General features: G+C 42.0%; 1 protein-coding gene across 1 annotated transcript; it reads right to left on the reverse strand.

Annotated features, from left to right (window-relative positions):
- Positions 1-18,733: 18,733 nt before the first annotated feature.
- Positions 18,734-19,132, reverse strand: LOC149180131 (uncharacterized). Its single transcript, XM_089413779.1, has one exon. The coding sequence runs from the start codon at positions 19,130-19,132 to the stop codon at positions 18,734-18,736; it is 399 nt and encodes a 132-aa protein (XP_089269905.1).
- Positions 19,133-72,089: the final 52,957 nt, after the last annotated feature.

Genomic DNA, 72,089 nt, shown 5'->3' on the forward strand with positions numbered 1-72,089 from the left:
TCCTATCAGAATTATCCCCCCCCACATAATCAGCAACAAAATCAGCAACCACAACTTCAAAATCAGAATCCTCAACTTTCATTGCCATTTCCATAACAACCTCCACAACAAAGCCAAAATCCTCAACTCTTGCTACCATTTCAGCAGAAACCAAATCAGCTACCTGCCCAACCATTACCAAACCCCAACAATAAAAACCCTCAGAATGCTTACATGGTAGAAGGACAACAATTTCCAACTTACATGATTACTCCTCTAGATCTTAATGATGTTCAACTAAGATCTGGTAGGATATTAGAAAAGGAAAGACCTTCTGTAGTTATTCAAGAACAAGACATTTCTCAGGAAGATTCTTTAAAAGTCAATAAAAGTTTTGAGGAAACATCTCTCCAAAACCAAAACATTGAAAAAGAAAAACAAAAAGAACCAGTGAACACAACTCCTATCATTGAGCAACCAGCATCTACTTCTACACCTCCTTTTCCTGAGAGACTACAAATTGATAGAGGGGTAGAAAAACATATATTATTGCCCAATTATGATTCTCTAGATGAATTGAAGAATGTCTGTATCAAAATTCCTTTGCTACAAGCCATTAGAGAAATTCCAATTCTAGCCAAGACAATAAAGGAGTTGAGCATAAAAAGACCAGGGAGAAAAGTAAAAGAAACAAAAAGAATTCACCTGGTAGGAAAAATAGTAGACATAATGATGGGAAAATTGCCATACAGAAATATGTGGATCTAGGGAGTCAAATTGTCAAGACACGTATAAATGGAATTGAAATTCCAAATACATTGATTGACTTAGGGGCAGCAATTAACATCATGAGTGGACAAATTATGGAGTAGCTTAAACTTCCCAATCTTCTTTACACACCTACCTTATTGCAACTTGAAGATAGATCAGTAATCAAACCAGATGGTGTGCTAGAAGAAATTTTAGTATCCTTAGATTCTTGAGAATATCCTATTGATTCCATGATCTTAACTCCCAAGAATAATCTAGGAGGACAACCACTCATATTAGGAAGACCTTGGCTGGCCATAGCTGATGCTTTTATTAGTTGTGGATCTGGTGACATGTATATTTATGATGTTAATTCAACAAAGAAATTTACTCTGTATCCTCCAGCAAAAGCAATCATGGAAATAGATGACAAGGAATGGATTGATGATGAAGATGATATTCAGCCTCTCTTTACTATGTCAGAAATTAGTGAAGATAGTCAAATTTTGAATACATTGGAAAATTTTGAAACATCTTCAGAATATGATCATGCACAATTTCAAGAGAAATCTAATGTTGAATACTTGTCATCTAGGCAGATGTCTCTTTATTCTATGGAAGAGTTTGGTAGCTCTACAATTGAATTTTTTCTAGGTAGGACATTGAACATAAACAAAACCTTGGAGAAACTACAACAAGAAGAGCTAACCAAAACATTACAAAAACATTCTGCTGCATTTGCATGGGAATACACCGACATGAAAGGAATTGATCCTAAGACTTGTATCCATCATATCTATATTGAGGAAAACGGTAGACCAATCAGACAACCTCAGAGAAGGATGAATCCAAATCTTAGCGAGATTGTAAAAGAAGAGCTCCAAAAATTACTGAATGTAAACTTCATTTACCCAATTTCAGATAGCCAATGGGTTTCTCCTTTGGTAATTGTGCATAAAAAGAATGGTAAATGGAGGGTGTGCATTGATTACCGAGAATTGAATAAAGAAACCCTTAAATATCATTTTCCTTTGCCCTTTATAGATCAAGTGTTAGATACATTAGCAGGTAAGAAGTATTTCTCATTCTTGGATGGTTTTAGTGGTTATTGTTAGCTTATTGGGCCCTGACCCAAGTTCGGAAGAGTTATTAGCCAAACAAATCCCGCAACTACAGGCCCTTTCGGAAACAACCCACAGAGCGCAGACTTAGGTCTCACCCGAGGTAGCAAAGGAGGGTGCTAGAACTAGGTTTCCGCACCCTTGGGATGTCTTGATGTGGTCTTGTAGCTTCGCGCTACTTTACCTCTGCGTAGATCCGGAGTAAGGCACTTCCTTCAGAGTTATTATTTATGAGTTTCTTATAGATCATATCTACTTTTTACAGTCTTTAAGTAAACATTTACACTTAAAACCCCAAGTGCGCAATTATAAAGAAAGATGTAAGCTCATATAACAGATTATGCATAAATTCAGACCATAAGCAAATAATAGATCCACATGAAAACACATAATGATTCCAGAATTCTTATCTTTACTGATCTTCTCTTCAATACAACCAGATCCACCCTGTGCACTCAGTTGCAGGGTTCCACACACACAGTTGCGGACTTTAGTAGGCCTCTGCATACACAGCTGCAGAGCCTCTATCTACCCACCAACACCCTTGACTCGAACTTACAGATGCAGAAAATACTGTCTTCACCAACCCATAGCACTAAGATCCATCAAAAACAAGAACTGCCTTCTACCCTTAGAGCCTCACTCTATTTATACATTCCCATGGTCCGTGGACCATGGGTAGGCCGACTTACTTCCTATTATTCTATACTATTTCTTGGGCGAACAACCCTTTGACTCGACCTATTACATTTCGCGCTTCGCATATTTCAGAGATTTACAATATTATTATCTTAACTTATAGGCTCTAAGCCCCAAAACCGTTACGCAGGACCTCCATTACCAACAGGCCCCAACACAATCATCATGACTCGTCCCGAGTCACTCGTCAGTGCGGTGAGACGCGCTGCCTAGGCTCTGCGGTTCACGTCCCTGTGAGTGACGCATTCGTTCTGTTGCTCCCTCTTTGTCTCCTACAATGCTTCTTCCAACTTCTGCTCCCTTGTCTTCTACCAATTCGCACAACCAATAATGCTCATTCTTCTCTGCACAGAACACCCCCTCATAGGATTTTAGCTCTAGCTGGGGTGTTGCATACGGGAACTCCTCATACCAATGCAGCCATTTTCCAATTTCGTATCTTCTATACGCACTTTCTGCTGCAGCTTGTGTTGCAATTTTGCAAGACCATTGCTACTGTCCGCGAGATCCCAATCTTCAAGGTGCATCAGAGATGACTTGTTAACTGCAATTCCACCATTTGTCTCCGTATTTACAGCCTTTCCATTATCTTTTATGGTTCGTCGTCCAGCCCATGGGTGAGGCAGTGGCATCCAGACTAGTTCTGCTTCGTGTCTACAAATTTCTGGCACATCCCCTACCGTCGATGCTGAACTTTATGTGGTGCCCATAGCTGTCAACACCGTCCTCTTCAGAAATCCCTGCATCTCCAATGACCATATCACAACCCTCGGGCTTACTCCTTGAGCATAGATAATGAATAGATCCATAGCGGCGGGAAGGCACAATAGCTTACTGTTCACAGAAGCGTAGCTCGTTTGGTGGATGCCCCCCTGTGATTTATAAGTGTCTCGAAATTCAAATTCGTTGGCTCCCGCATTTTATGGTGCCCTCATGCTAAGCCTACAGCAGATCATTCCAGATATGGCTCGTACCCTGTCTCTTAATTTCTGACTCCCCACTCCCTTTTGCCATAACTCAGACATCTTATCATGAATAGTGACAGCAACGGTCACCTCTCTGCTTGTCAGCATAGCAACGCTGATGAGCCCCAATTTTTGGCAACAATTTGGGCTCATTTGGCCTACTTACCTTGCTCAACCCTTCATCTTTTATCACTTATGCATTCATTTCTTGGTATATTCGTGTTACTTGTAGGAAGAAGGGCAGGCATTATATCTATGTGGCTAATACATGATGATTTCAGGTTTTTTGGCATTTAAGGGAGCAAAGACCACACAGAAGGAGACAAAGAGACAGCAAAGGTGACATTGCAGGTTTATAGGGAGGTTGTCTACAGCCTTAAATAACCTCCCTCGTGATCTCCACCCTAGCTCGGAGCTCCAACAGCTCTCCCCACCGAGCTTAAAGGCAGCCAACATGTTCTACAGGAACAGCAGTTTACAGCAGTTTAACTATCAGTTGGACAGCCAAGCTCCACGTATTGAGGAAGCCAGCTGGACCCTCATCATGTATAAATATTAAGGTCGTGGCCTTTGATAGGAGCTTTTTTTTGAACTTTTGAACTACTGTTGCAATTTCTAAGCACGAGCTACAGCTCGGTTTTTGCTTTTTGTAAGCCAGTTTTGGCATGATATTAGACTCATGATTATTCAATAAAGGCAGGCAGCTTTGGATTAAAATTCTGAGTTTTTAAGGGAGCTATAGCTCTCAGGTTAGGGCCCAACCTGAGAGCAATAGACCTCCTCTTCCTTGTATTGTTATTTCACTTTCCTTTCAGCACTTTATTCCATTGCTTTGACATGCATTTAGAAGTTACAGTCTGCTGATTCGATTTCTTTTGATGTGATTGAGTAGGACTAGTTTACAGTTCAATTGCTTTTAGTTGTTTAGATTAGAGTAGGAGGATCAGCATTCATTAGAGCTCCAAGAAAAGGCTGCCAGTGCACTCACTGCCATCTCTGTTTGGAGATTGGGGTGTAGACCGTACCAGCCACCAAAAAAACGCAGTCATACACTTTCATTCAAGCTGCAGCACAGTCATTTCAATTGTAGATCCATTCATGCATTCTGATCTTGAGCAGTACTTCTTCATTCCAACTCCATGCATGATTTTTCTCTGAAGTTTACATTGTTGTTCGTTGATTTAATAACACAGTTAGGATAGGTTGATGAATTCTTGGTTTTGTGCAAATTTGTTTCCTTTACACTGCGGTGCTTCACTCTGTTATCTTCTTCTTCTTCTCGACCATGCCTAAAGTCACCTACCCAACCTCTGTTCAGCTCGTTTGCCTTCCAACACCTTTACTGTTCACGTAGCTCCATCTTTTTGGACTCTTCATTGCTTCCACCCTTCCATTCACCAACCAGCTGCAAGCACTCTTTCCTCATCTCATATCTCTGTCCCTGAGCCATCATAAGCTCCCTTTCCATCCTACCTATCCACCCATACAACTCCTCTACTCCTCCATCGCCCAACGCTCTAACCACAGAACATCCTGTAGAAGTTAGCAGACTTCCTGTAGAAATCCCAAGCTTCCTGTAGGATCCCCTGCAGACATCCTGTAGAAACCTGTAACCTCGGTTGCCGAGCACCTGAACGTTGTGGGCTTCTGTGGAATGATGTTTTGGATCATCTGGAACCTCTCCTAGCCCTCCTGACCTTTCCCAAGCTTTCTTTCCCTTCGAACCACCCCTGCACAGTCAAACCCTAATAAGAAACAAAATCGTAATAACTCCAACCACTAAAGCAAAAATACAAAAACAATGTTCTTTTCAGTAGAAGTAGCTTGAATTCATGCATCTCATATCACTAGAAGTAATGGCATCATTTCTAAAAGTTTGCACTCCCACCATTGCATCATAGGGATTAGACTAGTCAGATTAAGGTTTACTAGGGTTTCCCTGTTTTGTTGGCTTTCAGTTCATTATTGCAAAATAGGTTAATTTCCTTGGAGATAGCCTTCGTCCATCATTTAGAAAGCTTCTTTTGAGAACATATAGAAGTTGGCTTGAGCCTTAGCGGACTTGTGCCAGCTGACCAAGTGACAGCTGCGACAAGAGCTAGTACTTGTGCATACAACACCGTCGCTTCCAAGTTTGTTACGAACTACCGGGTTGATAAAATTAGAGATAGGAAGCTCCAGGAGTTGTAGCATTATTGCTACAATACTGGAGCCCACCATCTTTTTGGCGCCGTTGCCGGGGAAGCGTCAGAGTATTAGTAATTGTTGCTTTTCTTCTACTTTCTTACTCTTGCCTTCTGCCAAGCAGTTTATTTCATTTCCATTCTGCAAAAGTAGCATAGGCATTTCCTGCTTTCATAGATTAGGATTTCCTGCTTTCATAGATTAGCATTTCCTTTCTGCCATTTCATTTCTGCAAGCGTAGATTAGTGTTTGAATTCTGCAAGCGTAGACTAGCATTTCCATTCCAGCAATTTCATTTGAGCAAGGTAGATTAGTTCTTTCCCGCTTTCAATTTAATTTTGCATCTTTATAGTTAGTTGTAGATCACTCTATTTTAGTTTTGCAGGTACCGCAGAAAAAACAAAAGCAATAAAAAAAGAGTCTTTCCATTTCATGCCTCGTAGGAATCGAGATAAAACAGGAAAATTCCTACCCAACACCCCCACCACATCACTGAGTCACCCTTCTCTCTTCTTCGGTGACAGTGATCCAGAAGAACCTATAGGTGAACCTCCCGAGATATACGAAGATCCTATAGCAGAAGAAGAATTAGAGACCATCCCATCTGAAGCTATGGCTAACAATAGAAGAGAAGATGAGAGGATAGAAGGTGCCTTCCCCATCCGAGAGACCAATGGAGAGATGAAAATGAAGAACATTAGCCCCTCCGCCTTACCTCACTTCCATGGACTGACTACTGAAGATCCTGATACCTTCCTGTTTGAGTTTGTTGTCCTCTGTAGAACCTATGACTATACTGAAGATGAGCAGAAGATGAAACTCTTCCCTTCCACTCTTAAGGATGCAGCATTACGCTGGTTCATGGGCTTACCTGGGAATAGTATCACCACTTGGGCTCAGATGCAGCAAGCTTTCAATACCAAGTACTGGGATTACTGTAGGTCCAAGGAAACCAAGGGAGAAATCTTTCAGATGACCATGGGAAATGATGAGTCCTTAGAGGACTATGAGGAGAGGTTCCAACTTAGCTATAAGTGGGCCAGGTGCACACTTGACCCTGAATCCCTCAAGTTGGTCCTGCTCCGAGGAGTCCCTGAAGACCTCTTAGATACCCTTCACATGTTAGCTGGGGGGGACATTTACCAACTGCCTTATGAGGACATCAAGACTATGTTTAGAAACCACTCCAGGGCAGCTCGGAAACGAGGTAGAGGAAACCTCCTCTCAGCTGGTGTCCCTTTCTCCAAACATGAGTTTGCAAATCAATTAGAAGATCTTAAGAGTGAGGTGAGATAGACCATTGCCATGCAGCTGGACACATTCAGGATCCAGCAGAAGAAGGAAGAAGCTGAGAGAGCCTTGGCTATCTTCTGCCCTAGATGTACCAGGAGACACCCTAAGAATGAATGTCCATTGCATTCGGTTGAAGTGTGTTTCTTTTGTGAGGAGGACCATCCCACGAACCAATGTCCAACCTTACCTGGATTTAAAGCTATGTACCAAGGGACAGAAGCTCCCACTGAACCTCTCTATTACCTCAACCAAAGGAGGCCACAAGGACCTAGACCTTACCAGCAGGGGATGCAAGGGGCACCTCAAGCTTATTACAGCCCCAACCAATCGACTCCTATGCCTTCCTGGGGTCCCCCTGCTCATCCTTCTTGGTTAATGCCTCCTCCATGGTCTTACCCACCTCAGTACCCTACTCAACCCTCTACTCATTCCTATCACTCACATGCACAACCACAGCCTCAGTGGAATGCACCTCAGTCAGGGTGGAGGCCCCAGTACAACACTCCTCCTACCATTTTTCCTCCACCACCAGTTCAACCTCAACCATTACCTCCTGCTCCTCCAAGGCAACCTCAAATACATGCTCAACCGAACCCGAACCCCAACAATAGACAGGCCCAGCAGGTATACACTGGGGAAACATCATGCCCTACTTATGTTGTGGAGATCCAGGAGATCAATCTTCGATCTGGCAAGACTCTTCCAGATCGCCAACCTCCTCCCCCAGAGGATGAGGAAGATAAACATGAAAGTGAACCAAAGGCTATTCCACCCTTTTCAGAGAGACTAACAGCCACCACACAACCCAACCCAGAGGAGGATGAGCTTCTGGGTGAGCTCAAGCAGTTGTGTGTGAAGATACCACTCCTCCAAGCCATCAAGGATGTGCCAATATACAACAAACTGGTTAAGGAAAAGTGTTTCAAACACCCAGGCAGGCGAAAGAGAGATGCTTCAACCATCAATGTCTTAGGATAACTGTCTGACCTTATGTTAGGACAAGTCATCTGCCCAAAGTATCTAGATCCTGGGAGTCCTGTAGTAGATGTCCACATCAATGGCATCATCATACCTCACACCTTGATTGATCTGGGGGCTGCCATTAATGTGATGACCAGGGATACCATGCTCAAACTCAATCTTCAGGGTTCCTTGAGGAAGACCTCGACAGTTCTGCAACTTGCAGATCGCTCCACTGTGACTCCCGAAGGGATTGTGGAGGATGTCTTGGTCTCTGTTGACTCTTGGGAATACCCTGCAGATTTCTTGGTTCTGCAACCCAAGGCAAAGCTTACTGGATATCCTCTTATTTTGGGAAGGCCTTGGTTAGCCACTGCAGATGCTTACATAAGTTGTCGTGTAGGAAACATGACCATCAAGAATGGTCCTATGTCCAAGCAGCTAGTCCTATATCCTCCTGCCCAACCTTCTTTAGAGCATGACTTACCACTTTGGTTGGAGGAAGGAGAAGAGGATGAAGTGTACTCAGCACCTTTGTGCACCCTAGATACCACTAGAAGAGACCCCCCAACCAAGGATGACTTGATTGAGACCTTGATCTAGAATCCACCTTCCAGTGCACTACCCTTAGAGAGATTGGTGGAGGATGCCCAAGCCAGCACCTTAGTGGATCTTTGTACGACCAACCCTGTCACTCCCAGAGTCAAGAATGTGGAGTTCGGCCCTGAGAGGACGTTAAAGATCAGCTCCTCCCTATCTCCTTCCCAGGAAAAGGAGCTGTGTAGCCTGTTGGCCAGTCACCTAGATGCTTTTGCTTGGAGCTATAAGGAGATGAAAGGAGTCCATCCCTCGGTCTGTACCCATCACATATACATCAAAGAGGGTTGTAAACCGGTTCGGCAACCTCAGAGGAGAATGAATCCAGCCCTTAAGGACATTGTCAAGGAAGAATTGCAAAAACTGTTGGATGCCAGATTCATTTACCCCATCTCAGATAGTGAATGGGTGTCCCCTCTGGTGTTGGTTCCCAAGAAGAATGGGAAGTGGAGAATCTGTGTGGACTACCGAGAACTGAACAAAGCTACCAAGAAAGACCATTTCCCTATACCTTTCATAGATCAAGTGTTGGATGGACTGTCAGGAAATAAGTTCTTCTCTTTCCTGGATGGGTTTAGCGGGTACAACCAAATCCAAATCAGCCCGGAAGACCAAGATAAGACCACCTTCACTTGTCCTTGGGGGACCTTTGCCTACCGAGTTCTTCCCTTTGGGCTATGCAATGCTCCTGCTACCTTCCAGAGAGCTGTCTTGAGCATCTTCTCGGAGCTAGTCCATGATGCAGTGGAAATCTATATGGATGACTTCACTCCTTATGGGGCCAACTTCCAGGAAGCATTTTCCAATCTGGGAAAAGTCCTAACCAAATGCATTGAGATGAACCTGTCCCTTAGTCCTGAAAAATGTGAATTCCTGATGACTGAAGGGACCGTGCTAGGCCATACCATTTCTTGCCAAGGGTTACAGGTGGATCCTAACAAAATTGCTCTCATCAAGAAGGTTCCACCTCCTCAAAAGGTAAGGGATGTTCAGAGTTTCTTAGGATTAGCAGGGTATTACAGGAGATTCATTAAGGACTTCAGCAAGCTAGCCTTGCCATTGTTTGGCCTGTTGGCAAAAGATGTGGAGTTTAAGTGGACTGATGATTGTCAGAAGGCTTTGAATGAATTAAAGGACAAGTTGGTGTCAGCCCCAATCCTGAGAGGTCCAAACTGGGCCCTACCTTTCCACATCCACACTGATGCCTCGAACAAAGCCATAGGTGCAGCCTTAGGACAAGTTGAACAAAAACTTCCATATGCCATTTACTTTGTCAGCAAAAACTTGTCCAAAGCTGAGCTGAATTACACTGTAACTGAGAAAGAGTTTTTGGCTGTGGTCCATGCACTGAACAAGTTCCGACATTATATCAGTGGCTATCAAACATTTGTACATACTGACCATGCTGCAATTAGATATTTAATGAATAAACCAGATGTGAATGCTCGTATTATTAGATGGTTACTTTTGTTGCAGCAGTTTGATTTGACCATTGTTGACAAACCAGGTAAATAAAATGTTGTTGCTGACTTTTTATCTAGATTGGATTTGTCTGCAGATGAGGATGGAACAGTGGATGACCAGATGCCCGATGAACATCTGTTTGCTATCTCAGCACTCTCCCCATGGTTTGCTGATATAGCAAACTATCTTGTTTAAGCACAGTTCCCTTCGCACCTATCTTCAAGAGAGAAGAGCAGAATCATCAGAAAAAGTGCCTCATTTACTTGGATCGGGGGCAATCTATTCAAGCTTGGCCCCGATCAGATCTTAAGGCGTTGTGTAAGGGAGGAGGAAGTCTTTGATATCCTCCTCACCTGTCATGATGGGCCTTGTGGAGGACATTTTGCAGCAACGAGAACTGCCTTCAAGATCCTGCAGGCAGGCTACTATTGGCCCACACTTCATCAAGATGTCAGAAGATATATCAGCCAATGTGACCAATGCCAAAGAATGGGGAAACCGACTCAAAGGGATGAGATGCCTCTCCAACCTCAAGTGACTCTTGAGCCATTTGAGAAGTGGGGTATGGACTTTGTGGGTCCAATCAACCCTCCTTCGAGGCAAAGGTCCTACATCGTTGTGTGTACTGACTACCTGACAAAGTGGGCAGAGACTAAAGCAATCAAAGCAGCAACAGAAGAAAAGGTGGCCGAGTTTCTAAGAGAAAACATCTTCTACAAGTTTGGCTACCCAAGAGAGCTGGTCACCGATCAAGGGAGCCAGTTCACATCCAACCTGGTTGAAGACTTACTAGCTCACCACAAGATCAAGCATAGGACTTCCACCCCCTATCACCCTCAAGAAAATGGGCAGGTGGAAGTCACCAATAGAGCATTAGAAGGGATCTTGACTAAGGTGGTGAACAGCAGCAGAAAAGACTGGGCAGATCGCCTGGTTGAGGCCACATGGGCTTACAACACCACCTGGAAGACCACCACCGGCTTCACACCTTATGAGCTGGTCTATGGGAAGAAAGCTTTGCTGTCCATTGAGTTCGAGTACAACACTTTGAGGATGGCAGCTCAGCTAGATCTAGATCTCAGCCATGCACAACAAGAAAGGTTATTGCAGCTGAATGGACTGGATGAGCACCGAATGCAGGCCCTCCTGCACTCGGAAGTAGTTCAACTTCAGAGAAAGGTGTGGCACGACCAACATCTCCATGATAAGAAATTTCAGCCGGGAGATTGGGCCTTGTTGTATGACTCCAGATACAAAGATTTCAAGGGGAAGGTGAGAACCAGATGGCTAGGACCTTATGCAGTGGAAAAATGTCATGACAATGGATCTGTTCTTATTCGGACCATTGATGAGGAAGCCATCCCCATGCTCGTCAATGGGCATCAATTGAAGATCTACAGGAAGCCTCTCTCAAGACAAGAGTTCATCAAAACTATGGAGAAATCAGTGTTGGTCATAGAGAAGGGTTCTGCCTCTCCCTTGGGCATACCCTGAAAGATCTAAAAAAATAAAAAATAAAAAATAAAAAAAATAATAATAAAGATCCTTGGGTGAAAACCTTTCTGAGGCGCCCAAGGCAGGTGGTAGGGGTGAAAACCTCATTGAGGCTCCCCTATTGTCTTTCAAAAAAAAAAAAAAAAATTGGAAAAAGATCCTTGAGTGAAAACCTCTTTGAGGCGCTCAGGGCAGATGGCAAGGGTGAAAACCTCATTGAGGCGCCCCTGTTATCTTTCAAAAAAAAAAAAAAAAAAAAAAAAGAAAAAAACAATAAAAAAAAAAAAAAAAAAACAAGATCAGCAATTCCTTAATGTAAAATTGCATGCAAGTTGCAGGTGTTCTATAGAGGAGAGAAAGCCTCTCAACGCAAAGCCAAGGATCCTTATCATGCTGTCAGGAGACCTCACCAGCACCTCCTCCAAGAATACTCATTTTCTCCAGGGTATGTGCAATTTTATCACAGCTTCAGTCTTCTACAGGAAGACGCATATTTTCTACAGGAAGACGCAGATTTTCTACAGGAAGGTGCAGACTCTCTACAAGAAACACAACCTTTCTATAGGAAGCTCTGTATTTCTACAGGAAACTTCTTGTAGAAGCCCAGGACGGTCCAAAATCCATGTTATGAGAAGATCTAATGACTAAGGATCGGTTTGAACGCATGCAAGCTATTGTTATCTCCCTTGCACGTTGTTGTCACCTCGTCTTGCCATCCTTGTCGACATGCAATGAAGTTACCTGCACCAGCAAAGCAGATCGATGAGTTCTCAGAAAAAGCAAGTTTAAATGAATAAACGCTGAAGATCTCATACCATATCCATCCCCGTCATCCAGAAGCCCTGGGAGCGTGATCGGGAGGCCAGATCCTTTGTCGTGCAGCATGCACCCAAGGAGGAAGAACTGTTACAAGACATCCCGCGGGAGTCCTGTAACAGTTGAGCCCGCTAGAGTGTATACTATTCACAGCGCTGGCCATATGCAATGAACGCGAACGCATGCAGCCAAGCATCGAATCCATCGTCGGCAGCCTGTAACCGTGAACCTCCGGGCCTGTGCAAATTCACCAGCAGTAGATAGATCCAGTCATCATCGTCCAAAACCCGAAAAATCGTGTTGCAGCCGCGCAGGTAAGTGTCTCGACCCTTTCTTCCATCAGATCGCATGAATTTTACTTTGAATTGTTTGCAAAGTGTGAAGTGAATGGGTTGAGCGGCGGTATGGCCAGTTGACTGGCCACGTCGATCGGTTGATGGTCCAGTAAGATGTTTGGGTGGCGGCCGTGACAAAAGGAATGATCAGCACACACGTGAGAACAATCCCCGTCGGAAAAAACGGATTTAGCAGAAGAAACGGCGGCAGATCTGCTGGAGGGATGATGCGATAGTAAGTGAACTCGCAAATGAATGATGGGACGATGTCATCCAACGGTCCGGCGGGGACAGCTCACACCCGCGCCACGGATTCCGCCGATTCAAATCTAATCGGCTAGATTGGCCGCATGCATTTATCATTCGCCGTTTGAAGCTCGAGTGAACATTCGGATCCCTCTGCAGTTCGAAACTCTGAGCCTTTGGCTATTAAAACGGCTGTGAAGCACCACCGAGAGCGCAGACCAACTGCAGTCTTCCCCAGGAATCACGCTCTGCTCCTACAGGAAAGCTGCTCCTACAAGAAAGTTGTTTCTACAGGAAGGCGGGTTCCTCACGTAAAAAGGTGGCAGATGAAAAGGTAACCCTGAACTCTCCATGCAATTGGGTTTTAAAGGTGGCAGGATCGTCGTCTACAATCTGGTCATAGAAAGTTGTTGCAAGTATTGTTTGTTGTGCATAGACTGTCGTTCTACAGGATGTCAGTGAATTAAACTGTGTCAAGGTCCTCAGGGGTAAGTTTTGTGGGTTATTTGCATGACAGAAGTGTAATTCTACGCTCTGTCCCAATAAGCTAAAACTTCTTCAGCACTCGCCACCTCTAGCAACAGTTTTTATCATGTCGGGTGGGTTTATTAGACGGGAACCCACTGATTCATCAAAATTAAGAGAAAACCAGGAGGTAGTGGAGCTTTTCACACGGGCACAATGGATATCCTTTTGTGACAAGTTGCAGGGTTATGACGACGAAGTGGCAGAAGAATTCTTACAAGCCTTGAGGCCGAAATCCAAAACACTGGCCACCGTGAACTTCAGGGGCCTAAGCCTCAAGCTCACCCCGCAATATATCAGTCGAATTACTGAACTTCCGATGGGTTTGCCATGGGATAAGGAAGAAAGGAAGTTGAGCCAGCAGGCAAAGAAAGAATTCTTTCCACCTGAGGAGGAATTCACGGAGGACAAAAATGGGGTGCGAAGAACCAGCTTGCTGCCACCATGGAATGAAGTTAGCCTGCAAATCATGAAGTATATAACCTGTGAAGGCCGTTTTAGCATCGTGTACGGGTATCACTTCAGGTTGCTCACTGAATTGAGACACCAGATTGATCTTCCTGTAGAAAACAAACTAAGCATTCCTTATTTCCTGCTACAGTCTCTAATTGAGTGTGCCACAAAGTTAAAAGAAGGCATACCAGATCAGGTAGCCCACCATGGATTGATCAAACTTCTTGTGGAGGATGCGCTTCATTCATATAAGGTTCCCCTCTCATGGGAAGCATTCAGAAATTTGACAAGAGATGGGGACATAAGGATGTTGATTGAAGAAAATGGTTCCTCCAGCAGTGAGGAAAAAGAAGCAGTGGCCGCGGGAAAGAAAGGAACAGGCCAGAAGACCCCAACCACAGTGCAGAAGAAAGAACAAAGGAGGAAGCACGAGAAAAAGGTTGCTGAGGAAAAAGGTGACACACCCATCTTGTCAGCAAGAGAGAAAAGGTTGCAGAGCAGAACGGACAAAGCTGAGAAGGTCCACATCAGCAAAAGTACCTCATCAGCACCCGCAGCCAAACCAAAAAGCAAAACCCATGCAGCAGAGCAAGCCAAGGTGGCGACACTTGTGTCTACAGGAAAGTAGAAACAGGCTTCTACAGGAAGCCCAAAAACAGAAAAAGGGTCTTCTATAGGAAGCCCGAAAACTATTGAAAAAGGGGCTTCTACAGGAAGCCCGAAAATTACCAAAACAGGGTCTTCTACAGGAAGCCCGAAATTGGCTAAAACAGGGTCTTCTACAGGAAGCCCTGAAAAGCTGAAACCCAAGGAGAAGAAAGCTGATATCTGTGAAAGGGAGGTAGCAGCTGTGCTGGCCGCCCTCAGCACGCCACCTAAGCCAAAAGAAAAGAGAAAGAGGGAGACCCCTCTATACTTTAAAGCTCGAAGAAGTGTTAGGATAAAGACGGGCAAGCCGCAGCCTTCGTCCAGCAGCCCGATTGTCATTGAAGATACCCCTAATTCTCCCAAGGAAAAGTCCCCCTCAAAGATAACAGTCACCTATGAGAAGGGGAGCCCAAAGAAAACTAAGTGGCAAGAAAGGTTAGACCTGTTGACTAAAAAAGCTCGGCTACAGGAGGCTGAAAATGTTCTACAGGACACTTTGGCCCGGCTATAGGAAACAGAGAAGAGGGAAGGAGAAGGACCCTCATCACCACAAAGGGAGGATGAGGTAGAGCCACCTAAAGAGGCATAAACAGAACATATACCAGAGCCCAGCCCTCAGCCTAGTCTGAGTTCATACTACACCTTTTTAGAGGCGGGAAAAATCATACCGCAGAAATTTACTGTACCCCTGTTTTTTGCATTAGAGGAAGAAAGAGTCCGTACACACACGTGGATGAAGATCGCCAAGTCAAAGGGTGTGGCGGACATAGGTCCCTTACAAGATCAACTCAAGGAGGTCAGGAGTGAATTGGCCTTAGCTAAACATGTGGCTAATTGCCAAAGAGTGCACCTACAGGAAGAAAACCAGAAGCTAAGATTGCAACTACAGGAGCTGAGGGTAGGGGCAGGTACATCCTCCAAAGACACCACAGAAGAACAACAAGGCAAAAAGGAGCTGACCACCCGTCTTGAGGAGCCAATGACACTTCTACAGGAAGCAGAACAACAAGCACAAATTGAAGTGCAAGCTCTAAAATAACAGCTGCAGCAAAAGGAAGCACAATTGGCCTGCATGGCCAGTTGGGCCATGGAGGCAATTCAGTGCAGACAACCTGCAAAATCCTATGGTTTTTACTTGAAAGACCAATGGCTGCAGTTCCAAATAAACACCTTGGAACAAAGAGGTATTTCTCAGATCCAAGATCCACAACAATTTTCTGAGTTGTGCAGTACTAGTTCGTCAGAAGATAAAGCCAAATTAGCAGAGTTCTACCTCCACAATTTGGCCTTGCCAAATGAAGTTTCCTGGGATCCCAATACCGCCTTGGGTGATATGAAATTGATGGCGTTCGCTTCATGGTTGGACCATGAGGATCAAAGAGCAGCTGAAGCAAAATCGGTCATGAACCGAGAATTGAACGAGCCATTGTTCATTCGAGCAGAACCCGAGGATCCAGTTGCACTCATCTCAGCACACCAACACTTGTCTACTGATCCCACAACTTCCTTGAGATATATGGACCAACAGGCCCAAGCCATAGCTCACTTTGAAGACATGGAAAGACTGTTAGGAGAAAATGCTGCCCAAGCATGCACACGCAGGTGGAATACATTGGCACACAGTTTGAAAATCCGAGAGTACCATACCCCAACTCGGATGAGGGAAGCTTTGGTAAGGGTAGACCTTTACAAGAAATCCATGCAAAGCCTCCAGGCTAGCTGGATTGGCCTTAAACTCAGTCCACCACTGCTGCTAGGATTGGCTGAAGGCAGCACAAAGAAGGATGACAGTGAACAATGGGAAGAGGTGAACAGGAAAGCTGGGTTTCATATCAACAAGGAGGACACTACCACAGAGGCTTGGGATGTAAGGGAAGCAGTAAAAGCAATGAAGGATGAAGATTTGGACTAAGTTGCTCAAGGATGAGCAAATATTTTAGCTGGGGGGTGCTGATGAGCCCCAATTTTTGGTAACAATTTGGGCTCATTTGGCCTACTTACCTTGCTCAACCCTTCATCTTTTATCACTTATGCATTCATTTCTTGGTATATTCGTGTTATTTGTAGGAAGAAGGGCAGGCATTATATCTATGTGGCTAATACATGATGATTTCAGGTTTTTTGGCACTTAAGGGAGCAAAGACCACGCAGAAGGAGACAAAGAGACAACAAAGGTGACATTGCAGGTTTATAGGGAGGTTGTCTACAGCCTTAAATAACCTCCCTCGTGATCTCCACCCTAGCTCCGAGCTCCAACAGCTCTCCCCACCGAGCTTAAAGGCAGCCAACATGTTCTACAGGAACAGCAGTTTACAGCAATTTAACTATCAGTTGGACAGCCAAGCTCCACGTATTGAGGAAGCCAGCTGGACCCTCATCATGTATAAATATTAAGGCCGTGGCCTTTGATAGGAGCTTTTTTTTGAACTTTTGAACTACTGTTGCAATTTCTAAGCACGAGCTACAGCTCGGTTTTTGCTTTTTGTAAGCCAGTTTTGGCATGATATTAGACTCATGATTATTCAATAAAGGCAGGCAGCTTTGGATTAAAATTCTGAGTTTTTAAGGGAGCTATAGCTCTCAGGTTAGGGCCCAACCTGAGAGCAATAGACCTCCTCTTCCTTGTATTGTTATTTCACTTTCCTTTCAGCACTTTATTCCATTGCTTTGACATGCATTTAGAAGTTACAGTCTGCTGATTCGATTTCTTTTGATGTGATTGAGTAGGACTAGTTTATAGTTCAATTGCTTTTAGTTGTTTAGATTAGAGTAGGAGGATCAGCATTCATTAGAGCTCCAAGAAAAGGCTGCCAGTGCACTCACTGCCATCTCTGTTTGGAGATTGGGGTGTAGACCGTACCAGCCACCAAAAAAATGCAGTCATACACTTTCATTCAAGCTGCAGCACAATCATTTCAATTGTAGATCCATTCATGAATTCTGATCTTGAGCAGTACTTCTTCATTCCAACTCCATGCACGATTTTTCTTTGAAGTTTACATTGCTGTTCATTGATTTAATAACACAGTTAGGATAGGTTGATGAATTCTTGGTTTTGTGCAAATTTGTTTCCTTTACACTGCGGTGCATCACTCTGTTATCTTCTTCTTCTTCTCGACCGCGCCTAAAGTCACCTACCCAACCTCTGTTCAGCTCGTTTGCCTTCCAACACCTTTACTGTTCACGTAGCTCCATCTTTTTGGACTCTTCATTGCTTCCACCCTTCCATTCACCAACCAGCTGCAAGCACTCTTTCCTCATCTCATATCTCTATCCCTGAGCCATCATAAGCTCCCTTTCCATCCTACCTATCCACCCATACAACTCCTCTACTCCTCCATCGCCCAACACTCTAACCACAGAACATCCTGTAGAAGTTAGCAGACTTCCTGTAGAAATCCCAAGCTTCCTGTAGGATCCCCTGCAGACATCCTGTAGAAACCTGTAACCTCGGTTGCCGAGCACCTGAACGTTGTGGGCTTCTGTGGAATCATGTTTTGGATCCTCTGGAACCTCTCCTAGCCCTCCTGACCTTTCCCAAGCTTTCTTTCCCTTCGAACCACCCCTGCACAGTCAAACCCTAATAAGAAACAAAATCGTAATAACTCCAACCACTAAAGCAAAAATACAAAAACAATGTTCTTTTCAGTAGAAGTAGCTTGAATTCATGCATCTCATATCACTAGAAGTAATGGCATCATTTCTATAAGTTTGCACTCCCACCATTGCATCATAGAGATTAGACTAGTCAGATTAGGGTTTACTAGGGTTTTCCTGTTTTGTTGGCTTTCAGTTCATTATTGCAAAATAGGTTAATTTCCTTGGAGATAGCCTTCGTCCATCATTTAGAAAGCTTCTTCTGAGAACATATAGAAGTTGGCTTGAGCCCTAGCGGACTTGTGCCAGCTGACCAAGTGACAGCTGCGACAAGAGCTAGTACTTGTGCATACAGCACCGTCGCTTCCAAGTTTGTTACGAACTACCAAGTTGATAAAATTAGAGATAGGAAGCTCCAGGAGTTGTAGCATTATTGCTACAATACTGGAGCCCACCAAACACAACCATTTCTGTGCAATTGCAAGCCTTGTGACAGACCAAGTCTACGCGCACCCCGGTTGTCGCGTAGCTTCCCCCCAGACTGCTTTATCATCTTGCGCTCTCTTTCAACTGGTTGGAGCAGTGAGACTGTCCTTCGAGCAGTTAGTTAGGCGGTCGGCCCACTCGTGTAAAGCTTTAGGCGACTACCATTTACTCTTACCAGGAAGGAGTCTCCATTAAGTTTGGCAAGCTGGACCACGCCTCCATCTGTAAATTCTTTGACTACATAAGGTCCCAACCAGTGCATGCGGAGCTTGCTAGGGAATTTCTTGAACTTGCTGTCATATAGTAATACTAGATCATTCTCTTTGAACGTGCACATCTTGATATGGCGATCATGCCAAGATTTCTCTCGTTGCTTCTGTACTTGCTGATGAAATCCTGCTAGAAATCGCTCCTCCTCAAGTTCCTCCAGTTGCGCAATCCTTTCTTCCAAAGCTCCACGGTCTGCCATCCCTATCACCACTGCTATTCGTAAACTAGGTACAATGTACTCCATTGGCATGACGGCTTCCTTGTTGTAGACTAACTGGAAAGGTGTCTGGCCCGTCAACTTCTTGCATGTTGTTTGGTATGCCCATAGCATAGCAGATATGCGCAAATCCCAATCGTTGTGCTGCACATTACATACCTTGGTCAACGCTGTCTCCAAAATTTTGTTAAATGCTTCAATGGTCCCATTTGCTTGTGGATGGTACGACGTACTCTGTTGATGGTATATCTGAAATTCCTCAGTGAGCGCACTGATAGTCTCATTCAGGAAATGCATTCCGCAGTCACTCATTAGAATTTTTGGACATCCAAATCACGTTAACACATTTTTGAACAAGAATTTCACGACTGTAGCAGTCGTGTAGTCTTTAACGGTTGTGCTTCTGCCCATCGGGTCAAGTACTCTATCACTGTGATGATATACCGTGCCCCCGTCTTTCCTGGAGGTGTGATAAGCCCCAAAAAATCGATCACCCATTTCTCGAATGGTTGCAGCGTCATCTGTGGCTTGAGCGGCATTTCATCCCTTCGCGATGGTTTCCCAGTGCATTGACATACATCACAGGCCTGACAGTACGCTTTTGAGTCTTGATGTAGAGTTGGACACCATAGTCTGGCGCGAAGAATCTTCTATGCTGTGGTGTAGCCCGCATAATGTCCTCCAGCAACCCCCCCATGTGCTTTGGCCAAGATCTGTCCTCGCTCGAATTCAGGTACATATCTGCATAATATTTCGTCGTTGCCCATTTTGTAGAGGTGTCCTGCAATAATAGTAAAATCTGCTGCGTGTATCACCAATTCTTTCTTTTGCTGAACAGAATATCCCTGCAGCGTGGTTCCTGTGGTTAAGAAGTGGATTATATCCTCAAAATGGCCATCCGCAACATGCACTGCATACAGCTATGCATCCAGTAGTCCTTCCTCTAAGTTTGTGGGCTCTTCATCGTTCTCAATTCGGGACAGGTGATCTGGGCCTGCGTTTAGACGTCTCGGCTTTACGACGACTTCGAAGTCATATTCTTGAAATAATAGCAACCACCTACAAATGCGCCCCCCCAACACAGGCTTATTCACTAGGTATTTTAGCGCAGAGTGGTTAGTATACATCTTAAAGTGTCCTCCGAGCAGATAGTGGCGATATTTCTGGAGCGCGTATACCATCGCCAATCCCTCACGCTCAGTAGTGGAGTAGTTTTTCTCAGCTTTGGACAATCGTCGACTTGCGAACGCGATCGGGTGATCAATTCCTTCCGCTCCTTCCTGGGTGAGTACCACTCCCAGCGCGATACATGATGCATCAACATGCATGTGAAATTCGATGTCCCATTTTGGAAAGACCAATATAGGGGTTGATGCCATCTTTTCCTTAAGCGTTTCCAGACTTTTGTTACATTCCTCATTCCAGCAATAAGTAGCATCCTTTTTCAACAACTGTTCCATTGGTGCCGTGATCTGTGCGTAGCTTTTTATGAACTTCCGATAGTAACCAGTGTGTCCCAGTGTGGTGTGCAGTTGTTTGACACTTCGCGGTGCTTGCAGGTTGAGTATGAAAACAATCTTTGCCAGATCCACCATCAGACCTTGCTTACAAACCACATGGCCGAGCAGGTTCCCGAAGGGGACGAGGAAAGTACACTTCTTTAGGTTAAGCGCAATCTGGTGCCGTCGGCAAGTATCCAGCATTAACCGTAAGCTCGTGGTATGTTTCTTAACTAGCCCGAATACGGTCCAATCATCAAGATATACCTCTAAGAACTTGTGTATAAACTCCTTGAATGCAGCTACCACAACGCGGGAGAATATTGCCGGCGCGTTCTTTAGTCCGAAGGGCATCACCGTATACTGAAAGCAGCCCCATTCGGTAGTGAACGTTGTTTTACTCCTATCCTCCGGTGCAATCTTGATTTGGTGGTACCTCGAGAAGCTGTCCGTAAAGGAGTAGGCTTCCTGTCCTCCCACATTTTCCAGTACCTCGTCTGTAAATGGCGTCGGAAATGGATCGTTAACACATGCATCATTGAGCTTCCAGAGATCCACGCAGATGCGAATTTCACCTTTATATTTTTTCTCCTGCACAACCATAGGACTTACCGAGTTGGACTCCAACACTGGTTCAATTAGTCTTGCTGCAAGCATCTTGTCCAACTTTTTGCGGACCTTTGCTTTGTATTTTGGATTCAACCGGTAAGGCCGTTGCTTAACTAGCTTCTTATCCAGCTTTAGGGCTATCTTCATCATTCCCAGGTCATCGAGGATCCATTTTAACTCCGTGATTTTAGTCAGGAACAAATCTTGATACTCTCGAAGCAATTCGATGACCTTTTCCACCGTGGCATCGTCCCAATAGTCCCCAAGCGTTGCATACTTCGGCTCTTCCTCTATTTCGATGTTTACTTGTTTCGTTTTCAGCAGTGCGGTGATGTCTGGATCCTCGATTGCTGGTCCACGAACCTCATGACTCCCCTCTATTTCCGAAATATTGATGTTTCTAGGGTCATCCTCATCATCTTCTACCTACACATTGTAACATTCTAGGGCCTGGCTCAACTAGCGCAACTAGTCTGGCTACACGATTTCTTCTGGTTCCAGTGGTATTTTGAAAATAGCGCCCTTCACCACCTGCAACACGTCGTCCACAATATCCATCCGTTGATCTTCAAAGAGGAATGTTAACAAAAAAGCTTTGCACAAGATATCCCATTCACCTGTACCATGTTGGGGCTCTGTTTCAGTATACCTGTTCCTTGGAATGACATCTAGGGTATGATAAAATAAGTGTACCCACTCCGGTTGAGGCTCTTCTACATAGGCTTGGACCCATCTGGTAAGGTGTATGCACAGGTCATCATGTCCATCATATTTCTCAGTTATTCATAGTTCCAGTTTCCCAAATATTATCTTCATCATGCACCTGTAGCCGTGCCAATCGTCGAAGGTTCCTTCATGTGTGCCCCACCAACGCGTAGATGTCACACGCAATGCCCATCTCAATGCATCAAACCATTGGTGCTTTGGAACAACGCTTTCAAATTTGGTTAGGAATTCATCTACTGTTGTCAACCCATCATACATTGGCAGTTCGCGATCCTGAGCTTTGATGTAGTACAACGACTTAGTCATCATATTGCAGTTCAACATGGTTGCTCCATTCAACTGATTATGCCACCGCTCGTCTTCCTCATCTGAATCTTCGGTGCAGGACTCTGCATGCACCCACGATATTCTTCCTTCTGCAGTCTGATTGACCCAATCTCGATTTCGTGAAATTTTTTTATAGATACAATCTAATTCATCATCACTTCCTTCGTCATGCACAGGTTCAGTGTAACACGGTCCTTCAGCCGGGTCTAGTGGAATGACTACGCAGAGTGAGTTCTTCTCAAATATCATTTTCCACTTCTTTAAATTAATAACCCCCTTCATATCGGTGGCCCAGTCTATCCCTAACAATGCAGGGTAAGGGATACTTTCAGCCATGATTTCTATTACCTCAAAGTCCGTTCGGGTGCTCGCGCCTTCTATATCTACTACAATTCCTTGCAGTCTTTCCATCGGCAGGATCTTCTGTTGGTTTGTCATCTGCAATTGAATAGGAGACCGTTGTAGTGTGGGCTTCCCCATGCGCTCCCAAGTGTGTTTAGGTAGTACATTTGCATCTGAGCCCAAGTCCAGAATGATTTGATCCATCTCATAGTCGCCAATCTACGTCGTTAATCACATTTCTTGCCCAGTATGCAACACATGTTTTCCCAATTTTCAGACCACGCGAGGTTCACTCAACCCTGCGCACCTAGTTATCAATTCTTGTAATCCTTTAACCGCTCTATTATCGTGAATAAATTTCATGTAGGTATCTAAAAAGGTAGTTAGCATTGAGGGATCCCTCTCTGGCTCAGGTTGATCCTTACTACCTGGGGTAGAGACTTCCACGAAGCTCTTCCTAGCTTCCAGATCTATCTCCCTGCGAACCTTGGTGATCTAAAAATCACTCGTGAGTGACCTCAGTTAATTAATTAATGAATGAAGGTATTACAAATTCATGTGTTGGTGTGTCTATGTTATCTTAGGCAACGGATCGATCAGATTGCAAAATACACAGACAATGGAAAATGGAAAATAGTAAGAGAAACATAGTAAGCAAATACAAGAACACAACAAATTAATAAGGATTTCACCCTATGCTCCAGTGCTATGTCTCCGGTCTAGATTTCGGTGGTGGCCTTTTCTTATTGTGTCTTTAAAGCAGAGTTTTTACAAAGTGGAGCTCAATTTGAGTCTCGTGAAACAGATAATTCTTACTAGTGTGGTTCTTGGATTCCCCAAGCCACTAGAGTGCACAGACTCTTCCTTACCAAGTCTCGACCTTGACTGGTCTTGAAGGGGGTGAGTCAAAATTGGTACTCAGTTCCCGACAGATATCCTCTCAGGGATTGCTTGAATCTCTCAAGCTTTTTGTCCGCTCGATGCTACCTTACCCTGCAGGTTAGCTCGACTCTCTGTTTTCTGCTTCTTGCTTATTCTTTGTTCTGTCTCTCTGTATCACTGCTTTTCTTCTCTCTTACAGTGCTTGCCTTGTTTTTTTCTTTGTCTGTTCATGGCTTAAAGCCAAGACATCCTTGACTGTTTGCTTCCTCTTTCGCCTCTTCAGATCGCCTGCTGCTGTTTGTTTGGGGTTCCCTGCCTCTGCGTCATCACCACTGTGTAATGTCTCACAAGGAAGTGGCCACTTGTCCTCTCTCGAACTGCGCTAGCTCTTCCTCAAACGGTTCGATATTTTGGTTATGTTGTGAAATGATTCATCCGTCAACTTAGCAGTCCAATCGAACTTCAAAACTTTATGTGCCATGGTTTATTTTCTGCCGTCGAATCCAGTTCCCCACAGGGCGCAATCTCCGCTGTCAGATCTGGAGCCCTAAGATCCTACGGCATTCGCTCTTATCATGCGGTTGACTTGCTCGACTGTTAGCCCGCGATGAGAGTGGTTTTCTCGCTCATTTTTTTCCAAATCCGCTTATCGCCCAAAGTGCCTCTGATATTCTGCCGGTTTTTGGAGCGCGGGACCCGCCTTTTGCTTTAGCACTTTCCCTACGGTTTCTCAGCTTCCCATGTAACTGAGCACTCGGGGCTTTTCCTTCTCGAGGGGTTTTGCCCAGCGATGTGCAATTAGCGCAGACGGCCTCCGTTTTTTGATCTGAGCTTCCCATTTTCCAGTTTGCGTCCTGGGTGGTCTCCATGGGCCTCAGTCAGTGCGCTTTGACTGAGGTCCTCGTTGTTCCTTGCTGGCTATAAACTGCCACCGTCCAGAGGTATTCCTGATAGCTCTTCGTTCACAAATTTTTGAAGTCTGTCCTGATTTGATACAGTCATAGAACTTTGATAATTTCCATAGATCCAATTCGGATCACGACCTTCCCACTTAAAAAGCTTTTGGACCACCAAAAGTTGGTTTTCAAGCGTCGACTAAGTAAGGGTACAATTGTCTCACTTGTCCAATCTCTATCCACTTTGCACTACTTGGCTTTGAACCCTTGATCCCAATTCTGAGGTACTCAACATCTCCCCTGCACGTCGTCCTCACCTTCCTGTCCAGAATTGTGTCTTCCTGCAATTCATTAAGATATTCAGGTAGCAAGTCATCAATAGAAGGCAATTGACTCTGATCTTTGGGATCTTCAATTAGTGGAGGTTCAAACAATCTCAAGCAATTTGCATTTACGAATGAGTATATGTGCATGTAAGCTGGTAGATCAAGGCAAAAAGCATTCTCACCAATCTTCTCAAGTATCTTGAAGGGTCCATACCTGATAGGCTTTAGCTTTTTACCTTCACCTAGCATCCTGTCGTTGCTGATATATAGCCAAACGTGGTCACCAACTTGGAAACTATGCTCCATCTAATGCTTGTCATGCCTTGCCTTGTATTTGGCTTGGCTCTTTTCCAACTGTTCCAGTACTGCTCGGTGGATTTCTTGGATCTGCTCAATCAACCTAGTTGCCCTGTCCACATCAATGTGTCCCTCAACTGTGGTGTCTTTACCAAAGACAAAATCCAAAGGAGACCTTGGTGTGAAACCAAAACATGTCTCAAAAGGAGATATCTAGGTAGAAGAATGTTTTGCTTTCTTGTAATCATGCTGCACATAACATAAATTTTCATCCCAAAGCTTAGGATGCTTGCTACAATATCCCGTGAACAACTAGATCACTGTCCCGTTGAATACTTTTGTCTAGCCATCAATTTGTGGAGGAAAAGCTGTGCTTTTTTTCAGTTTGGTGTCCATCAGTTCCCATAGACTTGACCAAAACTTCCCCACAAATCGGGTGTCTCGATCAGATACAATGGAAGTGGGTAATCCAAAATGAACCCATACATGTTCAAAAAATAGTTTTGCAGTTTGTTCAGATGTAATTTGTTTATTACAAGGTATCAAAATACACATTTCGCTGAACCTATCCACAACAACATACAGATAATCATGACCTTTCCTAGATTTAGGCAGCCCTCCAACAAAATCCATGGAAACACTTTCCCAAGGGTAAGAAGGAACTGGTAGTGGAGTGTACAAGCCTAGTTTTCTATTGCTAGGCTTGCTTTTTGCACACATAGTACACCCTCTTACATATCTAGAAACTGTCTCATTCATTTTTGGCCAATAACAAAATCTTTGCAGCTGTGCAACTATTTCGCTTACCCCAAAGTGGCCTGATATTAGAGAAGTGTGTGCTTCTTGAATTATCCTTACTCTTTCAATTTGTGGAATGCATAACTTCCCACAATGATATAAGAGTTGGTCCTTTACATGATAATCCAATTCTTCTACTCGTTTGCCTTGACTTAAAGTTGCATATACATCTTTAAAGTCTATATATTGAGCATATTTTTCAATGTAACTCTCATGTAACACAAAATTATGCTTAAGTATAGTAGATGTATTTATAATGGGTCTAGATAACATATCTGCAACTTTATTGTGTATGCCCTTTTTATATTTGATGACTAAATGAAACTATTATAGAAAACCCATCCATCTATAGTGTCTTGAGTGCTGCAACTTAGTTTGGGAGTGTAGATATTGAAGTGGTTGATGATCAATATGTATTACTGTCTCTTTTCCCATTAAGTAATGTTTCCACTTTTTCACACTCTATACTAATGCATACAATTCTTTATCATATGTAGGATAGTTAACCACTGCAGAATTAAATGTCTCATAATGATAACATATGGGTTTACCGTGCTGTGTCAACACTGCTCCCATGGCATACTCACTGGCATCCGTTTGGATCTCAAATGGTCTTTGAAGATTAGGCAGTGCTAGTACAGGTGCTGTACTAATCTTTTATTTCAAGGTGTCAAAGGCTTTTTGATGTTTGCCTCCCCACTGAAACACCTTGTTCAATCCTATTAAAGCATGTAAGGGAGTTGCAAATAAGGAAAAGTTAGAAATGAACTTTCTCCAATATTGTGCTGCTCCTAAGAAGCTTCTTACTTCTGTAGCAGATTTGGGTTTAGGCCAGTTTACAGTGACTGCCACCTTAGAGGGATCTATCTTCAGTTCAGCACCCCCTACTATATGTCCCAAATAATTCAAATATGTTTTACCAAATTCACATTTTGAGAGTTTAACATAAAGTTTTTCTCTTTTCAAAACATCTAGTGTCTGCTTAACATGATTTAAGTGTTCTTCCCATGTTTTGCTAAATATCAGAATTTCATCCAGATACACAATAACAAAATCATCAAGGAAAGGTCTGAGTACATCATTCATTAATCTCATGAAAGTAGCAGGAGCATTAGTTAAGCCAAAAGGCATAACCAACCACTCATACAATCCCTGCTTTGTTTTGAAAGCAGTCTTCCATGCATCTTGTTATGTAACTCTGACCTGATGGTATCCATTGTGCAAGTCTAGCTTGGAAAAATAAACAACTTCTTTCAACTGATCTAAAAGATCATCTATGCGAGGAAGGGAATAATGGTTTTTGATTGTTATCTTATTCAATGCTTGGTAATCAATGCACATTCTCCATGATCCATCTTTCTTTCTCACCAAAACGATTGGTCACCCACATGGTGATGTGCTAGGTCTGATGAACCCCTTCTTGAGCAACTCCTGCACCTGCTTCTTGATTTTTGCATTCTCTAAAGCGGACAACCTGTACATTCCAATGTTAGGCAATGGAGCATCTTGCTGCAAAATAATATCATGCACTATTTCCTTTTTGGGTGGCAGACCTTTTGGTTCTTGAAACAAGATATCATACTCTGAAACAACCTTTTCTAAATCAGCTCGCTATTTAGCATTACAATCTTCAAATACATTGGTTCTATCAGGTTTCTTTTCCTTTACAACCATCAGTAAGAATTGTTTCCATGAATTTATCATTCGTTTCATCTACCCTACATTTATGAGAGTATAATTATTCTTGAGCTTATGAGATCTTACAAAGTATTTAATTCCATCTTTAATGAGTAGATACTTGTTCTCAGCTCTATAGAAAATAGATTTTCTGTGATACAAGTAAGGACTTCCTAAAAAATTTCCACATATATCCAAAGGAATTATGTCTAACTCAACCTCATCTACAAATGCTGACCCAAAAGAAAACTTGAGTTTACATTGTTGTTATAGACATATTTGGGCACTGCAACCCCAAAGTCATATGTCCATAAACTAAGGGCCCCTTAAGTCCCTAAAAGTGTTGTTTCACACCCTAAAGGATCATGGTCAGCTAATTACATCATTTCCCAGAAGTTCCACCTGAAAAACTACTCAAAACTGGCCAAAAATGGACCATACAGACTGCTTCATGGGCAAGGTGCAATGCATACTGACTGCCTAACTAGCCAAGTGCGATGCATACTAAAATGGCCTTCTGTGGGGTGTGATGAGCGAGAATAGACAAATGGTAGAGACAGTTTGCAAGGTGGATGATCATGGAATCTTCCTGAAACTTCTCCTGTGACACTTGCCTCTCTGAATTCACCCAGGGATGAGTAAGAGATCATGAAATCTCTAAGTGGAACCAAGAAATATCAGTGGAATGACACTAATCAAAAACCCAGAGCTGACTCACACCCTTGTAAGACATCTATAAATGGATTCCTCATCTGAGGGATCTAGAGGCTGAAATTTTGTATTTTGTAAGGAAGTGCTGTTGGTTTGTTGGTGAGAAGAGACATTGCATTGTTGGGTAATTTACTTGTTCATGAGGTGAAGAGGGCTTCTACAACTGGGAGGATGATGCTGGATCAGATAGCTGGGTTGTAACCCTATCTTACATTACTATTAATAAAGTTCTTTGAGTTATCCTCCATATAATCATGTATTTGTGAATCTTATTGTTTATGAACGCAATTGTATGGTCAACGTGTTTCTGATTCTGCGTTGTTTATGATGTTTTAGATAGAGATGCTTTGATGGTTTGCTGTTACTTTGACTCTACAGGTACTCTTTGAAAAGGGATAAGTAGGAGAGGAGTGGCAAATTCTATCAAGGAAAGGAGAAATCAAGCTAGGATCAAAACGGAAGATCCAGGTTGGTCCTCTTTTCTTCTCTTCCATCTATCACACTTAAAGGAACTCCTAAAAATATTTCATTGTTTGTTTCTAAGATAGCTACCCATCTTAGTGGGACTAGCAGTTCGAATCAACACTAGTTTTCCCTGAAACAAAATGGCAACTCCACTAGGGACCAAATAGTTTGTTTTGTTTGTTTATTGTTTGCTTTATAAACTACAAATGGAGCCTGAAGTTAGCCAGCTAGCCTTAGAAACGCCTTTGCTATGCAATTGCGAAGTAGATAAACGTTGCTTCAGTCAATCTCCGAGTTGGTTTATGAACTGAACATTTGACTTACAAAGCATTCTAAGTGCCCTTGTGGTAGCTTAGAACCTCAACAAATCTTACCCTTATGGTTTGTTTTTAATATCCATCATTACTCAGCCTAAATCACTGAACTTAGCCACCAATTTTGAGCAAAAACCAAGCTCAGTTTCGCTCCCTGGCCCATCACACTATTTGTAACTGTGCAACCTGGATGCATCGCACCTCCTGTGTGTTGTAGGTGAGATGCATCCCTGTTTCCCTGTGTTGCAAGTGCGATGATTGAGTGATACTGCTTTCTTTTCTGAAAGTTGGTTTTTTCTCCTTGTTTTCAGCTTTATTCAGTAGTTTTGCTGTTCATGATCAATACCTTCTTTCTATAACCTTCTTCCTTCACATTATTTCAGCCTCCATCAGTTAGGAATTGTAAATGTTTTTGTGTATTTGTCAATCATTTACAGTCTTCCTTTGTTGAAAGTAGCCTAATTGAACTGTCGTTTTTTGATGCAAGTGTCGTAATTGTCATTCTGAATCAAAAGAAGAGTGTCATAAAGTCTTCCTCTTCTAGATAGTTGATTGTACTTTTTTCATTGTACTTGATTTGAAATTATTAGTATTTGAAGTGTCAAAAACAGTTTTCAATTCGAAATCGAAAAGTGTCGTCTTAGTCTTCCTTTCATTTTGAAAAGAAAATTGTTAGCATTATCGCTTTGAAAGAAAATAGTTCAGATCTGTACTTAGCTTTCTTTTTTGGCATTCACACATTAAGGAAGCGGAAAAAAAATACATGCATGTGCATCTGCATTTTGACTGCTTTTTTTGATTTAGGAAAGTGCATTTAGTGTGTGCTCTATGCTCTCTGCTGAAAGAAAAATCGTTATCTTCTTTCCTTTGTAGCTAAGATTTTCATTGCTAAAAGAACATAAACAACTATTTATCATTTTAAATTGCATATTTAGGAATTTCACATCTACATCACATGGTGAACCTTCAAAGACAAACTTCTAAGCGAGATCAACTGTAAAATAAACCTCAATGAACATAAAAATTCTTTGGAACCTAACGTAACACATCTAGAAGTCTAGGATAGAGACGTGTTCTGGTGTCGTAAAACCTGGTAACTATCGTTTTCATCGAAGGTTGGGTGATTCCTCCTCTTTGATACGACAAGTGTGAGTACCGACTTGTGCTCCCCGTACCGTCGAGTATATATTAGGAGACCACAATAGGCTGATATCCTTTATCCTTAGGAAGCCATGTCTGCCACCCTATCAATCGTAATGCACTGAACACAACATTCGGGAAGATTGACTACTGTACATAAGTCCTTGGTAATTTCTCTATCATTTATCACCAAGGTGTATTTTGCAGTTTTACGATCGGTTTGGTAAACCCTCTGTCTAGACTTCCAGAGCAGTCACTTTTGTTCCTTTTCGACTCCTTAAAAGAAAAGGTCCATCTGAGCACTTGTCACTTCAGGCTCATTAAAAATCGAAGGTGACTAGAGTCACCTTTAGCTTTTTCTCGACTCTTAAAAATTGAAAAAGCAAGTTGCGTCAAAGTGTCTTCAAATTCATTTAAATTGGAATAACATTTTTCCCCTTTAACTTTTGAGTTGATCAAGTAATCCCCAATCGTGGAAGAAAGTCAATCAAAACCCCGTTGTTCGCGGAGGCTAGTGAGTCAACCATCTTTGACCCTGGAAACGAAACCATCCCAGTTAAAACGGTCTCATTTAACTGAGTCCAATTCACCTGATTTATTTGAAACTTGCGTTTCAACATCATCAGAGACTACAGTCACTCCAATTATATCTAGTACATTTGCCTTTACAGAGAAAGTTCCGCAGTTACAAGAGGACATTAGAACTGATCCTAGTGTAACGGTAGAAATGTCTATTCTTGAAACAACTCCACCTAGGACTGATCCAGAAACTGAAGTTCACTTGCCTGAACATCTGGAAGTTGAGTTCCAAAATTCAGAAGGTGTCACCCCTCCAGTATCTGTTACTGTAGAAGCTACACTTTCTTCGGCTCCATAAATATTTTACGGACCTGAAGGTCTACCTCTTCCACCTGGATTGATTGCTATAGAAGAGATAGCAGAGGATCTTTCACCCAGTACTCTAGTGCATTTTGGAACTGGGATCCACTTACATCCTTCTACTACAGAAGTTAGTTCTTTTTCATCGTAAGTTCCTATCGAAACGCTAGGAAATCTTTTGGATAGACTAAATATGTTTGAACAACCATCAATATTTAGGACTGTGTCAACTGACATAGCTACGGTGGAGCTTCCTGCTGCCGTTCCTACAATGATTGTTGGTATACCATCTGTCCCCGCTAGTTATCAACAACAAGCTAGAGTCCAATCAGGGACTGTTTCGGAAACATGGTCTGTTCCTATTTCTTCATCCAGAATCTCATCTGGTATTTCTTATGTTGAAACTCAACAAGTTGATCTAATGTGTCTTGAAAGGCCAATTTACCCTTTAAGTACTGGATTATCGCCATATGGGGGGAAGTATGCCTTTTCATTGTTCCCTCCTGGAGAACAACCATATGAGAGTTTACATCAAAATTCAGGTCAAACTGGAAATACATCCAGCGTTTGGGTACCAATACTGCCTCAACAACCAAGGGTTGTATATTCAGTGAAACCAATCCATCCTGTGTCGAATATTCCCACTACACCTGCTACTGTGATTCTATCGCAAGTACAAGTGCTACCTATTGTATGTCAACCTCAAGTCTCTCAGGTTGCAATACAACAACCTCTCATCTCAGTGATTCAATCACAACCTCAGGTTAGTGCCTCCTTACCTAGAGCGACTCAGGCTCAAACAGGTACTATGACTCCGCATCTTGGTCAATCATCCAGTATTGGACAACAGCAAATGGTCCAACAACCATGGCTGGTACAATATCAACAACCTCAATTCTAGCAATCATACCAAGGACCTAAGCAACAAGTATTTGTAAGCAACGGGGAACCACATTTCCAAAGTGGTTATCTATTGGCATTATGATGCATGTGTTGTACTTGATGGCAACCCACTCGTAGAAGAACAACTCACTTATATATAAATATATGAATCCACAGAAGAGATATTAGATGTGACTGAATGCATGGGATGCAAGACAACTCAAAGGAATCATATGACAGTTCTCAGTATGACAAGTTAGCTTCGGCATCAAGTCCAAAGGGGGAGATTGTTGGCATTATGAGACAAGTGTTGTCCTTGATAGCAAATCACATAGATGACAGATCATATTGCAGCAGATCAGTAGCAAATATTTGATGATCAGACTACAAAGAATGATGAAAGAAGAGCATATATGCAGGTTCAGAGTACATACGCAGGTTCACTATATACCAAGTAGGGTATACAAGCAAGTTATACGCAGGTTCACTATGTACCAAGTCGCGTATATATGCAGGTTCGCTATATACCAAGTGGGTTATACACGTAGGTTATACACGTAGGTTATACACGCAACTTCACTAATACAAAGGCGCGTATACACGCAGGATTGCCAACAAAAAGTCGCGCATGCATATGCACGCACTTTCATGCACGGAAAAGCGCATACATGTGGGAAAGCTTATTTTTGGGTCCATGGTATTTAGACCTATGCTTTTGGTCCTTAGTATTGCGTCCGAAGTGTTGAACCTAGGTATCGGGTCCATGGTATTGATTTGTTATGGTTTTGGACCGTGGTATTGTGAAAGGCCTAAGAATATAAAAGGAGAAGAAGATCATTAGGCAAGGGATGGAAAAAGTCTTGAATATCTGATGAAGCATGAGATCCAGTATATAGGTTATGGATTCATGATGCATTGCTTGATCTGAGCTAAGGAGGAATCTCACCGGTTGATGGAGAACAAGATCTAAGGATAGATCAGGATCGAATGATTTGAAATGAACTATCTCTATATGGTTGATTGTGCTTATTCTAGATCTGTATAATGACGCTTGTAATGTTCTGACTTGGGTATAACTTAAGTTTGAAATATCTGCAAGTCATGATTGAATATTTATAGATCTGTACGCGGGTTGGCTTTGGTGGAAGCGCGTATGTACGCGGGTTTGGTTCATCGTAGTAGAGTATACATTATGAAGTATGATATTTGAAGTTGCAGTTGGATTTGATTGTTATTATAGAGTTCTGTTGTCTATTCTGTGTTCTGGCGACTATGTTGTTGACAGGGTTTCAGTGTTTCAGTGATTCAGAGATTGATGATGCTAGTATTGATTGTTTTGTGCTTCAATGATATTGATGGGTCCAGTATGAAAATTGGATGAAACGTGGCCTTCAGATTATAGTGTTGTGCTTAAGGAGTATCCAATTTGAAAATGTATGAAATGTGGTCCCTGGAGGATGAAAGGAGATTGTAGGCCGGCGCCTACGTACTAGTACATCAGCTCGTACAAGAGCAAAGGGGGTGGTAGCTCCTTTCCAGTAGCAGCTAGAGAACGAGTGAAGATTGAAGCATTCAGTAGGCAGGCACCTACGTACTAGTAAATGGATCAGCTAGTACAAGAGCTAAGGGGGTTGTAGCTCCCATCTAGGAGAGTCTAGAAAATGAGAGAGGGTTGTAGCCCTCTGTAGGTAGAAGCCTGCATACTGGTATAAGACTGCACCAGTACAGAACTATTGTAAAATGAATTTTCTTATATCACGATGTTCATGTGCGCTTCTTGTGTGTGATGATCTATTATGTTTTACTGCACCTGCTCACTGTACATATGGTTAATGAAGTTCTGATGCACTAACTAAATATCAACATTTAATGGATTAACTGAATCATAAGTATTCTAGATATACGCTAGTTGCATTAGACACAGTTGTGTATACACGCGGGTTCCCTTAATTGAAGTAGCGTATATGTATCTAAGTATGGAAATGAAAAAGTTTTATTGATTTGATAATACTGATTCACCCCCACTTAGTATTATTTCCAACAATTGGAATCAGAGCAGGTCCTTTGGTAGAAGCTTGATCGCTTGGAGATCCGTAGATCAATGGGAAAGAAGCTTAAGAAGAAAGTGCCTAAGAAGAAGAAGACATCTCTGAAGAACTATGACAGTGGGAGCATCGATTGGGGATTATGTGGAAGAATCACTTCAGATTCAGAATCACTTTAGAATGAAGATGAACAAGATATATCAAGTATGAATTTGTTATCCTCTGGTGATACATCTATGTATCCATTTGAAGACGATGAAAGCGATAGCGAAACAACTAAATTTTCTCTTATGGGTGAGCAAGAAAGATATCAAATAGAGGCAGAATTTAAAAGGCTAACAGACAAAATTAGAGATCAACAAGATCTATTGAACAAAAGGGAATGTGCCTTCAAGGAAGTAGCTACCAGACTAAAATCTCAACTAGAGGAAAGTAACAAGGCAAGGAAGCTATTCAAGGAAAAATATCAAAAGTTGCAGGATGAAGTGACATCATTAAGAAATGAAGTAAATGAAAGAAGCACAACAATCAAGAAACTCAGAGATAGATCCAGTTACTATGAACAACTTGAAGCTATGATCCTCTCGCTAAAGGAATATCTTGAAGAATCAAAGAAGCAGAATAAATAACTACTCCAAGCTCATGAAAAACAAGAAAATGAAGTTCTTGATCTAAGACATCAGTTGGAAGAAGGAAGAAATGTTGAAGAAAACATGAAGAAGCAGTATCTTGAAAAGGAAGAGCAACATTAGGTTGAGGTAAACATTCTAAAAGATAAATTAGAAGAAAAAGATAAGCTCTTATGATTTCAAGATAGTACTAAGATCTTGGATGATATTCTTAGTAGTCAAAGATCTCCTGCTATCAAAGCTGGTCTTGGTTTTCATGAATCTATTGAAGGAGAATCTAGTTCACAAAGTAAGACAAGGGAATCTAATGCAAAATCTGAAATGCTCAACAAGGAGATGAGAGGTCAACACCATCAACAGCCAAGGAAAGAAATTCTTCAAAGAAAATCTTTTACTCCTCCAATGAATAAGGTTGAATGTTATGTATGTCATAATCTTGGACATGTTGCAGCTAGATGCAGAAGAAGAGTGGTTCAAGACCATCATGCAGAAAGATCATCACATTCCAGGTACTTTAATGGATATTGTTTTTCTTGCAATATGTTTGGTCACAAAGCTGCTGATTGCTACAGGAGGAATATGAAACATATGAGATGTTATGCATGTAACAAGCTTGGACATATAGCAAAGGAATGCAGGAACAAAGTACAGGCACCATACCAAAAGGAGAAAACATCATCACGCTTGAAGATATGGAAGAAGAAGGAAGTACAATCAGGAAGATGTGGCACAACACCATATGCAGACATAACAGACTCAGGGGGAGCTGAAAGTGTAAAACTTCAGTGTCCTAAATCTCATACGCAAGTTGCATAAAGGGAAGTCACGTATATACACGAGTTAGACACTGCAAAGTCGCGTATATGTCAGTCTGAGGAAAAGCAGTAGGGACAGGCTCAGAAAAAGGGTTTGATATGATTCAGTCCATTATTTTCTCTATTTGATAATGGTTACAATCTGCTAATGATGTGTGGAAATGTCTTGATACTCATAAGATGTTTAGAAGTGTTTTTTCCTAACTTGATGATGGTAATGCCTTGATACTTCTTGTTGATATATGCATGATCAGATCTGACAATAGACATGATGGCACAGGTTCAGGGGGAGCATATGCTTTTAAATAAAGCATTGTTGGCATTATGGTTAGTAATCCTTGGTAATGATGCTTATATGGCTAAATGATACATTTTTCTATGATATGGTTATGAGTTTTCCATGACAAAATCTCATAGTTCAGATCAGATTTGGGGTTGATTCTCTGATGATGCATATATGGCACTTACATGGTGATCTTCATAAGGATAAGGAGAAGTACAAAGCTTGAATACACTTGATGATGAGTCACTCATATGTTGCTGTCGTCATATGCATAAAGATCATATAATACAATTATGATGCAGGATTCCTATAGTTCTTGGCACTCATGTGGATGAGGATTGTTGCTGTTGATGATATCAAGAAGTCTTGACAAATGATCTTGAGTTCAAGATACATAGTGTTGGATACATGAATGATTTCTCAAAGTTGCATTGTTGGAGACATGATGATGATGAGTTCTTACCTATATGATGATAGGTTGATACTTACATATGTTGGTTGATGCAGATATTCCCAAGTGATGATACATGGATGATATATAAGATCATCTTGTTGATGAGATGGGACATTTACAGGTTGTTGATCTAGAAATTGTTGTACGCGAGTTTAATAAGGAGGATCCACGTATATACGCATGTTTCTGTGGATACAGTCGCGTATATGTTAATTTGAAGGAAATCAGTGGGCCAAACTCAGGATGAGAAGAGTCTGATATGGGCCTGACAGAGACCATCTGGCACAGATGGAACAGGTACAGAGGGAGAACATGATTGCTGGTCTAGATGTTGTTGACAGATGCTTATGGAGTAGATCATACATTGTGTATGATAGTTGCTAATGACTATCATGGTCTGATTTAGATGTTTGGTCTCATGTAAGGGGTCATATCAAGACTCATGATGTAATAGTGTGTCTCTATCTATTGTAGTCATTTGATGAAATCTCTTCTGGTCACATGATGTAATTTGTAACCCCTCTATGCATAAGAAGGATGATGAAATATTTCAGTCATGTATTTCTTTTATCAAGGTCATGTAACGGCCTATGTTGGTTTCCCCACTATGCCTGGGATGAATGATGTTATACTCTTGTATTATCATGTGTAAACTTTTGGTATATCCCCACTTTGATGGGAGATGGATGTATGTATGAGTCCTTGGTGATAGGAAGGTCGAGTCATGTTCTTCTTTTTGCAGACCTTGCTTACAGTCAAGGGGAGCATGAACATCACACTTTAGTAGTGCAGAGATTTTAGCATGTACTCAGAGGGAGCATGGACAGATTGGTACAACTTGGCATATACAAAGGGGGAGCTCATTCAGGGGGAGTATGGACAGCGGAATGTATATTAGGAAAGAGAATATCTTGGTCTGCCCTTTGCCCTTGATGTCAAAGGGGGAGAGTGATTTGGTGTTGTTGCCATCAAGTCCAAAGGTGGAGATTGTTGGCATTATGATGCATGTGTTGTACTTGATGGCAACCCACTCGTAGAAGAACAAATCACTTATATATAAATAGATGAATCTACAGAAGAGATATCAGATGTCACTGAATGCATGGGATGCAGGACAACTCAAAGGAATTAGATGACAGTTCTCAGTATGACAAGTTAGCTTTGCCATCAAGTCCAAAGGAGGAGATTGTTGGCAGTATGAGACAAGTGTTGTCCTTGATGGCAAATCACACAGATGACAAATCATGTTGCAGCAGATCAATAGCAAAGATTTGATGATCAGACTACAAAGAATGATGAAGAGCATATATGCATGTTCAGAGTACATACGCAGGTTCACTATATACCAAGTAGGGTATACAAGTAGGTTATACGCAGGTTCACTATGTACCAAGTCCTGTATATACGCAGGTTCGCTATATACCAAGTAGGGTATACACGCAGGTTATACATGCATATTCACTAATACAAAGGCGCGTATACACGCGGTATTGATACCAAAAGTCGCATATGCGTATGCACGCACTTTCATGCACGGGAAAGTGCGTACATGTGGGAAAGCCTATTTTTAGGTCCGTGGTATTTAGACCTATGGTTTTGGTCCTTAGTATTGCATCCGAAGTGTTGAACCTAGGTATTGGGTCCATGGTATTGATTTGTTATGGTTTTGGACCGTGGTATTGCGAAAGGCCTAAGACTATAAAAGGAGAAGAAGATCATTAGGCAAGGGATGGAAAAGGTCTTGAATATCTATTGAAGCAGGAGATCCAGTATACAGGTTATGGGTTCATGATGCATTGCTTGATCTAAGCTAAGGAGGAATCTCACCGATTGATGGAGAACATGATCTAAGGATAGATCGGGATCAAATGGTTTGAAATGAACTATCTCTATATGGTTGATTTTGCTTATTCTAGATCTGTATATTGACGCTTGTAATGTTCTGACCTGGGTATAACTTAAGTTTGAAAATATTTATATATCTATACGTGGGTTGGCTTTGGTGGAAGCGTGTACGTACGTGGGTTTGGTTCATTGTAGTAGTGTATACATTATGAAGTATGATATTTGAAGTTGCAGTTGGGTCTAATTGTTATTGCAGAGTTCTGTTGTCTTCTCTATGTTCTGGCGACTATGTTGTTGACAGGGTTTCAGTGTTTCAGTGATTCAAAAATTGATGATGCTAGTATTGATTGTTTTGTGCTTCAATGATATTGATGGGTCCAGTATGAAAATTGGATGAAAAGTGGCCTTCAAATTATAGTGTTGTGCTTCAGGAGTATCCAGTATGAAAATGTATGAAATGTGGTCCCTGGAGGATGAAAGGAGATTGTAGGCCGGCGCCTACGTACTAGTACATCAGCTAGTTTAAGAGCAAAGGGGGTGGTAGCTCCTTTCCAGTAGCAGCTAGAGAACGAGTGAAGATTGGAGCATTCAGTAGGCAGGCACCTACGTACTAGTAAATGGATCAGCTAGTACAAGAGCTAAGGGGGTTGTAGCTCCCATCCAGGAGAGTCTGGAAAATGAGAGAGGGTTGTAGCCCTCTACAGGTAGAAGCCTGCGTACTGGTATAAGACTGCACCAATACATAACTATTGTAAAATGAAGTTTCTTATTAAAAGAAGATAGAGACGACTTGCAGCAGGTGGTTTTCACCCACATTGGGTTTCCACCTTATATCATGGTGTTCTTGTGTGCTTCTTGTGTGTGATGATCTATTCTGTTTTAGTGCACCTCCTCACTATACATATTGTTAATGAAGTTCTGATGCACTAACTAAAGATCAACATCTAATGGATTAACTGAATCATAAGTATTCTGGATACACGCTAGTTGCATTAGACACAGTTGCGTATACACGCGATTTCCCTTAATTGAAGTAGCGTATATGTATCTAAGTATGGAAATGAAAAAGTTTTATTGATTTGATAATACTGATTCACCCCCCCTCTCAGTATTATTTCCAACATTATCAACAACCATACTATAATGGTTATTCCCATCAACCTTATCAAAGTTACCAGCATCAAATACATTATGCTGGTATGCAAATACCTACTGCTCAGGTGATTCCATCTTATCCTAGGTATGCTTCGCCTAATCTAAATCAACAGTTTCCCTTTGTCGCAACTTTAGAATTACCAGATCTAAATCGGTTGACGAATGATCCAATTGCTTATGCCCCTTGGTGGCCTGTGATTTCTCATAATCTTCCCTCTAATATTCCTAAATTCAATGGAAATCCAGGTGAAGATCCATTGAATCATGTGATGACATTCCATTTGTGGTGTTCATTCAACACCCTGAGTGATGATTCGATTAGGCTTTGCCTTTTTCAGCAAACGTTAACTGGTCCGGCAGCTAAATGGTATATAGAATTGCTTAGAGCTTTGTTTGATAACTTCAGCACCCTTGCCACTACCTTTTTAACCCATTTTCAGCTACCCATAAGGTACGAAACAGGGATAGAACTCCTTACCAACTTTAAAGAGATGACAACCACTCACATATCTGATCATATTCATGAGTGGTGGTGTCGTCGAAGAATGGTAAAGATGTATGTTCTTGATTAGCTTTTAGCTGAATGGTTTATAAATTCATTGTTGCCCTCTATTACAGAGGATGTGGCTAAGGGAGGAGTTGTCACTGAAGAGTAAGTCATTTCTCATGCGCAATATTTAGACTTGATCTATACTATAGTCTGGCATGCTCTACGATAAAATTCTTGACGCTCCTAGACCAGAATTTTCTGCTCCTCCCCCTCCTAAATCAAACAAAGACTCTCATGCCGATGATGGCATGATAGGTATGACAAGCACAAAAACCGCAAAGGCTACATCTAAAAAAGCTTGTATAGTTTCTAGTCAAAAAGCAGATGAAGAACCTCTCGCCTCGGAGGTCAATGCTGTGTCAACCGAAAAAGTCAAAAATCCTAAGCAACCAGGAGGCAAGAAGAAAGGGACGAACAAAAAGAAGAAACAAGAGGATTCAGCTCCTGAGAAACCTTCTGGAAACCCTACTAGAAAGAAGAAACCTAATCAGCCATGCTTCATATGTGATGAGGACCATTACACAAAAGATTGTCCACATCAAAATGAAGTCAAGAAGTTTTTCAAGAAGACTTCAAATACCTCAATGGTATTGACTGTTCCGTTTCCAAATCCAGAAACTAACCTGGTTGCTAGTGATCGTGCTTCCCAATCCCAAGTGCTTATTCTATCCATCTCAAAACAACAAAATGATGCTTTGATATCTATAAGGAATAAATATTATGGAAATACACAATCATCGAATGACAAGGCTACAGATCAACCCAGTGGTTCGACAACAACTTCATTAGAAGTTGTTCCACCAATCATTCCTGAATTAACAATAAAACCGCCTAAGGGAGTAGTACATAAATTGACATTTAATCCTCGTGCTCGAGTAGCACAGAATTATAATATAGTGGAGGATCTAGCCCAATCACCATCCGCCATGTCAACACTTGAAGTACTGCAGAATTTCCCCTCCCAGAAACAGGCTTTGTTATCAGCAATAGGTGGGATTGATCCAGTGGATTCCAATCTAGTGGCCTTTAATCATAAAGAATACGAACCTCAGTTACTAGCACAACTTGCTTTCCTCATCTAGGTTAAAGCCCTCTACAAAATTGTTCATTGACCAATCATTTATGAGGGAGCATCTACTTGCATTATGTCGATGAGTTGCTGGAAAAATTTAGGCTCTCCACCCTTGTCACGATCATCAATGACATTAAAAGCGTTCGATGGAAGAACATACACGCCATATGGGATATTAAGTAACTTGCAAATCGAACTGGGGGGCAAGACAGTAGAAATTGAAGTCGAGGTCATTGATGGAAACCTTGACTACAACATCCTACTGGGCAGGCCCTGGATTTATGCTATGGCTATTGTTGTGTCAACATATTTTAGAAAGATTGCATTCCCCTTTCAAGGTGGAATCACAATCATTGACCAACTAACCTTCCTCCCCAACAGTTCTCAAGTTACTGGAAGCATTCCATTGATCCATGGAAGCTCTCAATCGCTTCAAAATATCAGAGTAGGTCTCCTAAAAGACCCTTCCTTAACGGGTACTTTTGCCCTTCCGCCTCCAAGCAATTTGGAAGAAGTGGCCACAGTGGAAACCTGTCACATGATATCTTCTACATCGTCAAAGATTAAGAAGAATTCTGAACATTTTGTTAGCATGGATCATCGCCAGGTGTTACCCCCAAGCCCCATAGAATTGTTGTAGCAATCAATATTCTGGGCATGGGCGGAAAACCCAAATCAACGCTCGGCAAGCGTTTGGATAGATAGGTCTCTAGAGTATGGTAACTCTTCTGATCCTTGGTCGCATATACATTCTACAGATGAAGGAATCATTCAATTAGTGATGATAGGAGAGACACCATGGGAAGATCACCACCATCGTTTCCGACCTCAAGATAACAATGAGGATTACTCTAATGACCTTAATCATCCTTCAGTTTTGATTTTCTATAGAATACTGTAAATATAGTGGATTCAGAGTGAAATCTATCCAATATTGAAGTAACTATTGCCATTAATATCTCGATCAAACCAGATGTTGTAGAGAATATTCATGTTGGAAAATCTTGTTCTCCTTCAGAACTGGAAATATACTGTGCTCTCTTTCACAAGTTCAGAGATGTCTTTTCTTAGTCATACGAAGAAATGCCAGGCATTGACTCGAGCATCGTTGAACATGAAATCAAGATGTATCCAGATGTCAAACCAGTACAACAACGGCTTTGACTGGTTCACCTGAAGAAAGCCACTTCCATTAAGGTAGAATTTGAAAAACTTTTACATGCTAGTTTCATTTACCCCGTTCCTCTCACTGCTTGGGTATCAAATATTGTTCCTATGATGAAAACACAAGGAACGATTAGAGTGTGCGTCGATTACAGGGATGTAAATCAATCTTGTCCAAAAGACAACTACCCTACACCCTTCATCGACCAAATAATTGATGAATGTGCCGGATGCGAAATATTTTCATTTATGGATGGATTTTCCGAATACAATCAAATCAATATTCGCCCACAAAACCAGTCAAATACTGCATTTATATGTCTGTGGGGAAAATTTGCGTACTGCAAATTACATTTCGGTTTGAAGAACGCAGGGGCAACATTTCAGAGGGCAGTGAACTATGCCTTCCATGACATCAAACACATCGTTCAACTGTATCTTGATGATTTACTAGCTCATTCGCGAAAGCGGACTGATCACCCGCAACATTTGAGAGCTATATTTCTACGTTGTCGACACTATAAGATACGACTTAATCCACACAAGTGTGTGTTTTGTGTTGGTTCTGATTGGTTACTTGGTTTCGTAGTTTCTATGGACGGAATTCGACTCGACCCATGTAAGGTTCAGGCAATCATCAACATGCCTACACCTTCAAATTTGCTTCAGATTCAAAGACTCCAAGGGAAAGAAAAATTTCTAAGGAGGTTCATTCCAAATTATGCCGAACTTGTTAAAGGTTATACACATATTTTGAAAAAAGAAGTTCCCTTCAACTGGGATCAGGTTGCGCAAGCTTCCTTTGATGCTTTGAAAAGTTCCCTGGTAAAAGCATCATTAATGTATGCTCTTGATTATCAAAAAGACTTTAACCTGTATCTCTCTGCCACAGATACAACCATCACAATGGTTTTAGTACAAGAAGACAATGGAATAGAACATCCTGTGTATTATTTAAGCCGCAACTTAAATGATACGGAAAGTAAGTACTCCTATGTTGAAAATCTGGATTTGGTAGATTTTCAAGTAGTACAGAGATTTCGACACTATATACTCTTTTGCAAAACTACCATCTTGTCAGATTGCAACCCTATGACCTACATCCTGTCGCGTTAGTTGCTAGGGGGAAAATATTCAAAATGGATAGCCATTTTGCAAGAGTTTGATATGGAATTCACCAAATCCAAATCAAATAAATCTCTAGCCTTCGTGGAGTTACTTTGTGACCTCCCATCATCGTCCAACAATTTAACATCTAAAGCATCAATCGTGGATGAAACATTGTTTTTGATATCATCAAGTGACCTGTGGTACAGAGATATACTAATCTATCTCCAAATCCAAACCTTTAGGCCTAACACCTCTCACTCCGAACAATGACATACTTGATACCAAGAAAAAGACTACATGATCGTCGGTGATACACTTTATCATCGTGGTGTCGATATAGTTCTGCAAATATGCCTCATGCATGAGGAGGCCGAACAAGTCCTAAATGACTATCATTCAGGCGCATGTGGGGGGCATCTATCTGGTTACGCTACTACACAGAAAATATTGCGAGCTGGCTACTTTTGGCCTACTATCTTCAAAGATTGCATAATAGCAGTAAGAAGTTGCCATGCTTATCAAATTTTTGATCACAAAACCAGATTACCACCTGCACCACTGCATCCAGTAGTTGCTGTTGGGCCATCCAGCAAATGGGGCATAGATTTCATGACATGTAACCCCACCTCAGCCAGGGGGGCATGGGTATATCATAGTCGCTGTCGACTATTTTACAAAATGGGCCGAGGTGATGCCTACATTAAACAACAGCGGCGAAACGGATGCTCTTTTCTTTTTCAATCATGTAGTCTCTAAGTTCGGTGTCCCACAGGCTATAGTCATAGATCATGGATCACATTTTCGCAATCACATGATGGTTGAATTGACTACCAAATTAGGACTGTCCCACGATAGTTCTACTCCATATTATCCGCAGGCTAATGGATAGGTTGAAGCGATCAAAAAAGTCCTTAAGCGCATGCTGCAGAGAATGATTGGAGCCACCAACGGGATTGGCATTTAATCCTATACTCAGCGCTATGGGCATATAGAACCTCGGTGAGAAATGCGACCGGTTTTATGCCTTTTTAGTTGGTGTATGGCCTGGAAGCTGTCTTACCGATTTAGTGTGAGATTTCATCTCTCAAGCTCACAATTGATCTACTTCCTGAAACTTCAGAGGAAGAGGCTCGTTTCTTGGAACTAATCCACTTGGATGAAACCCGTCGTGACGCCAAAGCACAATTTGACAAAAATGTCAAGCCTCATGTCTTCTCAGAAGGTGACCTGGTCTTACTCTACGATCAAGACTCTGATAAATTGGGAGCAGGTAAGTTCCAATCATTATGGATGGGCCCCTACATTGTTAAACGAGTATTAGCAAAAGGAGCCTATGAGCTGGTAGATTATGATGGAATTCCACTGTCACAACCCCGAAATGGGTTGTATCTTAAGCAATACTATGCTTGATCAAGTGTAGTAATCTCTTTATATGCTTTTGTTTCATTTTTGTTTTCGTCAAGAGTTGTCATTTTGGTTAAGTAATCCACTTTGCATTTATTGCAGATGTTGGACTTTTTGGAAACATTCGTTGGGTACACTGATGAAGCTAGTTGTAGAACGCAGAACCTATCTTCTGCAGCCTGGGCCATCTGTGATCCAAGCGGCGAGTTAACGAGTTTCAGGGGGATATGTATTGGTCAATCAACGGAAAACGTCGCTGAGTACACCACATTGATAGAGATTCTCTCTGATGCCATTTCACATGGCATACGCCGACTTGTTATCAGGCTAGATTTGCAACTCATCATTCTACAACTTACTGGTGTCTATTCAGTTCGGAACCCAACTATCTATCGTATGTTCCTAAGGGTCAAGATTTTGGAAAGGCAACACATTTCTAGAAACTTAAACACTTTAACTGATTCATTAGCGCATTATGTGTTAGACATACATTTGCAACACTTGTAAAGAAAAGCATTTTACATCAACATTTGCATCTGGATCACATAACTTAACCAAAACAAACTCCGAAAATCAAAAATATATAATTGTTTATAGTTTCACATAATGTTTTGTGTACAAGTAAAAATCGGTCATGTGACCAAGAAACTCAAAAGTAAATGCAGAAAAGCATCCTATACTAATGATGCTAGTGATAACATGTCACCACCTGTGTGATCATATGCAGGAGCCTAGTCCATCAACTCAGAATGCCAGTAGTATGGCACTGTAGCCTCAGAGGTAACTCGTCAGTCCTCACATCCTGAATACCAAGGGTAAGACCCTCGATCTGATCCTGCAATACTGCCAGGGTCTCTGCTATGTCCAGATCATGAAGGATAGCCCTCCCTATAGCTTCTCCTGCTGGAATGCCAGCTGCCACCCTTGGGCACGCCGCTGGTCTCACTGGCCCAACATCTGCACAAGTACATGAGTTCAATTAGTCTTGATAAATCACAAAAATATTATAAAACTGATAAACAAAGATATGGTCAAAATCTTTACCTATCACACCCCACTACTCGCCAGCTAGCAACGCCAAATCTAGGTCACCTTGGAAGTCCATCCCGACATACGGATACTCTGAGAAGACCATCTCCTGATGGTTGAACCACTCAAAGAAGGCATCAAAGAAAGTAATATGTGGCTGACCAGCATGTTTGGCCATGAGATCAACCCATCTCTGCATCTTGGGTTCCCTTGATGTTGGAAATCCTAGTGAAATATGCTATGGCTGCATCAGTGGGATCCTCTCTAAGGCAAAAGAAGTCAAAATGGAACCGTACCTGAAGTTCTTGGATCTTCCATTCTTTACCTTAGAGAGCTATTCTTTTATCATTGGAAGTACTGCCTCACACCAGTTGAATACCTTTGGTTCCAGGCATTCTAAAGCATACTGCACATAAGATCTATTCGCCAAATGAAGAGCTGCGCTACCAGCCAATCTAGCAAAGGTGAATAAAATGGTCCTTAGAGGCCGATCAGTGACATCTCGGATATTGATCTTGCCATCTCTACTAGGCTAAGATCCATCTCTACAAAGCTGACAGATATAATCTCTCACCAATTCGCCTCCATGGGCGGATCTCGATAGTGAAAGAGGGGCACCACGCCTCGATAACCCCGTCAAAAGGTAGATGTCCTCAACTGTCAGTGGGATGGATTTACCTCTAATCTAGAATACCTGGTTGATTGGATCCCATGCATCGAGGAAATACTTCAACAAACTGATTTGTTGCCTCATGCTAGATATACAGAAGAATTTGAGCAAACCACAGTTTCGCAATGCAGTAACCGTACCCTGATCATGCAAGGCAATCATGTCTTCTTTGTCATGCTCACGTTCACGCCATGTGACGACCATATTGATCCAACAAATATTTGAGTCACGGACAAAAGATGAATTAGGATCCAAATTTTAGCAAAAACAGGCAAAACTTTCATGAGAAATTGCTGTGCAAAGTTTCCCTTCTGTGCCCACCGCACCTTGCCTTCGGACTAGGTGATATGCATATTGACTGGCCAATGAACAGCTCAGTATGCATCACACCTTTTGATATAGGGAAGGTGCGATGATGGGAGAACGATTTCTTCAAACCCCAGGGGTTCAGAAGGAAGGGAAAACTTGCTCAAAATCAGAAAAATATGGAATGAAAATGAAGAGCTCAGGGTTAGCTCCTACCTGGTCCTGACGGCGCGGAGAATAGTCCACCAGATCTCTCGAAATTAGCTGATGAAGTTTGAGGTAGAAAACCACTCCAGAGCTCCAAATCCCAAATTTGAAATGAAATAGTAAAAATGAGAGGTAAAACTACTTTTTATGTTACGATTCATGTACTTCAAGTAAAATGTTATTTGTTTATTCATTTTTGAGGCATATATATGTGTATTTCTAATCAATTTGATGGAGAAATTGAGCAGGTTCAATGACTGAAGAAAGAATCTAACATGTTAAACGGTAAACTGAATATCATTGACCAATATTAAGAGCAATGTTCCTGCAAGGTTCAAGCTTGTTAAAAAATCAACCTGCACTGAGCACATGTTGGCACAAGGTTTAAGCTCATTAAAAAATAAACCCGCCTTTGGTAAATAACCCTTGTGATCACTTTGCTATCAGCCCTTTTGAACTTTGGTTGTGTTCCTTCCGTCACCTCCATTCATTTGGCTGACCATACGCTTCCACTTGATTGTTTACCCTTTTGAGGAACATTTGCGATGAGTGATTCTGATTGCCACCCTCTTCACACTACCACGTTTTGAGAAGTTCCAAACTTACCTGGAACCAGCTGCTACCCAGAAATACCACTCATTCATAAAAAACGAGTCTCTTTTAAACTCTTTTTAGACTCGTTAAATATAAAAAGATTGTCAAGCTATTGGCCTTTCCAGCTTGTTAAAGGGGAACGCCATCCCTCTCATATATTTTAATCTTTTTGGACTTGAGGGATTATTAAACAAAAATATCGAGTGCTTGCCTTTGTCGGCTCATTAAAACTATCGAAAAGTCATCCCTTTCATATTATTTTACACTTTTTCGGACTTAAGGGATTATGCCACGAAAAAGGACTATTGGAGTCTCCTTTTCTTCCATTTTCAAACTCTCTAAACATTAGAAGGACCGATTTATCTTTGTCATTAAACTCGTTAAAACAATAGCAACAAACTTGTCCACCCGGACAAGAATGAGTCTCACTGATGCAAGGCTTGCTAAACACAAAGCGACAGGTTTTCCCGAAGGGAAAATTATAGACCAAGCATATGTTATCCTCCTCAATCTTGTCAAAAATAAAGAGGTACTAGTCAAAAATGACTGGGGAAAAATGGGAAGAAAACTTGAAGAACTCTATTGGTAGCAGGTTGCTCTTGAACATGACACTTTCACTCCATCACCGTGATTGAGTTGGGTTGGGCTTTTCCATTCACCGTCACCATTGGTTCGTTTTTCCATCCATGGGGTTAACGCTACCAGTCCATATCAGTGTCGTCAATATGTTCAAGAGAATTCATTTAGAGAATTCACCATCCAGCAAATGCCTCATCCACTGCATTACATCCACTCTTCATTTTTCATGGCCTCCATTCCTGAACCTTATATCATCAGATCGTTTTCACCTCCAAAAAAATCATTTGCTTTGTTTCTTGTCATAGATGTGGGATACATCAAGGCCCTCCTACGATAGGTCACTTCTTGTCGACATCAGCTCATTATCCAAGAAGTTGACTTAGAAACAACCCTTTCAGTACTTTGAAGCTTGCATGCCTCAATGGCAAGTTTCTCACTTCTAGCAACAGGTTTACATCAATGACCTTCGACCGAAAGACTTTGCGTGGTGTTCGACATCGGCTCATATATTCACACCACGTGAATTGTACTGTAGTACCTTGAGGGTCATCATCATTATCGGTGATTCCTCTCACGTCTGTTAACAGCTCACATTATTGGCTGGTAATTAGACGATGTCTTTCCATGTTCGACTTCAAAACATCTTTTCACATGGATCGACTTGTACATCGGGTGAAGATTGGATGAGTTTTGAAGACCTCGGATCTAGTTTCATCCATCCAGGCTGCGATATATTCAGGAAAAATAAAGAAATCAATTGTACATAGAAGCTTCACAGATAGTCATCTAAGCCAGGGAAGATGACTCTTCATGCGAAGAATCACCAGTCTGCAACAACAAACGATTGTCTGTCCTATGTACATGAAAATGAATTTATAAAGCTGAGCATGGGAATGCTCGCCTCAGCTAGATCATGAAAATAATATGATGATGATGTATTGTATTGTATCTTATACAGGTCACCTTCATGTACGAATACCTCGAATCCTCATGAATAAAGCATTTCACCTGACATCAAAAGATTTATGACCTCATGCATTAGGGGGCAGCTGTTATAGACATATTTGGGCACTGCAACCACAAACTCATATGTCCATAAACTAAGGGCTCCTTAAGTCCCTAAAAGTGTTGTTTCACACCCTAAAGGATCATGGTCAGCTGATTACATCATTTCCCAGAAGTTCCACCTAAAAAACTACTCAGAATTGGCCAAAACTGGACCATACAGACTGCTTCATGGGCAAGGTGCGATGCATATTGATTGCCTAACTGGCTAGGTGCGATGCATACTAAAATGGCCTTTTTTGGGGTGCAATGAACGAGAATAGACAAATGGCAGAGACAGTTTGCAAGGTGGATGATCATGGAATCTTTCGGAAACTTCTCCCATGACACTTGCCTCTTTGAATTCGCCCAAGGATGAGTAAGAGATAATGAAATCTCCAAGTGGAACCAAGAACTATCAGTGGAATGACACTAATCAAAAACCCAGAGCTGACTCACACCCTTACAAGACATCTATAAATGAATCCCTCATCTGAGAGATCTAGAGGCTGAAATTTTGTATTTTGTAAGGAAGTGTTGTTGGTTTGTTGGTGAGAAGAGACATTGCATTGTTGGGTGATTTTCTTGTTCATGAGGTGAAGAGGGCTTCTACAACTGGGAGGATGATGCTAGATTAGACAGTTGGGTTGTAATCCTCTCTTACATTACTATTAATAAAGTTCTTTGAGTTTTCCTCCATATAATCTTGTATTTGTGAATCTTATTGTTTATGAATGCAATTGTATGGTCAATGTGTTTCTGATTCCACATTGTTTATGATGTTTTAGATAGAGATGCTTTGATGGTTTGTTGTTACTTTGACTCTACAGGTACTCTTTGAAGTAGGACAAGTAGGAGAGGAGTGGAAAATTCTATCAAGGAAAGGAGAAATCAAGCTAGGATCAAAGCAAAAGATCCAGGTTGGTCCTCTTTTCTTCTCTTCCATCTATCACACTTAAAGGAACTCTTGAAAAGCTTTCATTGTTTATTTCTAAGATAGCTACCCATCTTAGTGGGACTAGCAGTTCGAATCGACACTAGTTTTCCCTGAAACAATTGTCTAGTCACTTGTAGTTGTGCTTTATCATTTGACCATCCTAATGGGTATGGTTTCTTGTGAGGTGTAGTCAATAATCCCAACTTCTTTACAATTGCTTCAGAAATTAAATTTACTTGTGAGCCACTATCAAACAAAGTATCAATCTTTTGATGCTTGGAAATAACTTGAATATGGAAAAGCTCATGTCTTTTTCTCTCATTTTCTCCATCAATAATAGATTGTGTAGAATTACTAGTAGATGCTTCAGAATTCTTACCTTTTATACCTATGGCTGCAATAGTTGTTTCATCTCCTGAGTCTGACCCTGTTATAGACATTTTTGTGCCTTACAGCTCCAAGCATGAAATGTCCATAAACCAAGGGATCCTAAGTCCCTAAAAGTGTTGTTCCGACCCCTAAGGAACAAGGTCAACAAATTACAGCTTCTTCCAGAAGTTCTCCACCAGAAACTGCTTAGAATCAGTCAAATCAGGATCATTTCAGCTGCTCCACTGGCTAGCTGCATTGCATAGCACCCAAATACACTAGCTAGGTGCGTTGCAACGCACCTAAATTCACTACCAGGGTGCGTTGAGCAGGAAATGACAAATGGCAGTGCCATTCCGCGAGGTGGAAAGACAATGGAAGCTTCAAGAATCTTCTCCAATGACACTTGCCTCACTGAGTTCGACCAAGGATGAGTAAGAGGCTCTCAGTCTCCAAGTGGAAGCAAGAATTGACAGAGAGAAGCCACTAGTCAAATCATAAGCTGACTCATCCTCCTTGCATACATCTATATATGGATCCCTCACCCCAGAGATCTAGAGGCTGGAATTTTGTACATTGCAGAGAATTGCTGTTGGTTTTGAGATAGATATCAGATTATTGGGTGATTTATGCTTTGTTGGAGGTGAAGAGGGGCTTCTTTGCTGGGAGGTTGATGCTGGATCAGGAATCATCGGTTCTAACTCCTCCTGGATCTTCTTGTTATATCAATAAGACTATTTGAGTTTCTCCTACATGCTTGTGTATCATTGATGCTTGTTACATTTGTATGTTTAGCTTAAATCTGATCCTAAGCTTTTTATGAATATAAATCCATGTCTTTGTATAGTTTCCTTCTTCTATGATCTTGCAGGTACTTGGTGAAGCTTGGCAAGTAAGGGAGCAGGTAGCTGGAAGCTGTCAAAGAGGAGAGAGATTGGATCAAAGGACTAGCGCAAGACACAGGTTGGTTCATCCTATTCCTCTTCGTTTATAATTCATAAAGAAGAATACAAAAGTAGTTTTCTCTGTTTGTTTCTAAGGTCACTGTCACACCTTACTGGGATAGGGTCGTTCTGAATGGAAACTTTTCCCGTTAACAAAATGGCGACTCCGCTGGGGACGATTGTCTAGTTAGTTTGTTTGTGTTTCTCTTGTTGTTTGTTTCATAAACTTAGAAGTAGCAACCGAATTGCATTTGCCATTAACAAATGCAAAGTAGACATCTGCTACTTCAATCCATTCACTGGATCTGTTTATGATTTGAACAGCTGATTCACAAATGATCTGATTGCCCTTTGTGATAGCTCTTAGACCTTCTTTAAATCTACCCTCTGATTGTGCATTACTGATTGCTTTTACTTGGCCAAAAACCATAGATTAAACTGCAAACCGTGACCCAGAACCCGGATAGAATTCTCGTTTCTGCCCCAACGCAGGCTCTGTGAAGAGGTTCTGCATTTCAATGCACTTCCTGAGAGGGCTACCTGCGCTGCAATGCAGTTTCTCTGTGTAACAGGTGCGCTGATCAGCCTAGCCTTGTGCAATTGAGGTTCTTGTGCTTCATTCTTTCCAGTTTTGTCTCTGTTTTTTGCAGCCTGTGATCAGTGTATGTGTCTGTTTAAAAACCCATTTTCCTTGCCGTAATTCTGCCTCCTTTGTACAAAAAGACTGTAGATGTTTTTGTGTGTTTGTTGCGTCATTTACAGTTTTCCATTGAAAAAGTAGAATAGTCATACTGTCGTCCTTTGATTTAGATCTGTCGCAAGTGTCGATTTTGATCATAGGAGAAAGTTTATTTGTTGTTGACAGTCGATTATGCTTTTACTTTTGCCTTTGGTTTGAATTTATGACTTTCTAGTGTCGAAACGAGTATTTATTTCAAAATCATAAAGTGTCGTAATCATCTCTACCTTTTTATTTCGAAAAGAAGCTTGTTTGTGTTTGTCACTTGAAAGCAAATTCAGATTTGTACATCAACTTTCTTTTTAGGCATCAATATTAAGAAAGTGAAAAACAAATACATGCACATGTGCATTTGCATATTGACAGTCTGTTTGGCTTGATTTAGGAAAGTGCATTTATAGTGTGCTCTTTGCTCTTTGTGAAAAGATTGTGTCTTTCTTTTCCCCTTGTAGCTAGGATTTTCATTGCTGAAAAGAGATAAAAGTTTGCTTATCATCTTTAGATTGCATTTTAGGAATTACATCTACATCTCGTGGTGAACCCAAAAGGAAAACTTCATAAGAAAGATCAACTTAAAATAAATTCAATGAACTTAACAATGCTTTTGAACTTAACGCACAACATTTAGAGGTCTAGGCTAGAGACGTATTCCGGCGTCGTAAAGCCTGGTAACTGTTGTCCTCACTGATGGTTGGGTGATTCCTCCACTTTGAGATGATAAGTGCCAGTACGAACTTGTGCTCCCACGTACCGTCGAGTATATATTGGGAGACCCCTATAGGCTTAAATCCTTTATCCATAGGAAGCCATGTCGGCCGCCCTACTGATCGCAATGCACCGAACACAGCATTCGGGAAGATTGACTGCCGTACCATAAAAAGTATTCTGTAGTTTTGCGATTGGTTTGGTACTCCCTCTACCTAGATCTCCAGAGCAGTCCCTTTCGTTCCTTTTCAGACTCCTTAACGGAAAAGGTCCATCTGAGCACTTGTCACTTCAGGCTCATTAAAAATCGAAGGAGACTAGAGTCATCTTTTGTTTTTTCTCGACTCTTAAAAACTGAAAAAACAAGTTGTGTCAAAAGCGTCTAAAATTCATTTAATTCGGAAACATACTTCCCCTTTTTATTTTAGTTGATCGAGTAATCCGTAATCGTGGAAGAAAGTCAATTGAAACCCTGTCGTTCGCGGAGGCTTACGAGTCAACCGTCTTTGTCTCCAGAATCGAAACCAGTACGGACAAAGCGAACTCGTTTAACCGGTTCCAAATCTCCTATTAAAGTTAGAACAAGTGTTCCAACGACATCAGAGACTCCAGTTACTCCAAACGTTTCTGGAATCCCTGCCTCTACAGAAGAAGTTCAACAGCCACAGAGGGACAGTGATACTGATCCTAGTCTGAGAGTAAACACTTGTGTTACCGAACCAGTTCCATCTACAACCGGTTCGGGGAGTCTTTCTCTTCAAACATCTGTCGCTGTCGATTCCATACCTTCTTCGGCACCAGAAATATTTTACGGACCTGACGGTCTTCCCCTTCCACCTGGTCTGATTGCAATTGAAGAAATTGTAGAAGATCCTTGTTATAGACATTTTTGTGCCTTACAGCATGAAGCATGAAATGTCGATAATCTGAGGGATCCAAAGTCCCTAAACATGTTGTTCCTACCCCTAGAGGAACAAGGTCAGCAAACCACAGCACTGAAAATCAGTTCTCCACCTGAAAACACTCAAAAACAAGCTATTTCTGGATCATGTCAGCTGCTCCACTGAGCATCTGCGCTGAATGTCAACTGCTCCACTCTGTACCTGCGCTAATTGTCAAAAGCAATGAAGGCTACCTGTGCTGGGCGAGATTGGCCAAGTGGCACAGTCATTCTGCAAGGTGTCAAATGCCCAGGAAGCTTCCAAAATGACACTTGGATCAGGGAATTCGCCTTGTGATGAGTAAGAGGATCTAGATCTCCAAGTGGAAGCAAGAAACTCCAAGTGGACTCAAGAACTGAAGTATAACTGAAGTGGGAGAGGACACTGGTCAGCTTCATGCCAGCCTCAAGCTGACTCATCCTTTCTCCAAAACTCCTATATATAGAGCTCTCTCATGAGGTCTAGGGAGGCTGGAATCTTGTGAATGTAAGGAAGTGCTGTTGGTTTGTGCATAGAACTATTGGGTGATTGCTTTGAAGGAGGTGAAGAGGAGATTTCTTTCTACTGGGAGGTGTTGCTGGATTGGGCCTATTATGGTTGTAACACTCTCAGAACTTTACTTCTTCTATTAATAAAGTATTTGAGGTTCTTCTATATGCATGTGTCTCTATGGTGAATTGATGCTTGTATATTTGATTTATTCTAATCCTTGAATCAGTTATGGATGTATGCTTCTTGTAGTTTCCTTTCTTTGTGCTTTTACAGGATCTTTGTGTAGCTGGGCCGGTGAAAGAGCAAGGAGCTAGGAGCAAGCAGCAAGAGGGAAGATTGGATCAACCATTAGCGGAAGATAACGGTTAGTGGATCCCTTTTCTCTTCTCTCTCTCATCTCATAAAGAAGTAATCTTGAATAGCTTTGCATTCAGTTGTTGCTGAGGTACTATCACCCTTAGAGTGGGATAGGGTCATTCCGTATTGGATACTTTTCCCAACAACAAATTGGCGACTCCGCTGGGGATCGTATCTTGTTGGTTGTTTGTGTTTTTGCTATTCATTTCATAAACAAAGGGAGTACCGAATCGAACTGTGTTTGAATCATTCAAATACAAAGTAGAGGGCAGCTACTCTAGCTCAGTTTCTGGGCAAGTTTATGATTTGAAGAGCTGATCCACAAGGACTCTAATAAGCTCTTAGTGATAGCTTTTCATCCTCCTTGTCATCCCTTAGTGTATCCTTGACTGATAGCTTCTAATTTGAGCAAAAACTGTGAATTTTTGAGCAATCTGTGACCCGGAAACCACCAGAAACGAAAGTTTCGTTCTTCAGTGCAGGCTGTACAAAGGGTGTTTGCATTTTAGCGCAGTTCCCGAAGGGGCTACCTGCACTGAAGGTCAAACAGGCAGTGTTCCACCTGCGCTGGACCAGTCCTGCCTTGTGCTGCTGGGGTTTCCTGCTGTTTCTTGCCCTGTTTTCACTCTTGTTTTTGCTGTTTGTTACCAGTCAGTGGGCCTATCTGAAACCAAATTTCCTTGTCACTATTCCGCCTCAGTTGTATAAAGAAACTGTGTTTGTTCTTTGTGTATTTCTTGTACATTTACAGTTTCCCATAACGAAAGTGAACTAGTCTTGCTGTGACCTCTTAGATCTAGACCTGTGATAAAGTGTCGTTTTGATCTTAAGAGTTAGTTTGTTTGCTGTTCATAGCTGATTGGGTTTTTGCTTTCGTCATTTGGTTTGAGTTTATATATTTCTAGTGTCGAAACAAGTAAATCTTAAGGTGTCTTTTGATTTTGGACAAGCTTGTTTGCTTTCACTTGAAATTGAATTCAAAATTATACAACAGCTTTCTTTTTGCATTACACCAACATTAAGAAAGAGAAAAGAAATACTTGCATTGTGCATATACATTATGATAGTCTGCATGTTGATTTAGGGAAAAATGCATTAGTGTGTGCTCTATGATCTGTGTGAAAAGGTGTTATCTTTCTTTTCCCTCAGTAGTTAAGGTTTTCAAAGTTGAAAGATTGAAAAGCTTGCTTATCATCTTAGACTGCATTTAGGAGTGTTATCATACATCTCGTGGTGATCCATAAAGGCAAACTGCTAAACAAGATCAACCTTAAAATAAATTGAATTTACATAATAACGCATTGAAACATAACGCAAACACATAGAGGTCTAAGCTAGAGACGTGTTCCGGCGTCGTCAAACATGATATCTTAGCGTTGAGTGGTTGGGTGATTCCTCCACGGTGAAGCGATAAGTATCAATACGGACTTGTGCTCCCATGTACCGTCGGGTATATATTGGGGGACCCCTATAGGAATAAAGCCTTTATCCAATAGGAAACCGTGTCGGCCGCCCTACTGATCGCAATGCAGTGAACACAGCATTCACGAAGATCGACCACTCGTACCGTAAAACGTATTCTGTGGTTTTGCGAAAAGTTTGGCACACCCTCTGCCTAGAACTCCAGAGCAGTTTCTTTTGGCCTTTTTCAAACTCTATAACTGAAAAAGTCCATCCGAGCATTTGTCACTTCGGGCTCGTTAAAACATCGAAGGAGACTAGAGTCATCTTTAGCTTTTTCTCGACTCTTAAAAAGTGAAAAAGCAAGTTGTGTCTAAGCGTCGTTATAAAATTTATTTTAAACGGAACATAATCACCTCCTATTCCCGCGTTGATCTTAAGTTGAGGACATGGAACGCCCCAACCAAGGAACTCCACATGATGGAAATCCTAGTCCATTCTCCTCTTGGGGAGAAGTTGGTGCGCCCCACATGGCCACATTGTCGCTTCCAGGACTGACAATTGGCCTACCTATTTGGCTTTTCTCAACTAATGTAGTTCAGACCACCATGGTTCCTGAACAGTCGAGTCAACAGTTAGATCAGTCTAGAGCTGCCCACCAGCCTTCCACTTCTTATAACTCTTCCTCCAATCCTTCATCTTCGCAAGGTAGAGCCGGCAAAAGCCAAGCTCCCATGGAGAAGAAGGAGAAGAAGAAGAAGGAGAAGAAGAAGAAGGAGCCTAAGGCGACTGGGGGCAAGCAAAAGACATCTGACAAAAATCCACACACAGCACAGACCGGGCCTAAATCGCCATGTGTCATATGTAGAGGAGACCACTTCCATAGAGATTGTCCCTGTATTCCCCGGATACTAAGGGACTGGTCCCCTCGGTTGCACAATTCGGGAGCATCAACCTCTGATAGCCAGGTTGAGTGCTTACCGTCAACCAGTGAAAGTGAAGGTTCAAGACAAAGAGGGGGAGCAAGATTCCCCTGCAGACTGTGTGAAGGCGATCACGCCATCCACCGTTGTCCCTTCTTAGACGAAGCGAAGAGAGTTTTGGAAGATCGTCCGGTTTCACCGTTGGGGCTTCCTCCTGGATACAAAAAACTCGTGCCAAGTCCTTCGTTGGTTGAAAATACAGCTGGCCTGCTCAAGTGGTCAGCTGAAGCGTCAGTCATTGAAAATGAACCTACTGAATCTAGACCAGACGAAAGTCTAAAGGTCGATACGGCAGTTGACCCGTTTCTTCCTTCAGAGGTTTCATCCTCAAATGACACCGTCACTGAAGATTCATCTTCAAATGACACCCTCACTGAAGAGAATAAGGATGACACCATCCAGATTCTTTTCGTCAACACCGACTCTGATGAGCATCAGGGAAATGCGCCCATTCCTTTATCGCAGGAAGGAACATCGTCAGGATCGTATCCGGCCGTGTATTCGGTCCCACCACCAAGCAACCTGGTTGTGTCTTTTGATTGGAACCAACTAGGCAGACCCCGGTTACCAGCCAGTATACCATTCAGAATCATAGTCCAAATCTACAGAATGGTAATGGCTGGAACTATCATTGATGAAGGGGCATCTGTGAGTATCCTTTCTTCTATTGCTTGGAAAGCACTGGGTTCCCCAGAGCTTTTACCTGAGATAAGAAATCTCTCGGGTTTTGATAAAGGAACCAGTCGACCGTTAGGGATCCTCCCCAATGTACCTGTTACATTGAAAGGGAAGACCGTTCAAATGAATGTGATGGTCGTTCAAGGACCCTTGGATTATAACCTACTCCTTGGACGAGACTATATATATTGCATGGGAACTATAGTCTCCTCACTCTTTAGAGTAATGTGTTTTCCACACGAAGGAAGAATGGTCAAGCTCGTAGACCAACTTTCATTTCCGGGATCACGCATCGCAAATAGTCAAATACCAACCCTGAATGGTCTATTCACCCAAGAAATGTCTCCACCCCCAGTCCTCCTTCCCGATGAATGCGAGTGATTCGGAAAGATGGGACTGGAACCCAGGGGGCATGCATCCTGGTCTGCTTCGGGCAGAGGAAACCCTGGGTATAAGGTAGAATTTCCGCGAAAGAATATGACTAGTCCTTACCCCGTCCGAAAAAAGGAAGAGAGGGTTGTTCTAGAATAAGATTCTTTTGTCAAAGTTATGTGTTTGATGATTTCTAGTCATTCACCTTTGTATAAATAGGTAGGCAATACCAAAGAAAGAGATTCCTTTGCGGCAGCAAATTGTAACCATCTTTGGGTAAAAAGGCAAGCCTCACCCATTAAAACAAATGTTTTGAAGGATAAGTAGGGGCAGCCTCCAAAGAAAGAGATTCCTTTGCTGCAACAAATTGTAACCATCTTTGAGTAACCTAATGATAGACATCGCCGAAGAAAGAGTTTCATTTGCGGCAGCAAATAAAATCATTTTTTGGATAACCTGAAAGAGGCAAGCCTCACCCATCAAAACAAATGTTTTGAAGGATAAGTAGGGGCAGCCTTGAAATTGTACTTTATACCTGGGGGCATGCGAACCTTTTGGAGTGCAAGCAAAGAGCGGTTATTTATCTGTTTTTTGGATTAGTCGTTTCCGAACTTGCATAAAGAAAGGATGTGGGGCAAAGGTCAAAATTTGCCAAATGAGGAGCATAGCTCCGTGAGATAAAGCTCCATAAAAAATAGCTATCTCACAGGAGACATTTCTTATCTTATGACTGGTATATCGAGCAGTTTTACCACGGAATTTATGCTCGTTAAAAAATAGAAAAGCGAGATCCGAGCAGTTTTAGCGTCATAGTTCATGCTCGTTAAAAAATAAACATAAACTTTTGAGCAGTGTTTTGGCGCGTTCAAGCTCTTTAAAAAATGAACCCAGTACCGGTAAATAACCATTGTGATCGTAAACTTATTAGCCATAAAAGCCTTGGTCGTGTTTGCACCCACCACCTCCATTTCATTTGGCCAATCGTTCACCTCCATATGATTGTTTACCCATTTTGAGGAACAGCTGCGAAGAGTGATTTCACTTAGCCATCCTTGTGACACTGCCGTGATTGGAAAATTCCAACCTGTACCTGGAATCCGCTGCTATCCCTGTTTATCACTCGTTCCTCAAAAGACGAGTCTTCTTTGAGCTCTTTTCTCCTGACTCGTAAAATATGAAAAGTTTGCTGAGTTTTGGCCTTCCAGCTCGTTAAAGTGACCGGAAGAGCTATCCCTCCTCTAGATTTTAATCTTTTTGGACCTGAGGGATTATTGCACAAAAAGGTCGAGCGCTTGTTTTATTCGGCTCGTTAAAGTTATCGAAAACTCATCCCTTCTGTATTGTTTTATACTTTTTCGGACTTAAGGGATTAGATGACGAAAAAGGAATTTTGGAGTTAACTTTCTGTACCTTTTCAGACTCTCTAAAAATGAAAAGGACCGAGTTTTCCTTGTCGTTAGACTCGTTAAAATGATTAAATAGCGACAAACTTGTCTTTAGACGAGAACGAGTTTCCCTATCGCTAAGCTCGTTAAAACATAGCGATGGGCTTGCCCGAAGGGCAGGTTATAGAACAAGCATATGTTATCCTCCTCAAGCTTGACAAAAATAAAGAGGTACTGGTCAGAAATGACTGGGGAAAAATTGGGAGAACCTCAAAGCTTTAATGGTAGCAAGTCGCTCTTGAACATGAAACTTTGTCCTCCGTATCACATCGGGTTGGGTTGTTTCATTCACCAGTCTCATCACCATGGTCCTCGCCAAACCATCCACATTTGGGGTAATGCTACCGATCCATCACATCAGTGTCATTATATTTTCAAGAGATTTTGTTCAGAAAGAGTCAACCGTGTCCCATCCACTGCCATACATTATCCTTCATCCACCCATGATCGCCACCCTGAATCATATTTCACAGATTGTTTTCGCCTCCACTAAAATCATTAGCTCCGTTCCGTGTCATTGATGTGGGATTCATTAAGGCCCTCCTTTGACGGATCGCTTCTTGTCGACTTCAGCTCATTATCCAAGAAGTTGATCTAGGAACAAACCCCCCCAGTACTTTGAAGCTTGCATGCCTCAATGGCAAGTTTCTCACTTCCGGCGACGGGTATACATCAATGACCTTCGACCAGAAGATTTTGCGTGGTGTTCAAAACCAAGTCCTTTATTCACACCACGTGAATTGTACTGCAGTACCTTGAGGGTCATTATCATTATCGGTGATTCCTCTCGCGCTTGTTAACGGTTTACATTATTGACCGGTAATCAAGTGATGTCTTTCCATGTTCGACTTCAGTGCAATTCTCACATGGATCGACTTGTACTTAGAGTGAAGATCGAACGAGTTTGAAGACCCCGGATCTAGTCTCATCCATCCAGGCTGCGATATATATATTCAGGATATAAAGACATTTGTTATGTACATCATTGCAGCAGATGATCATCCTACTCAAAGGATGATAATTTCAGCAGAGAATTATCAGTCTACCACCAGACGATCGTCTGTTCTATGTACCAAAATGAATTTATAAAGCTGAGCATGGGAATGCCCGCCTCAGCTAGATCATGAAAGCAGAATGAAAAATAATGTATTGTATTGTATTTTATTATAGGGCACCTCTCAGCGATTGAATGAACTTTTGATCCTCCTGATAAAGCATTTCACCCGATAAACGACCTCATACTTTAGGGGGAAACTGTTATAGACATTTTTGTGCCTTACAGCATGAAGCATGAAATGTCGATAATCTGAGGGATCCAAAGTCCCTAAACATGTTGTTCCTACCCCTAGAGGAACAAGGTCAGCAAACCACAGCACTGAAAATCAGTTCTCCACCTGAAAACACTCAAAAACAAGCTATTTCTGGATCATGTCAGCTGCTCCACTGAGCATCTGCGCTGAATGTCAACTGCTCCACTCTGTACCTGCGCTGAATGTCAAAAGCAATGAAGGCTACCTGCGCTGGGCGAGATTGGCCAAGTGGCACAGTCATTCTGCAAGGTGTCAAATGCCCAGGAAGCTTCCAAAATGACACTTGGATCAGGGAATTCGCCTTGTGATGAGTAAGAGGATCTAGATCTCCAAGTGGAAGCAAGAAAATCCAAGTGGACTCAAGAACTGAAGTATAACTGAAGTGGGAGAGGACACTGGTCAGCTTCATGCCAGCCTCAAGCTGACTCATCCTTTCTCCAAAACTCCTATATATAGAGCTCTCTCATGAGGTCTAGGGAGGCTGGAATCTTGTGAATGTAAGGAAGTGATGTTGGTTTGTGCATAGAACTATTGGGTGATTGCTTTGAAGGAGGTGAAGAGGAGATTTCTTTCTGCTGGGAGGTGTTGCTGGATTGGGCCTATTATGGTTGTAACACTCTCAGAACTTTACTTCTTCTATTAATAAAGTATTTGAAGTTCTTCTATATGCATGTGTCTCTATGGTGAATTGATTCTTGTATATTTGATTTATTCTAATCCTTGAATCAGTTATGGATGTATGCTTCTTGTAGTTTCCTTTCTTTATGCTTTTACAGGATCTTTGTGTAGCTGGGCCGGTGAAAGAGCAAGGAGCTAGGAGCAAGCAGCAAGAGGGAAGATTGGATCAACCATTAGCGGAAGATAACGGTTAGTGGATCCCTTTTCTCTTCTCTCTCTCATCTCATAAAGAAGTAATCTTGAATAGCTTTGCATTCAGTTGTTGCTGAGGTACTATCACCCTTAGAGTGGGATAGGGTCATTCCGTATTGGATACTTTTCCCAACAACAATCCTCAAACAAGTACTCCAACGCACTTTGGAGTCGGGATCACTCTATATCCTTCTTCGTCAGAAGTTAGTCTACCACCAGCGGAAGCTCCTGTAGAATCGCTAGGTAATCTTTTGGATAGACTACAAATGTCTGAACAACCGTCAACATCTAGGACTGTATCATCTGACACAGTGACAACAAAACTCCCTGCTGTCACTCCGACAATGTTTGCCAGCATACCATCTGTCCCGACTAGCTCTCAACCGCTAGAAGGAGCCCACTCAGGGGCTATTTCGACAGTCTGGTCCGTTCCTGTTTGTTCATCCGGAATAATATCCGGAAACTCTTATATTGAGTCTCAACAAATTGATCCGTTTGGAGGTCAATTTGGGTAGTCCGGTCCCCAAGGGCAAACAATTCCCTTGAGTTCTGGATTACCACCATATGGGGGGCAGTATGCCCTTTCATTATCCCCTCCGGGAGGATATCCATACGAGAGTTCACAATAATATTCAGGTTATACTGGAATTACCTCAAGTGGTTGGGTACCTATACTACCTCAACAACCAAGAGTTGTGTATTCGATGCAACAATGTGTACCTATTTCAAACATCCCGACTACACCAGCTATTGTGACGGTGTCACAAGTTCAAGCGCTGCCTGTTGCATGCCAACCTCAGGTTTCTCAGGTTGTAATGCAACAGCCCCTTGACCCTACAACTCAACCACAATCGCCGACTAGTGGGGCGACACAGGCCCAAATGGGTACAATCACCCCTCACCTTGGTCCAACGGTTAGTATAGCGCAACAACACATGGCTTCACAACCATGGCTAGTGCAATACCAACAACCACAATTCCAACAAGTATACCAAGGTTCTGAGCAGCAAATCTTTGCAAACAGTGGACAACCGTACATTCAAAATGGTCAAAATAAACCATTTTACAATGGTCATGTCCACCAACCTTACCAAACATACCAGCATCAAATGCATTATGCTGGTATGCGAAGACCAATTGCTCAGGCAATCCCATCTTACCCTGGGTATGCTTCACCTAATCTGAATCAGCAGTTACCATTCGTGGCAACTTTAGAGTTACCTGATTTAAACCGGTTAACAAACGATCCAATTGCTTACACCCCTTGGTGGCCAGCGATTCCGCATAAACTTCCATCAGATATTCCTAAATTTAATGGAAATCCGGGTGAAGATCCATCGAATCACGTGATGACATTTCATCTATGGTGTTCATCAAACATCCTAAATGATGATTCGATAAGACTTCGCCTCTTTCAGAGGATGTTAACGGGTCCAGCGGAAAAATGGTACATTGAATTGCCTAGAGCTTCGTTCGACAACTTCAGTACCTTAGCCACAACCTTTTTAACCCATTTTCAATTACCGATAAGGTACGAAACGGGAATAGAACTCCTAACCAACTTCAAACAGACAACAGCCACTCACATATCTGATCATATACATGAGTGGTGACGTCGTCGTAGGATGGTAAAAACATACGTCCCCGATCAACTATTAGCTGAATGGTTTATCAAGTCATTACTACCTTCCATCACGGAAGATGTGGCAAAGGGGGGAGTCGTAACGGAAGAGCAAGTTATTGCTCGTGCACAATATCTGGACTTGATCTATACTCAGTCCGGCACGCTCTACGACAAAATACCTGACGTCCCTAGACCGGAATTCTCAATTCCTCCTCCTCCTAAATCAAACAATGACTCTCATGCCGGCGATGGTGTGATTGGCACGACAGACACGAAATCGACAAAGGCTACCTCCAAGAAGGCCCGTAAGATCTCAGGTCAAAATGCAAAAGACGAACTTCTTGCTTCGGAAGTAAATGCCGTATCGACAGATAAGGGCAAAGAAACCAAACAACCAGGAAGCAAGAAGAAAGGCAAAGGGAAGAAGAAGAAACAGGAAGAATCATCACCTGAAAAATCTTCTTCAAACCCTCCTGGAGATAGGAAACCAAAAAATCCATGCTTTATATGTGATGAGGATCATTGGACCGCGAATTGTCCACACAGAGCTGAGCTTAAGAAATTCTTTAAGAATTCAAAAACCTCCGCAGTGTTAACTGATCCATTTCCAAATCTAGGAACAAATCTGGTTGAAAGTGGAAATGCTTCCCCGTCTCAAGTACTAATGTTGTCGGTTTCAAAACAACAAAATGATGCTTTGATATTGACAAGGAACAAAGATTATGGGAATCCACAGCTGTCGAACAACAAGGATAAAGATCAACCAAGTAGTTCGACAACAACTTCGACAGAAGTTGTGCCACCCACCATCCCTAAATTAACGATAAAACTGCCAAAGGGAGTAGTACACAAGTCGACATTTAATCCCCACGCTAGAGCGGCACAACATTATAACATAGTGGAAGATTTGGCCCAATCGCCATCCGCTATGTCGACTCTTGAAGTACTATAAAATTGCCCATCCCAAAGGCAGGCTTTGTTATCAGCCATTGGTGGGGTTGACCCAAAGGATTCCAGTCTTGTATCCTTCGACCACAAAGGATATGATCCTCAGTTACCGTCTCAATTAGCTTTCCTTGTTCAAGTGAAAGCCCTCAACAAAACTGTTCACCGAACGATTATTGATGAGGGGGCATCTACATGTATTATGTCGATGAGTTGCTGGAAAACTTTAGGATCTCCAACCTTGTCGCGGTCTGCGACGACATTAAAAGCATTCGACGAAAGGACATATACCCCATATGGTATCCTAAATAACTTGAAAATTGAACTAGGAGGGAAAACAGTAGAAATAGATGTTAAAGTCATCGATGGGAATCTTGATTACAACATCCTACTGGGATGACCATGGATATATGCCATGGCAGCTGTTGTGTCGACCTATTTTAGAAAGATTGTATTTCCCTTTCAAGGAGGGATTACAATTGTCGATCAAAAAAACTTCCTCCCCAATGGTTCTCAAGTTACAAGAAGCATTCCCATGATCCATGGAAGCCCCCATTCGCTTCAGAATATCGGAGTAGGTCTACTAAAAGATCCTATACTAATGGGAACTTTCGCTCTTCCACCTCCAATCAATCTGGTAGAAGTAGCGTCAATAGGAACCTGCAACATGATATCTTCTACGAAGATCTCAGAAAACGATATCAACATGGATCATGCAATGGTTTTGTCCCCAAGCCCAATAGAAATATTATAGCAATCAATGTTTCTAGCATGGGAGGCAAACCCAAATCAACGCTCATCAAGCGTTTGGATAGATAGGTCTAGAGAATATGGTACTCCTTTAGATCCTTGGTCACGAGTGCATGTCACCGACGAAGGAATTGTCCAATCTATGGCAATTAAAGGAGCACCATGGAATGATTCCCACCATCGTTCCCTTCTTCCGGATTGTGAAGAAGATACTCAAAATGAACTTTATCATCCTTTAGTCTTTGATTTTCTGTCAAATACTGTAAATACGGTGGATTCCGAGCGAAACTTATCCAACATTGAAGAGACTATAGCCATAAATATCTCGACCAAAACAGATGTTGTAGAGAATATTTATGTTGGAAAATGTTGTTCTCCTTCAGAACTGGAAATATATAACGCTCTTTTTCGTGAATTCAGAGATGTCTTTGCTTGGTCATACAGTGAAATGCCAGGCATTGACTCGAGTATCGTTGAACACGAAATTAAGATGTATCCAGATGTCAAACCAATACGATAACGGCTAAGGCAGGTGCACCCCAAGAAAGCCGCTGCCATTAAGGCAGAAGTTGAAAAACTTCTCCATGCTGGTTTCATCTACCCGGTTCCTCTAACCGATTGGGTATCGAATATTGTCCCTGTTATGAAGAAACAGGGGACGATTAGAGTGTGCGTCGATTATAGGGATGTAAATCAATCTTGTCCAAAAGACAACTACCCTACACCCTTCATTGACCAGATAATTGATGAATGCGCCGGATGCGAAATCTTTTCATTCATGGATGGATTCTCCGGGTATAATCAAATAAATATACGCCCACAGGACCAGTCAAAGACTACATTTATCTGTCCGTGGGGCACATTCGCATATCAAAAATTACCCTTTGGCTTAAAGAACGCAGGGGCAACGTTTCAGAGGGCAATGAATTATGCCTTCCATGACATCAAAAACATCATTCAACCATACCTCAATGACCTTCCGGCTCATTCGCGAAAGCGGACTGATCATCCGCAACATTTAAGAGCGATATTTCTACGTTGCCGGCACTACAAGATACAACTCAATCCGCACAAATGTGTATTTTGCGTCAGTTCTGGTCGTTTACTTGGCTTTGTAGTCTCCAAGGATGGGATTCGTCACGACCCGTGTAAGGTCCAGGCAATCATAAATTTTCCTCCACCTTCAAATTTGCTTCAGATTCAGAAACTCCAAGGGAAAGCAAACTTTCTAAGGAGGTTCATTCCAAATTACGCCGAAATTGCTAAAGGTTATACACGTCTTTTGAAAAAGGAGGTACCCTTTGTCTGGGATCAGGTTGTGCAAGCTTCCTTTGATGCTTTGAAAGATTCCCTGATGAAAGCATCATTAATGTACGCCCCTGATTATCAAAGAGACTTTAACTTGTATCTGGTTGCAGCAGATACGACCATTGCGATGGTTTTAGTTCAAGAAGTCGATGGAATTGAGCATCCTATATATTATTTAAGTAAAAACTTAAATGATACAGAAAGAAAATATTCTTACGTTGAAAAGCTAGCACTTGCAGTTGTTCAAGCGATACAGAGATTTCGACACTATGTCCTCTTTCGGAAAACTACCATTCTGTCAGATTGCAACCCAATGACTTATATATTGTCGCGACAGTTGCTGGGGGGCAAATATTCAAAATGGATAGCAATCCTTCAAGAGTTTGATCTGGAATTTGTAAAATCCAAATCAAAGAAAGCTCTAGTTTTCGCAGAATTATTATGCGATCTCCCATTGTCGTCCAACGATGAAACATCCGAAGAATCAATCGTGGATGAAAGTTTGTTTCTCATATCTACAAGCAATGAGTGGTATGGAGATATAATCATTTATCTCCAAACCCAAAAATTTAGGCCAAACACCTCCCACTCTGAACAAAAATGTATTCGATACCAAGCAAAAGACTACATGATCGTCGGTGATACACTTTACCGTCGTGGTATCGATACAGTTCTGAGAAGGTGCCTCACCCATGAGGAGGCCGAAAAAGCCCTGAATGAGTGTCATTCAGGCACGTGTGGGGGGCATCAATCTGGATATGCTACAGCACAAAAAATCTTACGAGCAGGATACTTCTGGCCAACAATGTTCAAAGATTGCATAACCGCAGTTAGAAGTTGCCATGCTTGTCAAATTTTTGATAGCAAAACCAGAAGACCACCCGCACCTTTACAACCAATAGTTGCTGTTGGGCCGTTTGCCAAATCGGGCATCAATTTCATGACATGTAACCCCACCTCGACTAGGGGGCATGGGTATATCATAGTCGCAGTTGACTATTTTACCAAATGGGCCGAGGCAATGCCTACATTAGATAATACTGGTGAAACAGCTGCCCTTTTCTGTTTCAAACATGTAGTCGCCAGATTCGGCATACCACAAGCTATAGTCACAGATCATGGATCAAATTTTCGCATTCACATGATGGTTGAATTAGCTGCCAAACTAGGGTTGTCTCACGACAGCTCTACTCCATATTATCCGCAAGCCAACGGACAAGTTGAAGTGATCAACAAGTTCCTGAAGCGCATGTTGCAAAGGATGATGGGAGTTCACAAAAGAAGGTGGCACCTAATCCTGTACTCAGCCTTGTGGGCTCACCGAACATCGGTAAGGAATGCAACTGGGTTCACACCCTTCCAACTGGTATATGGCCTGGAAGCAGTCTTACCAGTCCAGTGTGAAATCTCGTCTCTCAAACTCGCAATTGATCTCCTCCCCGGAACTTCAGAAGAAGAGGCTCGTTTCTTGGAATTAATCCAATTGGATGATACCCGTCGTGACGCCGATTTGGCTAACGAAGCCCATAAGAAATGAGTCAAGGTGCAGTTCGACAAAAATGTCAAACCCCGTGTCTTCTCAGAAGGTGACTTGGTCTTGCTTCACGACCAAGAATCCGATAAATTGGGAGCAGGTAAATTTAAGTCTTTATGGATGGGCCCCTATATTGTTAAACGAGTGTTAGCGAAAGGAGCCTACGGAGCGAGTCATAGTTCGCGAACCTGTCCTCCGCAGCGTGGGCCATTTTTTATCCAAGTGGTGAGTTGGTGAGTTTCAGAGGTGTATGTATTGGTCGATCAACGAATAACATCGCTGAGTATAGTGTGTTGATAGAACTGCTCTCTGATGCCATCACTCATGGTATACGCCGACTAATTGTCAGGCTAGACTCACAACTCGTAATACTACAACTCAATGGTATATATTCCGTCCGAAACCCAGCTATTTATCGCATGTTCCTAAGGGTTAAGATTTTGGAAAGACAATTTGATCTTATTCAATACCAACATATTTCCAGAAACTTAAACACATTAACCGACTCATTAGCAAACTATGTGTTAGATAGACATTTGCAACATTTATAAAAAGAAACACATCATCAATGTTTTACATGTGGATCATATAGCTCAACCAAAATAAAACCCCAAAAATCAAAAATATATATAGCTGTTTATGGTTTACATATAATGTTCTATAACCAAGACAAAATCGGTCACGCGACCCAAAAACTCAAAATGCTAGGGGGCATCCTAGTCTAATGATGCTCGTGATAGCAAGTCACAGCCTATGCGATCATGCGTAGGAGACGAGTCCATCATCTGGGCACACCAGTAGTATGCCGCTGTAACCGCAAAGGTAGCTCGTCAGTCCTCACATCTGGTATACCGAGAGTGAGGCCCTCAACCTGCTCCTGTAAAGCTGTGAGAGCCTCGGCCACATCGAGGTCGCGGAGAATAGCCCTTCCGGTGGCCTCTCCTGCTGGGGCAACAGCTGGTACTCTCAGGCGAACTACTGGACGAACAGGACTAACATCTGCATGTACACATGAGTTTGATTAGAGTCTTGATAGAACAAAGCAAAAGGACATTATAAACAAAATCAGTAAATAGCAATATGGTCAGAGATCTTACCAATAGCACCCCACTGCTCGCCATCTAGCAGTACCAAATCTGGATCACCCCGGAAGTCCATGCCAGCATATGGATACTCGGCATAAACCATCTCCTGATGATCAAACCACCTGAAGAAGGTATCAGAAAATGAAATCTGAGATTGGCCAGCATGCCTAGACATATGGTCAACCCATCTCTGCATACGTGGTTCAGTAGGAGAAGGTAAATAGAGTGCAATGTACTGCGGCTGCATCAGTGGTATCTTCTCCAAGGCAAAAGCAGTCAAAATAGAACCATACCCAAAGTTCTTCAACTTCCCGTTCTTTATCTTGGTCAACTATTCTTTCATCACAAGAAGTACTGCGTCACACCAGTTGAACACCTTCGGCTGGAGACATTCCAAGGCATGTTGCATATAGGATCTGTTGGCTACATGAAGAGATGCACTACCGGCCATCCTACCAAAAGTAAACAGGATAGTCCTAAGGGACCTGTCAGTGACATCACGGATGATGATCTTGCCGCCTTTACTCGGCTGAGATCCTTCTTTGCAATACCAGCGGACATAATCTCTCACAGAATCGCCTCCTCGGGCCGAACCTGAAAAAGAGATGGGGGCACCCCGCCTTGACAAGCCAGTCAAGAAATAGATGTCTACTGCAGTCAAGGGGATAGATTTGCCCCTAATCTGGAAAACTTGATTGATAGGATCCCAAGCATCGAGCAAATACTGTAGTAAGTTGATCTACTGTCTCATGCTAGAGATGCGGAAGAACTTCAGCAAGCCACAATTCCGCAGCGTGTTCACTGTAACTGGATCATGTAGGGCAATCATGTCCTCCTCTTCATGCTCACGTTCTCACCATGTAAGGGTCATCTTGCTCCCAAATCTCTAAAAAAACAAACATGAGAGGAGTTAGATCCTGATTTTGGTGAGAAACAGGAAAAAATTCCATCAAAAATTGTGCAACAAATTCCCTTTCTGCACCCAACGCACCTGCAGCAGTGTTCTAGGTGCGTTGAATGTCAAACTGCCTTCATACAAGCCAGCATTCAACGCAGGTTTCGATACACTGGGGGTGCGTTGATGGTAGAACAAATCCCTCAAACCCCAGGGGTTTAGAAAAGTAGGGAATCAGGGTCAAAAAGCAAAATGGAAACCATGAAATGAAAGAGCTCAGGTTTAGCTCCTACCTGGTCCAGACGGCGCCGAGAATCGTCCACAGGATCTCCCGAAATCAACTGATGAAAATCGAGGGGGAAAAGCACCTCCAAAGCTCCAACAAACCAAGTTCAAATGAAATGGTAAAATGAGAGGTAAAAACACTTTTTGATTACTTTTACGTAGTTCAAAGTAAAATATTAGCGTTTTAATCTCGTTTTCAAGCAAATATTGTTCATTTCTGACTAGTTTGATGAAGCAGTTGAAAATACAGTACGATCTTTGGAAAGACAAAGCTATTTATGGTAAAAAATCAAAACAAGACCATCTGATCGAGAAGTTTTAGCACATAGTTCAAGCTCGTTAAAAAATAAACATAAGACATGAGCAAATGTTTCCACCCGTGTTTAAGCACATTAAAAAATGAACTATCCCCTGGTAAATAACCACCGTGAATGTAGTACTTCAGCCATTAAAGCCTTGGTCGTGTTGGCACCGTCACCTCCACTTTTCCATTGGCCGATCATTCACCTCCATTTGATTGTTTACCCATTTTGAGGAACAACTGCGAAGAGTGATTTCACTAGCCATCCTTGTGACACTGCCGTGATTGGAAAATTCCAAACCTTACCTGGAATCAACTGCTACCCATTTTATCACTCGTTCCTCAAAAGACGAGTCTCCTTTAAGCTCTTTTCAACTGACTCGTAAAATATGAAAAGATTGCCGAGTCCTTGGCCTTCCAGCTCGTTAAAGGGACAGGAAGTGCCATCCCTCCTCTAGATTTTAATCTTTTTGGACCTGAGGGATTATTGCACAAAAAGATCGAGCGCTTGTTTTGTTCGGCTCGTTAAAACTATCGAAAATTCATCCCTTCTGTATTGTTTTATACTTTTTCGGACTTAAGGGATTAGATGACGAAAAAGGAATTTTGGAGTTACCTTTACGTACCTTTTTAGACTCTCTAAAAATGAAAAGGACCGAGTTATATTTGTCGTTAAACTCGTTAAAAAGATTAATAGTGACAAACTTGTCTTTAGATGAGAACGAGTTTCACTATCGCTAGGCTCGTTAAAACATAGCGATGGGTTTGCCCGAAGGGCAAATTATAGAACAAGCATATGTTATCCTCCTCAAGCTTGAAAAAAATAAAGAGGTACTGGTTAGCAATGACTGGGGAAAAATTGGGAAGAAAACACAAAGAATCTTTACTGGTAGCAAGTCGCTCTTGAACATGACACTTCCACTCCGTGTCCGAGTCGGGTTGGGTTGTTTCATTCACCGGTCACATCACCATGGTCACGCCATACCATCCACATTTGGGGTAAATGCTACCAATCCATCACATAAGTGTCGCCAACATGTTCAAGAGAAGTCATCCAGAGAAGTCACCTGTGTCCCATCCACTACCATACATTATACTTCATTCTTTCATGACCGCCATCCTGAACCATATATCATCAGATCATTTTCACCTCCATCAAAATCATTTGCTTCATTCCATGTCGTTGATGTGGGATTCATTAAGGCCCTCCTTTGAGAGATCGCTTCTTGTCGACATCAACTCATTATCCAAGAAGTTGATCTAGGAACACCCCATTCAGTACTTTGAAGCTTGCATGCCTCAATGGCAAGTTTCTCACTTCCAGCGATAGGTATACATCAATTACCTTCGACCGAAAGATTTTGCTTGGTGTTCGACGCCAAGTCCTTTATTCACACCATGTGAATTGTACTGTAGTACCTTGAGGGTCATCATCATTATCGGTGATTCCTCTCATGCTTGTTAACAGTTTACATCATTGACTGGTAATCAAGCGATGTCTTTCCATGTTCGACTTCAAAACATTTCTCACATGGATCGACTTGTACTTTGAGTGAAGATCAGACGGGATTGAAGACCCCGGATCTAGTTTCATCCATCCGGGCTGCAATATATATTCAAGAAAATAAATACATTGAAATGTACAGCATTCCAGCACAGATAATCATCCTACCAAAAGGATGATGGCTCTATCAGAATCATCAGTCTACCATCAGACGATTGTTTGTCCTATGTACATAAAAATGAATTTATAAAGCTGAGCATGGGAATGCCCACCTCAGCTAGATCATGAAAACAATATGAAGAAAATGTATTGTATTGTATCTTATTACAGGTCTCCTCCCAGCATTGAAAGAACTTCGGATCCTCCTAATAAAGCATTTCACCTGATAAACGGCCTCATACTTTAGGGGGCAACTGTTATAGACATTTTTGTGCCTTACAGCTCCAAGCATGAAATGTCCATAAACCAAGGGATCCTAAGTCCCTAAAAGT

The sequence above is a fragment of the Pinus tabuliformis genome, chromosome 3_2, assembly GCF_031772625.1.
Source record: "Pinus tabuliformis cultivar Carrire ecotype Pingquan chromosome 3_2, CPIR1, whole genome shotgun sequence".
Lineage (NCBI taxonomy): Eukaryota > Viridiplantae > Streptophyta > Pinopsida > Pinales > Pinaceae > Pinus > Pinus tabuliformis.

What these genes read in the sequence shown, in the direction of transcription:
- LOC149180131 (XM_089413779.1), bottom strand. Translation starts at nt 19,132, where the DNA reads ATGCCAATGGAGTACATTGTACCTAGTTTACGAATAGCAGTGGTGATA.